General features: G+C 46.8%; 3 protein-coding genes across 13 annotated transcripts; 1 reads left to right on the top strand and 2 right to left on the bottom strand.

Annotated features, from left to right (window-relative positions):
- Window positions 1-12,611: 12,611 nt before the first annotated feature.
- Window positions 12,612-32,110, bottom strand: LOC128342315 (major histocompatibility complex class I-related gene protein-like). 6 transcript variants are annotated; one of them, XM_053289506.1, is made up of 9 exons: window positions 31,981-32,110; window positions 28,334-28,423; window positions 22,288-22,557; window positions 19,529-19,807; window positions 18,199-18,483; window positions 17,751-17,837; window positions 15,515-15,559; window positions 13,889-13,921; window positions 12,612-13,638 (listed from the first exon to the last, which is right to left on the bottom strand). In XM_053289506.1, the coding sequence occupies exons 3-9, from the start codon at window positions 22,517-22,519 to the stop codon at window positions 13,454-13,456; spliced, it is 1,146 nt and encodes a 381-aa protein (XP_053145481.1). In that variant the 5' UTR covers window positions 22,520-22,557; window positions 28,334-28,423; window positions 31,981-32,110; the 3' UTR covers window positions 12,612-13,453. The 6 variants fall into 6 exon arrangements, with proteins under 6 accessions (XP_053145481.1, XP_053145479.1, XP_053145478.1 ...); XM_053289504.1 differs by having other exon boundaries at window positions 28,207-28,423; XM_053289503.1 differs by lacking the exon at window positions 31,981-32,110 and adding an exon at window positions 31,437-31,485 and having other exon boundaries at window positions 28,207-28,423.
- Window positions 32,111-34,933: 2,823 nt separating this feature from the next.
- On the bottom strand, window positions 34,934-45,830 carry LOC128342301 (zinc finger protein 397-like). Of its 6 annotated transcripts, none has more exons than XM_053289465.1 (7): window positions 45,674-45,830; window positions 43,878-43,929; window positions 42,034-42,519; window positions 41,107-41,224; window positions 39,820-39,902; window positions 39,447-39,573; window positions 34,934-36,855 (listed from the first exon to the last, which is right to left on the bottom strand). In XM_053289465.1, exons 3-7 carry the CDS (start codon window positions 42,445-42,447, stop codon window positions 35,858-35,860), a joined length of 1,740 nt encoding a protein of 579 aa, XP_053145440.1. In that variant the 5' UTR covers window positions 42,448-42,519; window positions 43,878-43,929; window positions 45,674-45,830; the 3' UTR covers window positions 34,934-35,857. The 6 variants fall into 6 exon arrangements, with proteins under 6 accessions (XP_053145440.1, XP_053145442.1, XP_053145441.1 ...); XM_053289467.1 differs by lacking the exon at window positions 45,674-45,830 and adding an exon at window positions 45,284-45,627; XM_053289466.1 differs by lacking the exon at window positions 45,674-45,830 and adding an exon at window positions 45,160-45,289.
- Window positions 45,831-58,854: 13,024 nt separating this feature from the next.
- On the top strand, window positions 58,855-69,884 carry LOC128342300 (zinc finger protein 883-like). The gene is made up of 6 exons (XM_053289463.1): window positions 58,855-58,956; window positions 60,234-60,602; window positions 61,155-61,278; window positions 62,681-62,766; window positions 65,803-65,929; window positions 67,530-69,884. Exons 2-6 carry the CDS (start codon window positions 60,285-60,287, stop codon window positions 68,885-68,887), a joined length of 2,013 nt encoding a protein of 670 aa, XP_053145438.1. The 5' UTR covers window positions 58,855-58,956; window positions 60,234-60,284; the 3' UTR covers window positions 68,888-69,884.
- Window positions 69,885-70,051: the final 167 nt, after the last annotated feature.

A 70,051-nucleotide genomic window follows, 5' to 3' on the forward strand; every position in this document is an offset into this window, starting at 1 on the left:
AATGTTGGTGCCTAATGCTTGCTATGAAGAAACACTTCGCTTTCGACCCTGGTCAGAGAGAGACTTCATTTTGTTTCTGTGGTGTTGAAACTTCATTTTTTTTAAGCCCAGGCAGTCATGTAGGAGTTCCTTATACGTTTCACACCTAACCACTTGTGTAATGGTTGTCATCCTATGGGACACTAATGATGAGTCCCAATTACCACTGGTTAGGTTTAGGGATGTGTAGAACGTTTTGCCGGTGAAATGTTTTGACTCAAAACAGGTTGTTTTGAGTGTTTTGAGCTTGAAACAGAACTCCCTTTAAATAAAGGACCTGTTTCAAGCTTGGAGCAGAACAACCCCCATTTGTCTGAAACATTTTGACATTTCAAGTGCCATTTTGGGGGCCTATTTTCCCCTTGCTGATTGGTTTTCTGAGACTGGCTTCTGATTAGCTTGCTATCTCCTTGGTTCTTGGTTGGCTTGCTACCACACAAATCAGGATTGTCATGGGCAACTGTGCTCCCATTGGCTGGGAAGAGGGAGCGGGGAACACAAAAGGAGGGAATTTCAAATTAAAAATGTTGACTGGGAGGCAGAAAGAGTGCATTTATACTATGCCTCTCTTGAAGAAGAGGATACATCAGTACAGGAGAAATGCAGGTTTGATTTTTTGGTTTTCTTTTCTCAGCACTGAATAGAATCTGCTGTGCTATTGCTGTTATAACGATCTGGTTTTGTTGGAGCTCAGATTGACAGAGACAGAATTTGGGTGCTTGCCTGCCTTGAGTTGTGGTTTGTTTTGTTTGTGAGATAGTGTTGTGGCAAGAAATGGACAGTGGCATCTCTCTCTCTCTGTGTGCAATATTTCTTGGTGATTGCTGAGCTCCATGTCGGGTCTTGAGACTAACTTTTGTGTCTGCTCTGCAATCTGCATTGCAAGGTGTACTCAGTCAAAATGTGGCTGAAGTTCTAGTTGAGCTTATGGCTATGCTTGCTGCTAAGTAAGGGTGCTGCTGTGGCAACTGTTGCAATTCTAGGAAGTTATGTAAGGAGGCATAATTGTGTGTGAGAGAGCAACTTGTGCCAATGATGTTACTGCAGCACAGGCACTGTGGCTGGCAGTGGATTCTGGGTCAGATGCTTTTTTGGCCATTTTTGGACTGTGTTTGAAATGTGTGTTTTGTGTTGGGAGGGACATATTCCCTTTTATTGTGTGCTTCTGCAGTGTTTTTCAAGGCAGGGTTGCAAAATGTTGTAATTTGCAATGCAAAACGTGTGCAGTGTAGTCTCTGAGTGCAGTGTGTTCCAGCCATAGGGAAAAATGGAGAAACACGAAACACCCCATTGTTCCCCCTGGGTAGCTCCTAGGGACACTAAAGTGGGTTGTGTGGTAGGGCATGATGGGTGCTCACCACCACCCAGTCCACACAAAAATGGGGAAGTGGGCAATTTAAAACAAATTTTTAACCTTTCCCCCAAACCCCCATAGGTTCCTATGGGAATTTTGGGGAAAGGTTAAAAATTAGAAGCACCCATCATGCCTTACCACCCAATCAACTTTAGTGTCCCTAGCAGCTACGCTTGGGGAACAATGGGGTGTGTCAAGTTCTCCATTGTTCCCTGTGGCCGAAACACTCAAAAGGTTTTGAGTTTGTTCAGCTGAGCGCTGTTTCTGTGCAGTGTTTCAGCCATTTTGTGTTTCATTTTGAACACGAAACAGAATGCAAAATCTGTTTTGTGCACATCCCTAGTAAGGTGCTAAGCTGGGAACAGGTGGTTCCCAGGCAGTGGGTGCCCTCTGTGGTGTATTTTGTGAAGCCAGCCAAGTGTCGTTCCCATGCCGCGCAACCAAAGTTCTTCCAACTTTTGCCTGTCTTCTGTAACCAAGACTTGAAGTTGTTAGGACAAAGTCAGGAGAATCTTGATGATGTGGCATGGGAATTGGGAGGCTTCACACCACAAACCCATCAGGAGTGCCTGCTTGCCGGGAGTGCCTACTTGCCAGTCATTGTCTGAACCTGCCTTAAGTTTGATTGAGTCAAATGGGGAGCAGTGGTAGAGGATCTGGTTTGCATGTAGAAGGTCCCAGGTTCAGTTTCTGGCAGCATTTGCAGGTAGGGCTGGGAAAGACCCCCATCTCTGAAACCCTGGAAGCAGTGTTCCCTCTGACAGGGATTCCCAGATGTTGTTCACTACAACTCCCAGCATCCCCAGCTGCAATGGCCTTTGACTGGGGATTCTGGGAGTTGTAGTCAATAATATGAATCCCTGTTAGTGGGAACACTCTCTGGGAGCCTCTGCTCGTCAGTGTAGACCAAGGTTGCATAACTTTGGCTCTCCTGCAGATGCCGGACCATAACTCCTATCATCGTTGACCAGCTGGAGATGCTGGGAGTTTTGTCCAACAACAGTTGGAGGAGGAGTAAAGTTGTGCAGCCCTGGTGTAGATGATGCTGAGCTAGATGGCTAAATTGTCTGACTTGGTATAATGCAGTTTCCTAGGGGCTTTTTGCAGCCTTAACGGCTGATACCAAATGAAACCATTGCCTGGGGCTGAGTACACTTAACACAACAATCCTCTTAGGTAGGATTTTCCTATGTCATTGAAGTATCAGACAGTCAGACAACACCAGATTTCCAAAGTAAACATGTTTTCCCTTTTTTGTGTGGACTCTTTAACTGAGAGGAATAGGATTACTGAGCGGGTTCTTTGTTCTCTTGAACAAGGTGGGTTCTTTGTGGGTTCTTTACCCAAGGTGGATTCTTTGTTCTTTTGAGAGGAAGGGCTCAGAGGCTAGTGATGACTCACCATGCCTCCCTCTGCCCCTGGCTGGGAGAATAGGACCACACAGCCATGCTTTTAGGGTTAAGATTCTGAGCTGTCTGTCTTTTGCAGCTGGAAGAGTGACCAATACCTCCTAGGAACATAGGAAGTTGCTGTCTACAAAGTGAGACCCTTGGTCTATCCAGCTCAGTTTTGTCTATTTTGACACGCAGCAGCGCTCCATGGTTTCAGGCAGAAAATTTTCTCAGACCTACGTTAGATGTCATGGATTGAACCTGGGTCAGTGCACATGATTTCCCCACCCCACCCCCATTTGAATCTTCACAGCAGTCTCTGAGGTAGGTTAGGTTGACCTAAAATAACCCCTTGAGTTCATGGCTGGTTAGGGAAGGATTTGAACAGGGGTCTCCTCAAACCAAGTGCAACCCTCTAACCACTACACCACACTCCTCCTCAGTTCAATTGTGTGGACTATTGATTGCGGGAGAGAATGAGATTCGAATCCTCCTTTTAGCGTTGGCATTCCTGGAGGACTGCATTCTCTGTCCACTGGAATGTCATCTTTTTCATTTCTGTGTCTTGTTCACTGAGGCTACAGTCCTGTTCTTGCTTATCTTGGAGTGAGTCCCATTGAACACAGTGGGGCTTATTTCCAGTGAAACACATATAGGACTGCACTGTATTATAAATACAGAGATTGTTTTTAAAAAACCACCTAATTATCTGGACCGGGGTGGTGGTGGTGTCATGATTGAGTTTAATAATGAAAAGAGGGAGCTGTGGGTCAAGGCCCCGGATTTTTTAAGTACCTCACAGGGACGTCCGGCGGGACCTCCAGGGAAGAAGGTGATGCCTGTGTGAGCTCTGCCCCTCGGGCCGCGTTACCTGAAAAACTGAGGCCTGAATTGCTTGAGGTCAAGGATCTTGACCTTGTTCACTTAGAGAAGTTATGGGTTGATGCTGCATTCAATTTCTTGGGGGTCCCCAAGAAATCCGGCAATAAACAGCTAAAGAAATGGAAGACGCAGCTGCCAGATTCCACACTCAAAATGGCTGATGTAATTTCAGACTATGAGGAAGTGGCTTTGCAGGCCATATTAGGCCTCTTGAGAGAGGTTAAGAAAGACATGGAAGCTCTCCAGTCCAAAGTGGATGAAATGAGTATTACTCTGCTCATTAACCGTTGCATGGAAAATGCGGAGATGCAAATTGGAATAGCAGAGGAATAGCAGAGGACAAAGCTACAGACCAGCAGAAAGATCTTACTAAGATCCATGCTGAAGGTACAGTCCACCAGGTCAAAGCGCCACCTGGAGGGCCAAAGCCACAGGTCTAACATCTGAATGGTCGGTGTTCCTGAAAGGGCTGAAGGGAAAGGGAAAGTGCGTATTAAGTGTGTTTATGCATTATTGTAGAATATGCTTCATCTACCTGGGGAGTATGAAATCTCCACTGAGTGAACTCACAGATTTATCGGGCCTCCCCATCCCCAGGCAAACCACCACAAGCTGTTATAATAAAATTGCATTAGTTTTCAATGAAAGAAGATATATTGCGATGCTCCAGAGTTCCACTGTGTGAGTTACGCTGGGGTCCTAGTCAGATTGAAATCTGATTGTTTCAGGATTTTCCTAAGCCTGTTGAGCCTGGCAGGGCTGCTCAACTTCGGCCCTCCTGCAGATGTTGGCCTACATCTCCCATCATCCCCGACTATTGGTCACTGTGGCTGGGGATGCTGGGAGCTGCAGTCCAAAAAACAGCTGGAGAGCGGAAGCTGAGCAGCCCTGACTGAGAGTAGAATTGGCCTATGCAAAGCAGCTGGCTCATAACAAGCAAATGGGACACTGGGAGTGGAGGCTTGTCCTAAGACCTTATAATAATAATAAATAATATTACCTCTCTTCAGGATGAGGCAGCAAGAATATGGAATGAGCTGGCAAAAATTAATGAATTGTTTCAAGAGTTCTATTCCAAATTATATGAGGGAGATAAATTTCATAAATTTGTGGAGATTAATCCATTCTTGGCTTCATTTAATTTCCTTCAATTCTCCCCAAATCAAAAAGAAAGTATTCTACTACTTCTACTACTAATATTTATACACTGCTTTTCAATAGAAGCTCTCAAAGCCATGTACTGTACATTGAAAAATTAAAGAAATAAAACTAGTTTAACGCGTGCAGAGCATCTGCGTGCTAGTACTTGATTGTTCCCCTCACCCCCACCACAGCCCCTCACCTCAGAGAGATCTCCACCCTCACCTGACCTGCACTCCTGCTCCTTCTCCCTCCCATTGCTTCCATCCCCCTCACCCCTCTTGGTTGCTCCTCCCTCCCATTGCTCCATCCTCTCACCCCTCTTGGTTGTGGCTGCAGTGTTGCCTGTGCTGATTGGCCAAGCTGCAGCCCCCTAACCCCAGGGACCTCCTCACCCAAGCCCCACTCCCTGCTCCTCACTTCAGGAGCAGCAGCAGCAGTCGCCCAGGCCCTTCCTTGCTGCTGCCGCCACCATGGCCACTCATTCCTCTCAGCAAGCTGACAGGCTCAGACCCATCCCTCGCCTGCCTGCCTCCCTCTGTCAATGGCCTTGGTAGCTCAGACCCTTCCTTGCTGCTGCCACCATGGCCACTTGTTCCCCTCAGGCTGCTGACAGGCCCAGGCCCGTTCCTTGCCCTTCCTTTTTTATCTCCTCTCCTCTGCTTGCTCTTCCCCTCTGTCTTTCTTCCCCTCCCTGCTCCTCTTCCTCGTTCCTCTCTCTCTCTCTCTCTTTCTCTCTCCCTTTCTGAGTTAACAGATCTTGTTCATCTTGTTTCCTCATCTAATTCATACAGTGGCAACCTCCTCCTGAAGGGGCTCTTTTCTCCTTCACGACTCCTCCCCTCGCAGGCCCCTGGCATCTATCTATCTATCTATCTATCTATCTATCTATCTATCTATCTATCTATCTATCTATCTATCTAAAATCCTCTCCTCTACAATCAAGCACATCTTCCGACCAGTATAACAGTTGCGTTCCAGCTGACTTTAACCATCACAAATGCCTCCTCCCTATCTGCATATGGAATCCCCTCTGCCAATCACCACGGTGCTTCTGCTCTGTTACCTCCCGATTGGTAAAGTACTGTGTGGGTGGGGCTTGCCATGTACTTCCTTAGCCTTTTATATAGAGAGATATGAAACAAGGTCATGCACCTGGAATGGATAGGTGTACAATACAATGGTATAAAGCACTTGAAGATGAATTAATCCCAGTGTTGTTTCATAGAGTTGATAGGGAACCAAGTCATTTATTTTTTCTGGTTTCTAAAAATGAAGCTGCTATTATTATAATTAAAAAACCAGATAAAGTTCTTCACCTTTGTAGTGGTGATAGGCCCCTCTCCCTCATAAATGTTGATGCAAAAATTGTCACCACTGCTTTGGTCAAAAGAGTAAACAATGTGTACCCAGTTTGCTACACGCTGTGCAAACAGGTTTTGTCGCTGGTTGGCAAGGTGCTGATAAAATCCAAATTGTTATGAATTGATTGGCAGTTTGGAGCGAGGGCCTTCTGTGCAATGCCTTCTGCTGCTGGACACAGAGAAGGACTTTGTTAAAGTCCAGGGGCAGCTTTTAATAGCTGTGTTGCAAAACTTCAGAAGCATCAAGCCCACAACAACTTGTCATCTAGCTACTGAGGGTCAGGGGATAAGTTAATCTAGATGTGCCTAGGAGAAGACTTGTCCTGGAAGTATCCATCTTAGGTAGCTTGAGTCAAGAAATGACAATTCAGAGCCATTATTTGCTTTTAAGCCAAGTCAGCAGTTTGATGGAGTGAGAACAATGCTGCATTTGGGATAGGGCAACACTGGAATATGGAAGTTTCCACAGAAGTCAGTGGAAAGCCCTTGAATATCTCATTGCTACCTGAATGTAAGCTAACAAGATCACAAGTGTTCATATAACCATCTTCTTGATATACTGTTTATTTCCATCTGAGTTTGCTTGCCTATCCTCAATGGAAAATTTGAGAACCATTAAGAACAGTATTTGAAAATGCCTTGAGTTGTGATTACTCCATACAGAACTTATGTTATTAATTGATATGAAGATGGCTGAGTTGCCAAGGGAGAATTCAACCAATGGAAGATCTGAAAAATTGAAGTAATTTGGCTAAGATATAAAGGCTGGAGGTCAGGTATTTTGAGAAGTTGGGTTTGGGGTTTTTTTGCGGGGTGTTTTTTTTTTTGCTTTTGTTTGTTCTTTTCCTTTTTTAGACTAGTAGTTTTTTTGGGATGAAAAGAAACTTCTTTGAGAGGCTCTCTCCACCTTTCCTCACTTTCCCCTTTTTAACCAAACCTTTATTTTCGCTGTAAAGGTTTTGTAAAATTAATAGAGTGCCTCTCTTGAGACTCTTAGAGACTCCTCAGGTTGAAGATTAGTAGATATCAAATTTTATTTCCTTGTATTTTGACTGAATTTTCTTCAGCAGTGTCTTATGCTGGATCTTCCAAGTCATCTAATCAGGAGAAGGGAAAGCAGTGGATTTAGCTTATCGCCTTGCATTGAAAATGTTTCTTTCTAAGTTTCTTTTTTGTGCATGCATCATCTAAGTGCCTTTTGTTTAATTTTTCACTAGCTTGAGCTAGATGGCCCAATGGTCCATCTTGGTATAAGACAATGTCATAGTGCTTGCTGATCTCATAAGGACCCATAATGAGTGAAGCCATTGCATGGGGCTGAGATCACTTAACATAGAAGTCCTGTTAGATAGAATAAAGCCGTGTTTCCCCCCTTGAAGTGTGCTCTTAAGTAAGCGGAATAGGTTGGCCAAGTGGGTTCTTAATTTTCTTTTGAGAGAAGGGGGACTTCTTCTCCAGCTGGGACAATAGGACCACAGCCATGCTTTTAGGGTTAAGATTCTGAACTATGTTTTTTAGCAGGAGGACAATGTAGGAAGACAGTTGCCTCCTAGGAACAGACAATTGCCTACTGAGTCAGACCCTTGGACTTTCCAGCTCAGTATTAGCCCTATCATGTGGAGATGCCAAGGATTGAACCTAGGACCTTCTGTGTGCAAAGTTGTGGCTTTACCACTGAGCTGCACTCCTCTGCTTCAGTAACTATTTTATTTTATTTATTTATTATTAAAACTTGTATACCGCCCTTCCAAAAGGCTCAGGGCGGTTTACATTAAAACACCATTAAAATCAGTTAATAATAAAAAAATTATTTTGTTTTATCAGATCAGGAACTAAGTAAGAATGGTTAGCGGGGTTGTACTGTTTCTCCCCCTAGACTTATTCTGACCTTTGCCTGCCTGTAAGCTGTGTTCTTTTTGTTGTTTTAATAAAGCAAACCTGTAATAAACTATTCTTTTAACTTTTTTATTATAGCTAATGTAAAATGTCTTGCTTAGGGTTGCCATATTCAAGCTTCCCAAATCCAGGTGACCTAATTTGCATATTGTGCAAATTTTGATGTAACTAATTTGCACGCCGTGCAAAATATGGACGTTGACTGTTGCACTGTGAAGTGTCTCCCCTCTGGACATTTACCACCACCAGTTCAGGAATTTACTTTTACCTGACCATTTCAGGCAGCATTTAATACCTAGATCAGGGTTTCTTAACCTTGGCCCCCCAGATGTTGTTGGACTACAACTCCCATCATCCTCAGACATGGCCTTTGTGGCTGAGGATGATGGGAGTTGTAGTCCAACAACATCTGGGGGCCCAAGGTTAAGAAACCCTGACCTAGATAACTTAACTATCCCAACACTAACATATCAGTTTAGTTTTTAACCTTGTCTAATAGTGTGTGCAGAGCTGTCATAGATTTCCTCACCAGCTGCAGCCTGCCACCTCCCCTGCCTCATTTTCCAATACCTGAAGATGCTATTTATTGGTGAAGATACCCAGCTTATGCTCAGGAGAAGTGATGAGTGAATTCATCACCACTAAATTCTACAACTGACCCTACAAAACTGGTGCTAACAGTTAAGGCTTTCAGTATGCTTGAGCCTTATCACCCTTTATGCTACACCGATGACATATTAACCACACAAAATAACAATGCAACTGGCCAAACACCAGCATGATGTGAGCAAAACACCCAGTCTCTGTTAATCTTGTGGTCTTCTTGTGGACTAATTGCAAGTTCTGAACTGTTTTTAAATACCATTTTTACTAGCATAATGACCTACTTTTTGTCTTTTGCTGTACCAGTCATACTTGGTTTGAGATTATTTATTGAGATGAATACTATTTTAGGTTACTGGTACTTGAAGAATGTAGTCATAGAACTCACAGCAATTGGTGTTCCTGAAGTGGTGCTGCAGCAAAAGTATAGATTGTACTGTTTGCACATGCAGCCTGTTTCGTCCATCTGTCCCTTGAACATTCATCAATGGCGGTGGGGTGGGGGGGAGTTATCCAGAAGATTTCTTATTTATTTATGTATTCGATTTATATACCACTCTTCGCTTTATAAGCAAAGGAGCCAGCGTGGTGTAGTGGTTAGAATGCTGGACTAGGACCGGGGAGACCCAAGTTCAAATCCCCATTCAGCCATGATACTTGCTGGGTGACACTGGGCCAGTCACTCCTCTCTCAGCCTAACCTACTTCACAGGGTTGTTGTGAGGAGAAACTCAAGTATGTAGTACACCGCTCTAGGCTCCTTGGAGGAAGAGCGGGATATAAAATGTAAAAAAATATATATAAAAATGATTAAAAATTAACAATTAAAATCAAAACTATAAAAACAGCATAAAACTAATTAACAGTTGAAACATTTAAACAGTTAAAAACCCTGGAGAACCAGGTTGAACACTAACCGCAGTTAAAAACAATTTACAACAAATTAAAAACCCTGGCAGGCCAGGCCAAACAGATAAGTTTTAAGGGCTCTCCTGAAGGCAAGGCCAGCAATGAACTCAGACCAGGGGCATAACTATAATAGGGCAAGCGGAGACAGTTGTCTGGGGGCCCACTGCCTTGGGGGCCCCCCAGAGGCAAGTCACATGACTGACTCCCCCAGCCACGCACCCGCCCGGGCTTCCTTCAGTTGTATTCATCCTCCGAAATCAATGTGAGTGTTAAGACCTGGAGCTACCAGAACAGCAGGTCTTTCTCTAGTACCATTCAATGACTTGCATCGTCCATAATGTACAAAACCTAAAAAAAAAAAAAAATTAGGATGGTGTTCTATTGTAGCACATAGAAGATATATATACATTTTACTATGCTTTTTGTTATCACTATTCAGCCTCATTTAAGATTTCTTTACTTCATGAGCTGAGCTTCAGTGAGGAGGGGGGGCCCATTTTAAAATCTTGTCTCTGGGCCCACTACAACCTTGCTACGCCCCTGACTCAGATTGCGGATTTCGGCCGGAAGTGCATTCCACAGCCCAGGAGCAGCTACAGAGAAGGCCCGCCTCTGAGTCGCCACCAGACAAACTGTTGGTAATTGGAGACGGACCTCCTCAGACGACCTTAATGGTGGGGATCATGTAGAAGAAGGCACTCTCTAAGATAACTTGGACCTAAGCCATTCAGGGCTTTCAAGGTCTCTTGTGTCTTTTTCTGGGAGATAAACCAGTGGCAGAACTTGCAGGGGAGAGGGAGCAGCTGTTAAATGAGGCAGAATGTGGATGCATTGATAAAAGATGCATAACTGCAGCAGGAGAGAAACACATCTGCCTAAGGGGCAGATCAGCCCCTCCTAATCCCACTAGGAAGCCAGCCACTTGAGATCGGGCAGAGAGAAACTTCTGGGGGACCTGCCAGCAATCAGAAAGGAGCAGCCACACTGGGGTTGGGGGAGAGGAGTGGCTGAAACTACCTTAGGTATCCCCCCCCCCACTTGTTTATGGGGAATTCGAACAGTAATTATAAAAATCACTAGACGGATGTTTTTCAAACCAGCAGAAGTCACCAGTTCAGCATAGAGCTGAATTTCTTTCAGAATCCTAAACTTAATTAAAAATTTAAAAATATACGATGAGGCGGGTCTCACGGCTAAGCCCACTCTCCCTGCAGACGAGCAGGGCGGGAGCCCTGGGCGGCTGGATTGGCCGCCCACACGACTGCTGGCTCCATGATGGAGCTGGCGGGGGCTGGGGAGTTTGGGGGCCGTGTGGCCCCCGGAAGCTCCAATATGCCCTGCGCGAGACCCCTGAGCTGAGAGGCTGCTTTTCAGCCTCCTGCCGGGGGTCTACTCATGAGTAGCTGTGGCGTGGAGCCGCACCGTGGCTATGCACAATCCCCAAAACCGGGTTTGCAGAGCACTCATTCCACAAACCCAGTTTAAGGGGCGGGCTACTTGAGCAGGTTACCTGCTCAAGAACCACTGGGCTCGCAGCCGAGCCTGATGGTTCACACGGTTGTAGGAAATCAGGCTAGCAGAGGCTAGTCTGATTGTCTACAATCGTGTGAATAATAGCCTCATTTTCTATGATGAGAAAAGGTCACAACACTCAGAACCCTCTTTTTAGGAGTTAAAATTTAGGACTTCTGTATTTCAGTGATTTTTCAATGGATGTGCACCAAATTGGGAGGGGTGGTGTCTCTTGTCACCTAGCTGATATGTGCAAGATTTCACGGACTGAGTGGATGCTTTTGATCTTATGAACAGTAACATGTTCATGGCTTATAATGGCAGAATGTTGAGACAGCTTCTCATCTTAACAATACTGGCACGACAGGGGTTTGAGTAAGTGTGGAAACATGGTTCTAATCCAGATTTTTCACCGCTACACAGCACTGGCTCTCTTAAACACCAGTGGTGCTCCCCCTCCTTTTACTCTGACTTAGAACAGGCAACATTTTCAACCAAAGAAATCCTGGGGGGACTATATGCTTGGGACAGGTCCAAGATATCTTATTCTTTGCCTGAAACAAAGATTAGAATGCTTCACACACAGCCAGCCCCAGCTTGACCACAGAAGGGGTGTGTGTGTGTGTGTAAGTGTAAAGAAGAAAAGGTGAAAGCATAGTGCAACCTGTAGGGGAGTTTGCTACCTGGCTAGATGCTGATGTATGGGAGGGTTTGCTCTCTAGGGTACATCCGTGTATGCCCCTCACTTCTGCACCTTAGCAAACTTTCTTTTGGTATTCTCTTTGTGCAGTCATTTAAAAAACAAACAAATCCAGGCCAGTTGGTGTATATTACAATCTTTCAGGCCTTTTTATAATTTTAATTGACTTTTCTTCTTCTTTTTTTGGCAATTGAGGTCTTTAAACTTTAGGGAAAGAAGCCATCTCACCCACCCCTCTTGATCTCTGTGCTCTTCCAATTGTGGCTGCTGCTCATGATTCAATGTTGCAACTAGGGGGACATCAAAGAGACATTAGAAACACTGTTTTCCTTTCACTCTTCCAAGATCACAGACATCATAGCAATTTAAAGGGCCAAATAGCAACCCTCCAGACTTCAAACTGTCTGCACAAAAAAACCCAGACCTGTGTGCTTGAAATTTGGATTGTATAATGGTGTCTCAAGGGTCTGACCTGTGTCTTTTCAGTCCATTCAGACAAGAAACAAACAAGTTATAAGACTTCTATAGATTTCCCCATTATACTCTATCCTATGTGAGCAGTATTTGTGTTCTAGCACTTATTCTCCCTGCCTCACTTGCAACTGAAAGAGTACGAGAGCAGCAATGTAACATTACAACATGGTTGTAATATGGTTGCAAATTATGGTTGTAAAAGCAGAATAGATGAATGTTTACTCTGAAGGAAGTCCCACTAAGATCGGTGGGGACTTACTCTCAGAGACAAATGCATAGAATTTGCAACCAAGTCATTTTTGACATTGGCCACCAAGATACGGGAACGGTTCAGCACCACTTCAGGAAGCAATTTATTAAGAGTACAAGGAGACACTGAAAACCACATTAAGCCATGCATTCTTCCATTCCAGGCTCCACTGGGGTCTCAATGGAGGTGTGGTGGTGGTGGATGCTGCTGAAGTTCAGCGAGCCGGAAATGCGCTGCAAAATTTATATTTTAAAAAAGTCAGTGGGAGGGACCACAACCCACAACATTTCCCATTTCTCTGCCTTGGTGCAGACAGAAAATATTGGATGAGGTAGTGCTAGAACTGTTAGGTACAGACACCCAGCTATGACTCCCCTGCATTAAAAAGCTGTCTGTCTGGATTTTACTTCCCATTGCTTATGTGTTGGGCTTAGTGTTTCAATAAACTGCTGTTAATTCATTTCAGTAACACCAGTGTGTCACTGCTCCTTGAGTCTGTGTGGGCTTCTTCTCAGTCCTACATTTAGGCCGTGCATGTAGCTCATTGGGGCAATTAGCTCATTGGGGCAATTAAAGAGTCATTTTCATTGTTCTTGTGTGGGAACACTGAAGTAAGGTCTCTCCATTGCCTCTTTCTTGCCTGCAGCAGTTGTAGTGAAAACCTGCTCCTGAGTCCTCTAGCTCAACACGTTGGTGCTCTCCTTCCTTCCAGAAATGGAGCAGGGATAGGGCATGATGAGATGTGATTAGAGGAGGATGGCAAGCATTTCCTCATCATGTCCCCTTCTGCTCCCTCCTCCTCCAACTGTTGAAGTCCACTGCCAGGGAACGGAATGATCTGGTAGTAGTGGTAATGACATCAGCCAGGTAACAGTGGTGAAAGGGTTTCCTCCTGCCACCTCACAATATGCACCACTCGAGGCAGACATCTCACCATGACTCATGGAAAGGCCGGCTTGTCAACGTTTCTCCTGTTCACAGAGCTTTGAAGCTCCTCATCATTGCTGGACAGATGGTCCGAGAGGCCAAGTAAAGGGGACAAAAAGATCCCTTCCTCCTGCTTTTGAGGTCCAGCACTCAATGCTGATTCTTGGGTTGCTCTGGAAGCATCTTGCTGCACGTCCTCTGCAAAAACAGGATCAGAGTCAGAGCAGAAGTGTCTCCCTCGCCAGAGATTGTCCACCCCCACCTCTGTAGAGAGGGCTCTCCGACTCCAAACCCTCCCCAGCAGATGCTTCTCCATTTTCTCCCTAACTCCCTGCAGGGAAGGAGATCCCACAAGCTCCGGTCTTCACACCAGCATATTCCCCACAGAGTTTGCTAGAGGGTTCTCCCTCCTTGAGATGGTTGCCCGTCCCGCATGGACTTCATTTACCCATGGGAAAGTTGCCAGTTTCCAGGTCACAGCCTGTAAAGGAGAGAGAGAAAAGAGGAGTCTGTGTTTTGGATTCCAAGCACTATGAGAACATCACATTGTGACGCCCTTTTTGTTCAACCAGGCTTTTCAAATGTTTTGTTTTTAGTTGCATTTTATTGCTGTCCTTGCTTTTTAGTCCATGAGCCAGGCCCACACAGTTTAGCCATCACTACCATCTCAGGGATAAATGCTCACAGTGATTTCTGGCAACATCTACCTCCCTAGAGATGGAAAATAGGTTGCACTTACAACTTTCTGTGTATTCATTATCCCTCACCCCAGATGATTAGGGTACAAGCTATGGTGCATACTGCTGCTGGTCAGAGGTGCAGGATAAGGTCAGGAACAAGACCATTCCCCTTGAGAGTTGGGGCAGGTTCTGGAGATCACAGTTGGTTGGTTGGTGACCAAGCCCAACCAAAATTGCGGCGCTCTGACCAGCGGCAATAGGAGATGAGCCTACAGACTATAGGTAAGAAAATTAATTAGCTTCTAGTGTCCAGAGTTTGTGGAAGAAGACTCAGTCATCTAAAGATGAGAGTTAAGATGCTTGACATTTTTTCTCATGCTCCTAAAAGCATGGAAATGGCAAGTTAAGGAGCCCAACTGAACTTTGGTGCCATATAAGCTGTAAAGAATTTGTACAGTCTTGTATATTATGCTGGCATTAGAAACGAGGCTCCATGCACCCACACTTTGCCTTGGTCTTTCTGCTGGACTTTGGGCTGGGGAGGGATCCATCCAGGTAGAAATTCAACAGGTGCAATTTCCCCAATCACTTCCTAGAGATTTCCCTAGAGGGCACCCTTTCAGCTTCCATTCAATGTTGGACTCTGGCAGTAAAGCTTTGCCAAACCACCTGAGGGCCATTGAATCTTCAGGATACGCTATGACTGGCCTCTGCCTTCCTGGGTTGATCCACTGTAATCTCATGAGATGTTTTGACTCATCAAGGCAAATGCATCAGGCGCAAACGAGACTGTCAGCCAATAGTATAGCATCTGTGAGGGAAGTGAATTATCCGATTCACTAGAGGAGAAGCATCACACAGAGAGATCTAGAGAGTGGAGGATTTGTGTGGGCAGGGAGAGAGCCCAGGGGGTGGGACACTCCAGAACATGAGGAACAAAGGGGCAAACAAGGCAGGAGCAAGTGTGCTGAAGAGGGGCATTGTGGGAAATATGGACGGATGAGGCATGGAGATGAAGCAGTGGGCCCGAATTTGCAGAAGTGGGTGGGTTTTGTTGACTGGAAATGGGGCAGACAGGGAGAGACCAGGAGGACAAGAGGGCACTGAGGTTCAAGAAAGAGAGGGGTGGTCCATGACGTCAGGCTTGCCAGGAGGATTTTCTGGACCCAGTCTGCTGCATGTGGATCCAGACACACACACACACACCCGCATCCACAATTTATTGGCAATTGTGTGGTAGATTGCTGACCACCACCCTGTTCCAGTGCGCAAAGTGCACTGAGCATCTGGGTCAGCACCACCGTCTTGCATGAGGGACACATTACAAAGTTACCAGACCTCAGGTCTGCCTACCCTCTGTGCAATAATTTTTCAAAGAGGGAGGCATGACATACTTGACAGAGATGCTTTGTGGGTACAGCTGTTTCTGTTCCATTTCTCTGCAGAGACAAAATCAGAATTAGAACTGGGAGGGATTTCCAGAAATCATCAATGCCCGCCCTCTGCGGTGATCTCAGGCCCTAAAATATACCCGCCAGATGCTCCTCTGCTAGCCTTACAACAACCAGAAGGGATGGAGATCCCACAAGCTCTCCAAGTAACTGTTATTAGTGGAATCAGGAAGCCTTTTCTGGGATTAGTTCAGTACCTGCTTTGTTAGTAACCCCATTGCCTCTGGCTCTTCTTTCTGGAAAAACACTGGTGGACAACCAAGGGCAGTTATGGAAGAACTGGTTACATTGAAGGAAGAGACATCCATCTTCTCAATCAGGGGTGGGGAACCTTGGCCCTCCAGCTGTTTTTGAACTACAACTCCCATCATCCCCAGCCACAAATATTGTGGAGGGCCAAGGTTCCCCACCCCGTTCTAAATAAATGAAGCATATTGGAGGATCCCTAAATTGGAGGTGGCTTGGAAAGTATAAAGCCAGGAGGTCTCGTGCCCTAACAGTGAAATGTACGGAGTATGCTCTGAGCAACAGAGTGCTTTGTGGCAGGATTGGGTTCCCAAGCAGGAGGCTCAGTATCTTTAAGGCTTGGGATGCCACTGCTGAAGGCTGCTGGGAAGAAGAGAGAGCAACAGACAAGCTCACTCATGGTCTCAGAAGTAGAGCATCCTCTGAACCCCCCAAAGAGGAAGGTTCAGAGAGAAAAACAATAATACATTGTTAACAATAGCAACAACAACAACAACAAGATTTAAGATTGTGAGCCCTTTGGGCACAGGGAGCCCTTTTATTTATTTATTATATCTATGTAAACGGCTTTGGGAACTTTTGATGAAAAGCAGTATATAAATATCCATCGTAATCATCGTAGATATCTTTGTGGGAGGAGGATTGCGGGCCCACAAGGAGCTTTCAGGGTCCCTGTGCTGAAGGCTGCTTTGTGCAGTGGTCTGGGCATGATGGAGGAGGAGGGAGCAATTTTCACATCTCCCCTCTGCCGTTTCTAGTTGTAGAAATCTATTCCTGGGGGTCATGCTGTTGGAGATGGAGTTCCACTGCATCGACCTTTTGCACCAACTATCCTAATGGCCACTAGGGGCATTGGGAGTAGAGGGAGTTAGTGAGGGTCCCCTTACCTGTCCCGGCTTGCCTCTACTTGACTCCTCCTCAGGTACTTCCTGTGCTGAGTCATTCCTCTTCCTTTCCCCTTGAAGAGTAGATGGAAACATATCTCTCTCCTCACCTATCCATTATGACAGGACTAGGTCTTTAGACAGCACTAGGTCTTTCCTGTCTAAACTGTACTTCTTTTCCTATCTAAAATATAATTTAGATTGTACAACAGTCTCCATGTGTGTTCTTCAGATAACTGCAGCAACGAAACTCTGCACTCTACTCCGTAACTGGAGTGGGTAGCTTCCTTTGTTGGTGCTTTGCTAAACAATTACAAACTCCAACACATGCAGCCCTCAAAAACATATTTATACTACTAGAAACAGCTTTTAAAGGGAGAAGAGAGATGCAAAAATTGCTTCCTCTCCATGTCCAGATCAGTCCTTGCAGTCATTCTTCCATCACCGCCCAGAAGGACTGTAGAGTAGTTTGCCAATGAAAATCTGGGCACATCAGACTAGATGACTCTGACGTGGCATCCAGGCTCTGGGAATTTAGAAGCTGGATTTTGGAGGTTCATATTTAAATTCCACATGCAGAAAACCCTGCTTCTAAAGCATGGGTTGGCCTTCAGATACTGAGCAATTTACGTCCAAAATGTCATTTCCAGAGAGCTTTACTATGTGCAAAGATGCCATAAAGGTGAAGTGTGCCGTTGAGTCGGCGTTGACTCCTGGTGGCCTCAGAGCCCTGTGGTTTTCTTTGGTAGAATCTAGGAGGGGATTACCATTGCCATCTCCCACGCAGTATGAGATGATGCCTTCCAGCATCTTCCTATATCACTGCTGCCCGATATGGGTGTACCAGTGGGGACTCGAACCGGCAACCTCTTGCTTGATAGTGCAGCATTTCCCCGCTGAGCCATTAGGTGGCCCTACAGATGTGTATATTCTGAATAATCTTAATATAAAAAATGTCACTTATGGGAGGTAGGATTGTGGGTACCACTAGGCGTCTGCAACAGAATATCACAAACACAGTCCAGCAAATGTGTTCAGAGTTTACTTACTGATGTAGACGATGATGGCAGACAGCAGCAAGAAGACACCCACCAAGACTCCCAAGATAGGTTTCATGACCTCCACAGGCACTGGGGCTGGAATGGGATGACGACATCTCAGAAAGGTAGTGGCTTCCCAGGGAACCTGGTAGAGACCCTAGAACTGCAGCGGCTGTGGGATGAACCAGGTACTGTCTCCTGGTAAAGCGGTGCTGTAACCACTGAGTCATGTAGCTTTGTTACCAGTCTTTGTTACCACTCCCCAGTCTTCCACACAGGTGGGGGGGGCACATCTCCTGCTTCATCCCCAAAGCAGATACAGGATCCAATGGCTATAGTAGTCAGTGGTGCTGAGGGATCCTTTCTTCCTCACTGAATGAGAAGTTTCATCCCAGAGCCTGCCTTACCCTCCCCCTTCCCTTCCCTTCCCTTCCCTGCCTCCCCTGCCGTCTCTCACCAGGCTCCTCCACTGCCAAGTGCAGAGGCTTCAGAAGGCCATCATGTTCCACGTGGCACCGGTACTGGTCCCTGTCCTTGGGGTCAATCTCAATGCTGAGCCAGGTGTGGTAGGTCCCATCTGAGTTGGGAGTGACTCTCCCATGGAAGGTCTCATGCTCCCAGAACTCCCCATCTTTCTTCCAGGTGGCATTGATATCTTTGGGGTAGAAGCCATCAACTCGGCAGATGAGGGTCTCCAGGACATCATGGTCCACTTTGTGAGTCACCTGCGCCATTGGGGGCTCTGTGAAAATGGCACCCTTAGGGTTAGGGCTGACACTCTCCACTGGCTAGCAGGCAGGCTAGATGTTGTACCTGAACAGCAGCAAGGTACCCAATATGCTCATCTAGTATGTTGCAGTGGCTGCCTGTATGTTTCCAGGTGTGGTGTAGTGGTTAGAGTGCTGGACTAGGACCAGGGAGACCCGAGTTCAAATCCCCATTCAGCCATGAGACTTGCTGGGTGACTCTGGGCCAGTCACTTCTCTCTCAGCCTAACCTACTTCACAGGGTTGTTGTGAGGAGAAACTTAAGGATGTAGTACACTGCTCTGGGCTCCTTGGAGGAAGAGCAGGATACAAAATGTTTAAATAAATACATACATAAATAAGTGTGTGTGTGTGTGTGTGTGTGTGTAGATAGATAGCAAGATGCCTCTCAATGCCAGTTGCAGGGGAGCAACAGCAGTGGAGCCATGCTGCAGCAACACACGATCCATTAACCCCGGTTAGTGGAGCACTCGCTCTGCTAACCTGGTCTAAGGGGAGGGCTAGTTAGGGCAGCCTGCTGCTGGGAGCCGCTCGGTGAGAATCGCCTCTTTGTGTGATTTCATAGTGCCATCTGCTGGCCATTTCTGGACAATCAGTGAAAGAGCTGTGTCTTTTCAATACTACTTTTAGTCTATCTTGAAATAAACATGGCTTTCTCAGAGATTGCCAGCAGATGGTGGTGTGTGCAAAAATTGTGCATGTTTACATGCGATGGACGTTGGAACGCCCCATAAAACCTTCCACTAGAATTTTTGCTGAAGTTAGGATAAACTACCACTTAGAACATAGTTAGGGAGGAGGGAAACAGAATGAATGATGCAGGTAGGTGCAACTTTCCATGCACACAAAGTGGGTGTTTTTAAAAAAATTGAGGGAGCATGTAAAAATGTGCTTTCCTCTATGAATTGTGGCCTGAAGTGGCACCGTCCCCAGTGTTTGCTACCAACAGAAAGTGTATATTTAGCTATTCTGTGGGGGAGAGAAAGCAGTGGGGGGATTCTTACCCCTTTCCTTCCTCACCTGTCCTCAGCAGAGTCTTATTCCCATAGTGCAAGTATTTTTGCAGCCTCTCAATGCATTCTTCCTCCAGGTATCTTTTCCATATCCCTGCAATGGTTGGGTCATCTTCCCATTTCCTCTTGGTCACCTGGGCCTTGGCATCAGCCGCTAACCAGCTGAAGGTCTCCTTGTCCAGGCTGATGAAGTCCCTCCCGTCGTAGCCGCACTGCATAAACCTTCCTTTCTGCTTCCCATCTTTGCTCAGCTCACAGCCAACCAGGCACTGCCAGGTGTGAAGCCCTGAAGTTGACACACAGTGCAGGACTATCAGATCTACAGCATGTCAGCTCTGTTCCCCTCCAGATCCCAATTCATTAGTGCTTCATTTTCTGCCATCCAAGAGGAGGGGGACCTCTGCTTTCCCTTCCCAACGACTAGAATAACACAAGTGATACCAGGTGGGGGGAGAGAGTAGATCATAGAACCATGATATATTAGAGCTGGAAGGGACCTTGAAGGTCTCCTTGTCCAACCCACTTCAGAGTACAGGAATCCTCCTGACAGATAGCTGTCTATCATCTGCTTGAAAACCCTGAGGGAAGGAGAGCCCACCACCGCACAAGGCAGACTGTTCTACTGTCAGACAGCTCTCACAATTAAGACATGCTTTCTAAAGTCTAGCCCAGTGGCTCCCACCCTGGGGTCTCCAGCCACAATAAATTGTAGCTGGGGTTGATAGGAGTTGTAGTTCAGCAACATCTGGAGACCCCCAGGGTGGGAGCCACTGGGCTAGCCTAAATCTGAGTCCTTGCCATTTCAACCCACTGGGTCTAGTCCTGCCTTCAGGAGCAGCAGAGAACAAGTCTGCTCCTCCTTCTTTATTAGAACTGCAGCCCTTCAGCCAACCATCATATATCCCTTGAGTCTTCTCTTCTCCAGGCAATCCATACGGATGAAGGAAAATTCCACTATCCCCTTTCAACTAGTTGTGTAACCTACATAAGTCACAAGTTTCTGCACCCTGCTGTTACAAGGGCCTCTTTTCTTTTCTTGGAAACAATACTCTGCCCCACCTGAGTAGAGATAGACACCTGTTGACCACAGCTTGCCCTGCCTTACTAGGCATAAGCACAGCTAAAAGCTGATTGGTGCTTTATTGCTGGTTTCTGCCTTGTGATTGGTTCAACTTGTCTACCAATGGCTAAGCTTTATTCTGCTTGTACTAGTATGATTGGTGTATACCATGAAACTTTGGCCTCTGTTGGGCTCTGTACTCAATCCTATAGCCTGTATGTAAACAGTATAGAAGACTCTTGCCAAAACCCTGAGTGTGTACTCTTGGAAGAGACGCCTGGCATGCCGTGATCAATAAAAGCTTGAACCTGATGGACGGTGGGAGTCTGAGCTCATTAAACGAACCCAGAATTCCTGGAATTTCTCCATCAATACTCAGTTCCTTCACCATTTCTCATAGGACTTGGTTTCCAGACCCCTCACCATGTTGGTTGCCCAACAAGTTTATCAATGTCCTTCTTAAAATGTGGGACTCAGTTGTCTACATTGGGAGTGGATAAAGACGAAGCACTGCTGTTTGCCATCTCTTTCCCCCTCTTAGGCTCCTTAGAGAGCCATGACAAAACCAAGTCCTCCATCTCCAACCACTCCTCTTTAAAAAGAAAGGCAGTGTGCTCTCTGTTTTGCCAAAGGGAGAGGTATGCTGCCTCTAGAGTATCATGGAAGTTTTTCACACCCAGCTTTTAGTTCACATCTCCTCCGGCATGGAGGTGTGCATTCATTCACATATACTGGCCAAATTTACCCTGAAGTCCCTGCGAGCTATCAGGGTCAGGGAGCACTTCACGCACAATTCGGGTTTTTCATCCCATGTTAGAGTGCAGCCCGATTTATATCCGGAGTTTTAAAATCCACTTTTTGTGTTGGGTTTTGGGGGCAACTTCGAACTCGCAGTAAAGCCTTGCAGAAAACCTGCGGTAAAGCCTGCTGTCTGGGAAAGCTCATTGGCTTTGAACACATTTGCCAGAGAGAACCATGCTATTTTTATATTAGTCTTAAATTGGTTCTCTCAATTGGAGTAATATAAGATGAAAGGAAATCCATAGATTTCTAAGCCTTGTGCAGTCCTGTGGAGCATGTCATGTGCTCAGCAAAAATCCTCCCAGGCCCAGATTCAGATGGCATCGTACTGACATTTAGCTGAAATCATCCAATGGAGATCAGCTCTTAGATAAACAGTTCTGGCTAAATGACAGTAGGACGCAAAGCAAATCTGGGATTGGGAGGTTTTTTGCTCTCTGGGAATGCACGCTGCTCAGGAATCTGTGAGTTTCCATTCATCTCGTGTTACTTTGATCATGAGAACGGGCCCTTTGTGTTAGCCCCTGCATGACCCACCAAGTGGATTTTACAATATCACTTATCCATAGGAAGGCCTGGAAGATGTGCCTCGCCTGGATCAGGTCATTGCAAAAGGAGTCCTTGAGTCAGGTGTAGACAGAAACTGGGCCACCACATCTATGGTTCTATGCTTCCTTCTCACTCCCCACCATTAGGAAGCAATGCCACTGCTCCGCAGCCATGAAATGGAGGCATATCTGACCCTCTTTACTCCCCCCCATTTGGATTTAGTCAAATTGAGGGGGTGCATTCTTTCCTGGGAGGGACCCCCTCTTCCTAGCTGACAGCAATTGCCTTTCCCTACCTCCTGTCTCTGGGAGGGGGAAATAAGGGGGTGCAAACCCATGCCCCTCCCCTCCACTCACCTCCACTCTGGTTGTAGCGGCTCTTCAGGGTCCAGAGGGCCTGCCTGAAAAACTGCTCTGCCTCCCGAGCATGATGGGTCTCCCGCTCCCAGAACCAGGGATCCTCCTCCTTCTCCACCCAGGGGACTTGAGGCTGGTCCCTCCTTGTGCTGCTGTCATAGCGAGTGATGATCTGATCATCCACATACCCCAGCTGAGTGAACCAGGGCTGACCCTGGATAGGCTCTGACATCCCCAGGTAGAGATGGTGCAGGGAGTGCCCGGAGGAGCCTATGAAAGAAGAGGAAATGGTAGAGTTAAACTCTATTAGAGGTACATAGGGACATAGGAAGCTGTCATATACTGAGTCAGACCATAGGTCCATCTAGCTCAGCATTGTCTATACCAGGGATTCTCAACATTGGGTCCCCCGCTGTTATTGGACTTCAACTCCCATAATCCCCAGCTCCAGTGGCCTTTGGTTGGGGATTATGGGAGTTGAAGTCCAATAACATCTGGGGACCCAACGTTGAAAATCCCTGGACTACAAAGACTGGCAACAGCTTCTCCAAGGTTGCAGGCAGGACCCTCTCTCAGCCCTATCTTGGCTTCCTGCTTCCTGTGTATAGGTTTCTCATGAGAACAACAATGAGATGTTCTGGGACACCCATTTTCCTAAGGATATTCTACAACTCGACATGGTCGACACAATCAAAGGCATTTCTGTAGTCAATAAAGCACATATTGCCTTCTTTTTGGTATTCTTTGGCTTTCTCAATTATCCAGCGTGCATCAGCAATAATGTCTCTTGTTCTTTGGCCTTTTCTGAAACCAGCTTGAACATCCGGCATTTCTCTTTCCACGTAGGCCTCGAATCTGCATTGGATGATCCCGAGCATTATTTTGCTAGCATGCGAAATTAAGGATATTGTGCTATGGTTTGTGCAATCTGTTAACACTATGTAGGAAAGGAAAGGAAAGGAAAGGAAAGGAAAGGAAAGGAAAGGAAAGGTTGTGCTGTTGAGTCTGTGTCGACTCCTGGTGACCACAGAGCCATGTGGTTTTCTTGGTAGCATACAGGAGGGATTTACCATTGCTTTCCCCCACACAGTATTAGATGATGCCTTCCAGCATCTTCCTCTGTCGCTGCTGCCTGATATAGGAGTTTCCCATATTCTGGGAAACACACCAGTGGGATTTGAACCAACAGCCTCCTGCTCTCTAGGCAGGTTGCTTCCCTGCTGTGCCATTAGGTGGCTTAACACTATGTAAAGGTAAAGTTGTGCCACTGAGTCAGTGTTGACTCCTGGTGACCCCAGAGCCCTGTGGTTCTTTGGTCGAATACAGGAGGGGTTTACCATTGCCTCCTCCCGTGCCGTATGAGATGATACCTTTCAGCATCTTCTTATGTCGCTGCTGCCCGATACAGGCGTTTCCCATAGTCTGGGAAACATACCAGCGGGGATTCAAACCAGAAACCTCTGGCTTGCTATTCAAGTCATTTCCCTGCTGCACCATTAGGTGGTACAACAGTATAAAGATGCATGGGGGGGCCACTTTGGTAAAAATAATAATTAAAAAATCTCCAGTGTGAGAGCCATTTCCCATCTCCATGCAGTGCTGTGCTTTTCCCAGTGCTGGAGGGAGGGTTATAGGAATAACAGAGCCCTTTAAAGCCCCAGCACCATCTTAAAAGGCATACACAGAGTGATGGGAAGGGTCATCCTTCCCAGCACTTTGGCTATAGAACTTCTGTGAGGAAAGTCCTGGGAACGGAGACACTTCCCCATCCTCTGTTGGTGACTTTCAAGATGCTACTGGAAGAAGCAAAACTGTCCCACATTGTCCTGGTCCTATGCTGCCTTTTGAAGCATCTGAGCATTACAGTGGAGGGGTTGCCAGATGTTGATGGACTACAACTCCCACCACCTGCAAAGAATTCTAGTGTCTCTCTGGGGGCTTGTGTGGTTGTTCTGCCTGAAAAGTTTAGCAAGCTATGTGCCACAATAGAACACCATCCTAAATTATTTTTTAAAAGGTTTTGTAAATTGTGGACGATGCAAGTCATTTAATGGTACTAGAGAAAGACATGCTGTTCTGGTAGCTCCAGGTCTTAACACTCACATCAGTTTCGGAGGATGAATACAACTGAAGAAAACCCAGGTGGGTGCGCGGCTGGGGGAGTCAGTCATGTGACTTGCCTCTGGGGGCCCCGCCAAGGCAGTGGGCCACCAGACAACTGTCTCCTTTTGCCCTATTATAGTTACGCCCCTGGTCTTATTATTTTATTATTATTTAACATATTTGTATACCGCCCAAAAAACAAGTCTCTTATCAGGCCTAGTCATGTGCAAGTCCCCTGGGCCTGTCTGTGCAATAAGACGATCACCTCCCTTTGTTTTGTTTTGTTTTTTAAAAATGAAATTGTTGTAATTAAAGTGGCCCACTGCCTTGAAGTCAAAGGGAACTTCTCCTTGCAGAAGTCAAGAGCAGTTTTCCTGTCAACATTTTGACAGTGGAGGATAGGCAGCAAGGACAGTGTCAACTGAGGTAGTTCTGAAGAAGACTGAGGAAGTCACTCTCTGCTTGACAGATGAAAGAGGATGAGGGAGGGGCAGAAATGGGTGCATCTATCCTGGGCAGGCTTCCTCAGAAGTAACCCCCCATACTCTCCCCCACTTTGCTCTAACTTGCCATCTGCCCCCCCTGAACTGTCCATTTCATATCTCTCACCCCCCCACACCTCTTCCCTGAGTTCACTTTCCATCGCTAAAGAGGCCTTGCACCTGCAATAGAATCCAATGGCTGCTTCCCCTGTTGATGTTAGACTACTGAAAAAGTGTGTCAGCATTCCGGCTTCATTTTTAGCCTACTTTCCAGCAGGCTTATGAGATTGCCCGGCATTCCGTGTGTGTTTGTGTCCATGTGTCCATCCATGTGTGTGTCCCCAAATCGGGTATAGTTGTAAGGACACATAACACTTCAATGCAGAGGTTGCACTTAGGAAATTTTGGAGCCTGGACCTACAGGCCTTTGGAGGCCCTGCACCCAGCTGCAAGTTAAACATCATTTTTTAACATGTAGGTTCTTGAGGGCACATACCACACCACCCAGGACAGACTAAAGAGGAGGGGGGGCAGGGAGTGTGGAGGCCCTGGACTTCGGCCCCGAAGTCCAGGGGTAAGAGCGCCTCTGCCTCAATGACGTAATTGGTAATAATGTCATCCACCCCGATTCAAGATGGCAGATACATGAACTTTTGAGGCACAAGTGGGCTAACTTGTGAAGCGCATAACTGATTTGAACCGAATTTACTATAGATGTAGGGGCACATAGGGATGGCTCAATGGCATAGTTTGTGATGATGTCATCCACCCCAGTTCAAGAGGTCCATGTGTGTGTGTCCCCTTATCAACTTTGCAATGCCTGGACCAATATGAACCAAATTGGGTACAGTTGTAGGGACACATAGGGACACCTCAATGGCGTCGTTTGTGATGATGTTATCCACCCCAATTCAAGATGGCAAACATGTAAACTTTTGAGGTACAAGTGGGCTAACTTGTAAACCGCCTAACCAATCTGAACCAAATTATGTACAATTGTAGTGAGTGACGCACAAGGACACCTCAATGGCGTCGTTTGTGATGATGTTATCCACCCCAATTCAAGATGGCAAACATGTAAACTTTTGAGGTACAAGTGGGCTAACTTGTAAACCGCCTAACCAATCTGAACCAAATTATGTACAATTGTAGTGAGTGACGCACAAGGACACCTCTATGGCATCGTTTGTGATTATGTTATCCACCTGATTCAAGATTGTGGACACGTGAATGTTTGAGGCACAAGTGGGCTAACTTGTGGACTGTCTAACCAATCTGAACCAAATTAGGTACAGTTGTACACACAGGGACACCTCAATGGCATAGTTTGTGATGATGTAATCCACCCTGATTCAATATGGTGGACGCGTAAACTTTTGAGGTGCAATTGGGCTAACTTATGAATCGCCTAACTGATCTGAATCAAATTTAGTCCAGTTGTAGGGATAGTGAAAGGAAAGTAGGCAGATTAGTTCTTATTAGAACAACTTTTTTTTTTTTTTTTTTTTTGCTGTTTGCCTTAACTAAAGGGGCACTACCTTTAATGTTGGGTATCAGAGCCTCTGCAAAATTTGCATAGAAGTTCTCTGTTTACATTGCAGTGAATATGGCATATACAGGAGGTGGAGTTTGAAAGATAGATAGATGTATGAGGAATGGAGGAGCCAGATTAAATTAGATTAGATTACAGTACTTTCTATCCAGGATGACACCAGTTTTATTTTACTGACACCTTGCAGAAGAAACAGGTGTTAAATGTCCAAAAATACCATCCTTGCAAATCTTGGAACTTCTTAAGCTCTTAACCTTCAACTCCTAGTCATTTTACTAGGGGCTGAAATGCTTCTCTCCTGTATGATACTTATTAGGGTGAAAACCTCAAATATTAATCCTTTTCTATGTAAACTGCTTTGAGAATTTGTTGTTGTTGTTGTTGTTGCTGTTGTTGTTGTTGTTGAAAAGCGAAATATGAATAAACATTGTTGACATGAGGGAAATTATTTCAAGTAGACCCTCTGAAATTAAAAGGACAAATTAATTTGTCCTTTTAATTTCATAGGAACATAGGAAGCTGCCATATACTCGAGTCAGTCCATTGGTCTATCTAGCTGAGTATTGTCTTCAGACTGGCAGTGGCTTCTCCAAGGTTGCAGGCAGGAGTGTCTCTCAGCCCTATCTTGGAGAAGCCAGGGAGGGACCCCCCCCCCCTCTGGGTACCGTGCACATCCCTAGCATGAATCTCTCTCAGCCCTATCTTGGAGATGCCAGGGAGAGAACTTGAAACCTTCTGCTCTTCCCAGAGTGGCTCCATCCCGAGGGGAATATCTTACAGTGCTCACACTTCTGGTGTCCCATTCATATGCAACCAGGGTGGACCTTGCTTAGCTAAGGGGACAAGTCATGCTTACTATCACAAGACTAGCTCTCCTCTCCTATTTCAATGGAGCTACTTTGTGTAATTTTCCTCCACACGTCAACCATTAACAACAACAACAACAACAACAACAACAACAAAACCAAGAAAGCCATGTGAAGAGCTCAGAGACCCAAGGCAGAGGGGTATCATCAACATAGGAATCTTGTGCATTACAGCAGCCTAGAAGAGGACATCAGAAGGAAATTGCTATCTGTTTTCTAGGTTCCACAGTGTGCCTTTTCTTTTCGTGGCTGCAAAGGAAGGGAGACCTTTCAGCTCCACACTTTGGGTAGTGGGATGGACAGCTTTAAACTTTATTGCGCAGGTGGGCTTTGAAGTCCATCTCTAGTCTGTGCATGCAAGTTAATGGTGGGAGGAGGAGGAGGAGGAGATGGGGGAGTCAGCAGGGTGGAGGAGCTGGTTGAACATCTGCATACTTGGGGGGGGTCCACCCTACTGCCTCAACCCCCGGGTGTGGGGGTGGGGGTGGGCCATGCTCTGAGCTGCCCCTTGTTTGTTCCCTTTGAAGCCTACAGGGGTCTGAAATGGAGCTCTTAGGGTAGCAGGCATTAAAGGGGGTGTGGGGAGATGGGACAGAGGCTGTAGCTCAGAGGTAATGCATCTTTTTTTGCATGCAGACGGTACTTTAGTCCACGTCTGCAAAGTGGTTCCTGTCCCAGAAAGCTTCCATATCAAATCTACCAGCTGGGAATTTGCAGAGGACTCTGCTTTGAATGGGGAATGCGGGGACACACACACACACACACACACACACACACACACACACACACATTCCCCCTCCACTTTTTGCATAACAAGGAAATGCTGATCCACACATGCCTCACAAAGGACATTCGGCTAGGTGCAAATTCTACCCTGCTCCTTCCCAGAGGGAGTTCAACCTGCAGAGGTACCCACCAAACGAGCCCCCTGGGCTCAGAAGGGCAGCAGCAGTCTCCAGGAGAAGAAAGAGGAACCATCGATGCAAACCCATCTGTCTGCAGAAGCCAGATTCTGACTTGCATAATTATTGCTGCCCACTTACTCCAGAGTCGTGGGGTACCAAACAAGAGCTAATTGGCCAAAAGAGAATCATCCGACCAAATTCCGTTAGTGGTTGCAGATACTGGGCAAACTGTAAATGAAAAGAGGAACTTGTTTACCCAAACTCAAAGTTAGAACCCAACCCTCTTGATTCTGTCCCCCTCCCTCCACTTGAGGAAAGGGAGGGAAATCTATGACAACTGTGATATGGAGCTCTGAGAGGCTGGAAGGGTCCATGTGTGGGCATACAATCTTTATTCGGTAATGGACTGGATAAGGATGAACAAGTGGAGATTCAATCCAGGCAAGACAGAAGTATTGTTGGTCGGTGGTTCCTCTGGCTGGGTGAATGATATTCAGCCTGTTCTAGATAGGGTTCTGCTCCCCCCGAAGGACCAGGTTTGCAGTTTGAGGGTGCTCCTGGATCTAGCACGGTTGCTAGAAGCTCAAGTGAACTCTGTGGCTCAGAACGCCTTTTATCAGCTTCAGCTGATATGCCAACTGCGACCTTATCTGGATAGAGATAGCTTGGACAGAGTTTACCATGTTCTGTTAACCCCTTTCTTAGATTACTGCAATGCATTATATGTGGGGCTGCCTTTGAAAATGGTCCGGAAACTACAGTTGCTACAAAAAAGGGCCGCAAGATTATTAATGGGGTTGGGCATTTTGATCATATCACGCCAATGATTCATCAGCTGCACTGGCTCCCAGTTCAAAGTGCTGGTTTTAACCTTTAAAGCCCTCAATGGCCTGGAAACAAGTTACCTGAGAGGGTTCCTTGCCCCATATGTCCCGACTCAGACCATAAGATCTTCTTTGGAGGCCCTCTTCTAGGTTCCCCTGCCAAACAAGGTGAGGCGGGTGGCTACTAGGGAGCAGGCCTTTTCGGTGGTTGCATCTCATTGATGGAATAGCCGCCCCAGTGAGGTTTGCCTGGCTTCATCCTTTAGGAACATAGGAAGCTGCCATATACTGAGTCAGACCATTGGTCTATCTAGCTCACTATTGTCTTCACAGACTGGCAGCGGCTTCTCCAAGGTTGCAGGCGGGAATCTCTCTCAGCTTTATCTTGGAGAAGCCAGGGAGGGAACTTGAAACCTTCTGCTCTTCCCAGAGCGGCTTCATCCCCTAAGGGGAAGATCTTACTGTGCTCACACTTCTAGTCTCCCTTTCATATGCAACCAGGGTGGACCCTGCTTAGCTAAGGGGACAAGTCATGCTTGATACCACAAGACCAGGTCTCCTCACTTTGTTCTTTTAGACACCAGGTAAATACCTTCTTGTTCATGCAGGACTTTTAAATTTTGATTTTTAAATTTGATTTTTGAATTTGAATTTTTTTTTTAAGCTTCAAAAATGTTTTATATAGTATTCTGGGTTGTTGGTTTGGTTTGTGTTGTGATTTGTTGTATTCTGTGTTTTTACTGGATGTTTTTAGTGTTGTGTTGTGAGCCACCCAGAGAACAATTTATAGTTGTTTATTAATTATTAACAACAACAACAACAACTAGCTGGGCCAGGTGCAGAGCATCTGGTGCCTCTAGTTTGGCCCAGCTGTTTTATTGCTGCTGGCACATAACTTCCCATCCGCCCGCCTGCCAGCTGCCTCCAGCCGGCCTGCCACCACCTCCTCCACTCGGCCGGCCTCCTCCTCCTCCCACCAGCCACCTCCTCCCGGTGGCACGGCTTCACCCGCCAGCGTTACTCCACCGACTGGCCGCCTCCTCTCAGCAGTGAGGCTCCACCAGCTGCCATGGCTGTTTTCTTCCCCGTCTCCGTTGCTGATCCCCCAGCAGCTGCTCACAAACTCTCGCAAGAGCTGCCACACATGGAATTAGCGACGGGTACATTTAAGATAATTAAATATATAGATGATATATTATTATTATTATTATTGTTTACACAGTCAGACAGGTGTTATTGACTGGCACGGGATCACGCTGAAGCTTCTTATTATAGAGGATGGTGTTCCTGCCATTGAGTTTGGACGTTAGGATTTTTCTAACTCTCCTCATGTATTCACTTCCAATTTGTTATTTTTCCTCTCCTCTCTTCATTTTTAATGCAGCACACTTGTCTAGTCCAAACTCCATTGCTATATCGATTCGCTAATGAATATACAGACAGTGTTTAGCAGTGATTCAATTTCTGATTGGGACTTTCCATACATCTTCAAATCTTCCATGTGGAGCAGATGATTTATTTTATTTGATGTTTTAGGTTATTATTATTATTTCTTTTTTACACAGTCAGACAACTGTTATTGACTGTTTTGTTTTATCCAGACATCGAGTCCTTCCCAAGGACCTGGGATGGCTGAATTTTATTATCAATATCATTGTTGTTGTTATTATAGATATCGTTGTAGAATATAGGCTGTTTCCAGTAAAGTTGCTTTTTGTAATTGGCTGATGGTGATTTCTGTGCCTTACTGGGGGTTATTATGATCATCATCATCATCATCATCATCATCAACATTTCTAAAAAGTACGTGGAAACTCAGCGGTGGCCAACCCAGATAATTTAGTCAGCATTTTATCGAGGGTGGAGGAGAAGCGTGTCCCGTGCTGTCCTACTCAGATCTAGGCTAGCATACAATCACTTCCCTTCCTCCTACCTTGATGTGTGTGTCATTGCCTGTCATACTCCAAGTGGGAAGAGGTGTGCTCCTGGCCCTTTTGGACTCCAGAATCGCAGGGTGAGAACAGCCAAGATCAGCCTCAGAGTAAGCCAGGGGAGGTGATTACTTCATCACCTACTGCTCCTCCTGGCTTGCCACATCCAGCCAGTTCCCTCTCCAGGAGAACTATGACTCCCACTCAGGAGCAGCCCTCATCATCAGCTGCCTTGGCTTTTAATGCCCTAGTGCAGACCACCTTAAATGGCGCAGCGGAGAAATGCTTGACCAATAAGCAGAAGGTTCCTGGTTCGAATCCCCGCTGGTACTATATCGGGCAGCAGCGATATAGGAGGATGCTGTAAGGCATCATCTCAGACTGTGCAGGAGGAGGCAATGGTAAAACCCTCTTGTATTCTACCTAAGACAACCACAGGGCTCTGTGGGCGCCAGGAGTCGAAATCGACTCAACAGCACACTTTACCTTACAGAACTGACGGAGAGGGCTTGACACCTGTTCCAAACCCTGCCCCCTTCTTGGTCTCACTTCCTGCTTCCTGCCACACCCAACATGGTGGCCCCTCATGTGGAATGAGGGGAAAATGCCTTTTCTGAAAGCTGCTTTGTAATCACTTTGTTCTCATGGAATGGGAAAGTGTCTTTGCACTGGTCAAGAAATGGTTAATAGAGTCTGCAAGTTGCCTTGCCAAATTGCGAGCTGTAAAGCCATAAATTTGCTGACAAGCTAGAGGGGGAAGAGCCCCCTCTCCTTGTATCTCCTGAAAGCAAGAGCCAGCAAAGGCCTGAAAAAAACACCTCAAGGCCATTTGGCTAGAGAAAGAGAATAAGAAATGCTTCATTGTACCAAGAGGAATGCAATGATTATAATATTTGTAATATGACGGACAATGATGTTAACCAATGAACTAATTGGTCCTTTGGGGCTGAATGTTGATGCCCAGCTATGTAGTTATGCCAAAGTATAAAAACTTGTGACCCAGGCAGCTGCGCGCGATTCTCAGGTTTACCGTGAGGTACTGGGAAAAGCCACCAGCGCTGGGTTAAAATAAATGGTGGTTTTGCTTCTTTCAATCATCCTTGTTTGGTTTGTGGTAACTGGGCCTCCCAGGTAACACTCAGAGCTGAGAGGGCATGAAGCCTATTCCAAGCCCCGCCATCTTCCTGGTATCACTTCCTGCTTCCTGCCACACCCAACATGGTGGCCTCCCCACTGGCGCTGTTTCCTGCAGCTCTCCCTGCCTTGCCTGCTCAACCCCACCAGGACCTGACCAGCCTGGAACCATCTCACCCACCACTCCCTTCAGAGGAAGACAGAAGCCCCAAAGGAGGGATGCCATGCTCCCTGCCAGCCTCCACAGGGCCATGCAGGCAACCAGGTAATGTAGCCCCCCACCGACATTGCCTGTAAGCTAGTGGAGACAGTGCACTGAAATGACATGCCCCAATTATGTGTGTAGTTTTCATTCAATTCTGCAAACAAGGAAAAAAACACAATGTATGGTGTAGGGTGACCCCCCCCCGACCTTTAAGGATTAGCTTTACAAGGTTGCCCTGCACCCATATGGTGGCATTAATGAACCCCTGGGTTCTTTGAACTCCTCTGCTCAATTATAGCCTCACCCCTGCTCTTCCAGTCGATCGATATACATAGTCTGATTCCAGAAAAAATACAGAGAATCTGTACTATGTTCAAGGCTGTCACATATTCTTAACACCATCTGCAGGCAATCCATTAAACAATGGTGTTGATTTCAAACGCCTCTGTTCGAACAATAATTTATCCTAACTACTGTGCTTTTTTCAAACTACTTTATTCTGTTTTTCAAGTTTCTTCTATATTGGAAAAGCACAGTTGTTCCACAGAACAATAATAGTCTTATATAGAGTATTTGCTTTACATGCAGAAGGTCCCGTGTTCAGTCCCTGGCAGCATCTCCAGGTAGGGCTGAGAAAGACCCCTGGCTGAAACCTTGGAGAGCTGCTGCCAGTCAGTGTAGACAATACTAAGCAAGATGAACCAATGGTCTGACTCTGTAGAAGGCAGCTTCCTGTGTTCCTAACGCAACTAAAAGGGCACTCTTGTGCCTCTTTACTTGGGAGAAGCCATTATGATAGACACTCATACAATATGTGTACAGTGTAGACAAATACAATACTATACATAGGTACAGTTATTCACCAGTTCTACTGAATGTAGGTACAGCTGGACACTTCCTACCTGTATCCTGCATTTCAGAAGGCCTGTTCTCAAATCCACTTTTTACATGAACACAGGTACAGGCCCGCACACAATCACATGTATAGGTGTACAGACATCTGAACGCAGATACAACATAATGTCTGAATAGAGCTTAACTCTGGATTATTATTTTTCCTCCAGTGCAAAGAGCGACTCAGTCATCTTCCAGCCCTAAAGGTGGTGAGTAGGCAGAAGAGGGGATGGGGTTGTAGCTCAGTCTCAGGGCATCCGCTTAGCATGCAGAAGGTCCCAGGTTCAGTCCCCGGCAGCATCTCCAGGCAGGGCTCGGAAAGACTCCTGCCTGAAGGCCTGGGGAGCTGCTGCCAGTCAGTGATGACAATACTAAGCTACAACTTAAGAGCAGCCCTGCTGGATCAGGCCCAAGACCCTTCTAGCCCAGCAACCCGTTTCACACATTTGTCCACCAGACACCTCTGGGAAGCCCACAGGCGACCGATGAGGGCATGCCTTCTCTCCTGCCGATGCTCCCCTGCAACTGATATTTAGAGCCCCAGTCTCTGAGGTCTCTGCTGGCCTATAGCCCTCAGCCTAGTAGCCATTGATAGATCTCTCCATGAATTTATCTAAACCCCTCTTAAAGCCATCCAGGCTGTTGGCTGTCACATCTTGTGGCAGAGAATTCCATAGGACCAATGGTCTAATTTAGAAGGTGGCCGCTTCCTATATTCCTATGGGTGTCACCCAGAAGTGTAGCCATCATTGAGAACTGGGATTGGGAATGTCCAAAAAAATGTCTATGAATGGAGACTGCCCTCCCAGCCGCCTCCACCAGGTCTTGCTATTTGACCAAACATAAAAAGCAATATATATTTGTTGTAGTCACTGTCATCAACCTGTAGGAGTTGTGACGGTTCCTTCACCTTGAAATAGGCATTAGTGCCCTCTTACAATGTTGTCTATTCCAATGGAGTGCATTAGCCCCAAAGAGTGGAGGGTGGGATCTGATATTGACCACATCAGATCCTGCCCTCCACTCTTTGGGTCTTGACCGACAAGGACAGACATTGGAATGATTGTGCACCACATGGGATCCCTCTATTACAGGCTTGCTCAACTTTGGCCTTCCTGCAGACGTTGGCCTACAACTCCCATAATCCCTGGCTGTTGGCCACTATGGCTGGGGATCATGGGAGTTGTAGTCCAAAAACGGCTGGGCGAACCAAAGTTGAGTGGGCCTCCTCTAGTAGCTGCAAGCCTCCCGTCCAGCCACCACTAGTAACAAGTGAGGAAGGAGTGGCGTTTGTGCCCGGAGTTTCCACAAGTAGCCAAGCCGAGGCACCAGGCTGTGTCGCTGTCCCACGACTTCACTTTTCTAAATTCATCTGAACTTCTAAACTTCAGGCAGAAGATGTGAGTCCAGCTGCAGCTTCAGGATTTTCACTTCGTGTCCCTCTAGGCCGCCGCCGCCACCCTTCTGTTTCTGGGGGGCTGCTCCGGTGAGTATCCTATTTGGGTGGCAAAAGGAAGCCTTCTCTGTCTGGGGAGAGGACCAGGCAGCACATGTACCCAGACTCCTTGAGTCTGCCACCCCTGGTCTTTCTTCTGAGAGGTGGGGGGGGGAGCCAGGAGCAAGCTGTCACCCAGCCGGTGGGCCCCCTCCCTCAGTGGCCCAGGGACATTTGTGTCCCCCCCCCCAATTCAATTATAGCCACACCCCTGCTAGGGTACCTCAGACCAGATAGTTTTACAACTTCAGCTACTTTTTATAAGAACCAGGCCTGACCTGCATTAATTATTACAAAATTAATCATGAAGAAATCAAATTGGTAACTTTCCCTAGAGCAACTTCCCCTGGTGAAAGTTCCCTAGAACTTTCTGACCTTTTGTAAACCAATGTACCCCTTCTATTGCAGGCCTTTGGCTAGAAGTACCCCACAAAGAGTGTGAATTAGTGAGTGTGCAGGCACACACATCTGTGTATGAATATGCACAGTCATGAAACAGGCTACTCCAGTCACTAGCTTACGTCCAAATGACGTTACTTATGAGTACCCCCACTGAAGTTAGTAGGACAAGCAAAGTTAATCAAAGGTGGCTCTGCTCCAGGTGCTGACATTGAGGATGACTCAATTGCCATGCACACGGGGCAGGGCCTACTCGGTGGTTGGCCCCAGGCTCCAGAATGCTCTCCTGCTGGGTGTCCCTTCTCCGCTGTCTGTGGCTGCTTTGGAAAAACAACTAAAAAGCTTTATTTGTTCAGGCTTCTCCCTCCGCCCCACTTAGGGGCTGTCAATTGCTCTGCTCTCCTATTGCCCTACCTTTGTCTTTTATGCTGGTGTGTTCATGGTTCATATTGCTTTCCATTGATTTAAGTTTTTTATTGTGGTGATTATTATAGTGTTTTATTGTGTAGTAACTTTTGTAAACTGCCTTGGGATGAGTTTTGTAAAAAGCAGTACAGAAGTTGAATAATAAATAAATAACTTAATTTGGAGGTAAGCCAGAGACTGGAGTAGCCCATCTCATAACGGTACCATTTAAATTCGTGATGCATGTGTGTCTACACAAAAGCACAAACTTAAAAGTGTTCCACTTATGGAGGCATGCTACTACTGGCTCACATCCACACTAAGTTACTCATAAGTAGTCTTATTGAAATTAATAGGACAAGTTTACATACCCTATTAATTCCAATTGGAGTACTCAGTGCTAATTTTCTGAATCCTGTCGGTCAGGCTGAGGGGAGGGGCAGGCTGAGTTTCACTACTTAGCCAGCCAATCAGAAGCAGAGGAGGAGAGTCTTCAGCCTCCTCCCTCCCCTTCTGCAGTGGACACACTGCTGATGGTTCTTCCCCTGAATGGGTTCTACTATGGGAAGTAAGCTGCGAGCTGCTACTGAAGCTCTTTCCACACACTGAGCATTGACATATTGTCTCTCCTCTGTGAATTCTTCGATGGCAAGCAAGTTGTGACCTCTGAGCGAAGCTCTCTCCACACAACGAGCACAGGTATGGTTTCTCTCCTGAGTGGATTCTTTGATGGGCAGTGAGGTCTGAGTTCTGCTTGAAGCTTTCTCCACACACCAAGCACCGATATGGTTTCTCCCCTGTGTGGATCCTTTGATGCAAAGTAAGGTGTGACATCCGGCTGAAGCTTTTCCCACACATCAAGCACTGATAGGGTTTCTCTCCTGTGTGGATTTTTTGATGGCGAATAAGCGGTGATGTTTGAGAAAACCGCTTTCCACACTCTGAGCACTGATATAGTTTCTCCCCTGTGTGGATACTTTGATGGCGAGTAAGATGCGACCTCTGAGTGAAGCTCTTTCCACACAACGGGCATTGATATGGTTTCACCCCTGTGTGGATTCTTTGATGGCGAGTGAGGTGTACACTACGGCTGAAGCATTTCCCACAGACTGAGCATTGATACGGTTTCTCCCCTGTGTGAATTCTTTGATGCAAAGTAAGGTGTGAGCTGTGGCTATAGCTCTTTCCGCACTCTGAGCACTCATATTTTCTCTTACATATAATAATGCTTGACTTTCCTCCGCAATTGTCTTTTTTGACTATCGTTTCATGGAATTCAGAGCATTCAGAAGCAAATGTCTCCATCCCCTGATATTCTGGTTCAGTTTTTCTTCTCGGCAGCTCACCCTCTTTCTCGCTCTCCCCTCGATCACCTGAATGAATAAAGACAGACTCTGATGAGGGAGAAAGAGAGCTACAGATCACAGAATAAACCCAATTTACTGGTGTGTGGGGGAAAAGAATACAAAAGTCTTTGTGGGGAGGCAGATTACACCATGTACAGAAGGACTCTGTTCATTGGCTGCAGCTGGGAACCTGGGTGGTGTTGCCTAATAGATCTATGGGTGCACGACAGGCTTCCCTCCCATAGTCTGGACACAAGTGATCCATCAATATAACCAACCCTTTTTGCAGTTAACAGGGCTCTTATCAGATATTCCCTGACTGTTTCTCCTTACAGATCTCACATGCATCAATGGGAACAAAATGGGATTAAACAAGTTGTTCTAGTAAGAACTAATCTGCCTACTTTCCTTTCACTATCCCTACAACTGCACTAAGTTTGGTCCAAATCGCTTAAGCAGTTCACGTTAGCCCACTTGGGCCTCAAACGTTCATGCATCTGCCATCTTGAATTGTGGTGGATGACATCATCACAAACTATGTGTTTGAGGTGTTGCTCTGTGTCCCTACAAATGTACCAGATATGGTCAAAATCGGTTCCCACTTGTGCCTCAAATGTTCACGTGTACGCCATCTTGAATCAGGGTGGATGGCATTACAAACTATGCCCTTGAGTTTTCCCTTTGTGTGTCTACACCTGTAGCAAGTTTGGTTCAAATTGGTCGGACAATCCAAAAGTTAGCTCACTTGAGCCTCAAACGTTCATGTGTCTGCCATCTTGGAGTGGATGACATCACAAACTATGCCGTTGAGGTGTCCCTATAACTGTACTTGATTTGGTTCATATTGGTCCAGGCATTACGGAGTTAAGAGGGGAAATACACACATGGAGGCTAGTCTCATGAGCAGAGGTGCACCTAGGTAATTTTGGAGCCTGGACTTAAGCCTTTGGAGGCCCCCTGCTCCCCTGCAAATTAAGCATAATCATGGTCCACTGGGTGATCACACTACCCAGAACAGACTAAAGAAGATTGGGGGGGGGGGGCCCAGGGGCTGGGGAGGCCCTGGACTTCGGCCCCAAAGTTCAGGGCTAAGAGCATCTCTGCTCATTAGCAGGAGAAACTGGGCTAAAGAAGCCTAGCCTGGTTCCTGCTGCTCATGTGCTGCAATGGGAGCTGTGCGGCTCCTGACAGCAAGCCTCCCTAAATGCGCGCGCGCGCACGCACACACACACACACACACACACACACAACCATTAAACAGGGTTAGCAGAGAGAGCATTCTGCTAACCCATCTTTTTGGTCATGTCACCGTGGCACGGAGGAGACCCCCCGACAGGGAGGCTACAACAAGCCTCCCGGCATCGGGGGGCTCCCCAGAATGCCCCACACACTTGCACAGGGCATCCTGGGACTTCTGGGGGCCAGGAGGCCCCTGATCCTTGCCGCCCCAACCAGCTCCATGACAGAGCCAGTAATTGTGTGGGCAGCCAATTCGGCCGCCCAGGGCTAGCTGCCCGATTGTCTGCAGGGAAAGCGGGTCAGTCCTGCTCTCCTCGCAAAACCCCTTACATTTCTCCACGCTGCTCGTGTGAAGAGCCTCATGGAATGCCAGATGATATCATAAGCTTACTGGAAAGTAGGCTTAAAATCCATGCATGCGTTCATGGCTAGTCTAGCACAGCTAACTTGGGCTCTGGGGCAAATTAAGTCCATTTATTCATTCATTCATTCGATTTCTATACCGCCCTTCCAAAAATGGTTCAGGGCGATTTACACAGAGAAATAATAAATAAATAAGATAATAAAATAAGAGAAATAATAAATGAAATACAGAAGATAATAAAAAATAAATAAGAATAAATAAGATTTAAGTTGCCACCTCGACATGGCAACCTTAGATTACAATGAATCTGGGTAACCCAAAGCAATGGCAGATGTGGGAATGCTAGAAAAAGCGCTGTTGAAGCCAAGAAATGCAGTGAGCGAAGAAATGTAACAGAAAGAGGGAAGTTTTAAGACTAATAGGATTGGAGAGGAATGGCCAAAAGGCTTCTGTGATAGCAGTGATTCCTATTAGAACAGGAAGCCAACCCTTCAAGGAAAGGCCTGTGTTATCCCAGGGCATATTGGCATTTCTTTGTATGAAGGAAAGTCATCTAGTACAAGATATGACCAGAGGAGTGTTGCATCAGCTTCGGTAAAGGAGAAGGGATTTGTGGAAGTATTAGTAATTACCCCAGCAAACAGGTCTGCAGTTTTTAGAACTGAGAAACCCCCTTCCTCCAGATATAAATGGACCAGGGCCTTCATTGTCATTTGGACTAAGCGCAAAGAATGAAGTGGGGAGACAGAAAGTGCAGAGAGTGTTCAAGGACCAGATCCTCCCCATCCCATGGCCAACAGCACACCTAGAGGCAGCAAAGCAAGGGACAGAGCTCTCAGTTCCACAAGGTCACAGAACAGCTATTCTCTTTCGGAACTGCTGTCCTCCTTTGAGTGGTCCCTATGTGACCTTGTGCATCCAGGAAACCTGGAAGAGCCGCTGATGTCCTCAACAGCAGCCCCCCAGGCCACCGATGCAGACCAGCAGTATCAACAAGGGGAAGCTGAAGCCTTACCCAGAGAGGCCAGATGCTCGCAGATTTCCTCCATGACTTCTCCGTGCAGAGCCCTTTGGTCTGGATCCAGCAGGGCCCACTCCTCGTCGGAGATATTCACAGCCACCTCCTCAAAGTTGAGCAGACCCTGAAAGAGGAAACAAACATTCTCCCTTTAGGGCTAATGTTGCAATCCAGAGGACAGTAAAAGCAAGGTATCTGTGAGTTCTCCTGCAGGACCCAAAGCTGCCCCAGTGGCCTTCAAAGCCTTCCGAGGGGGTAGCTAAGCCAAGTCAAGTAAGAGAGGCAGATGCTTCCAGATCCAGGGAGACATGCAGGGGACAAAGGCCCCCAGGCTGTACCCCACTCTTCTCCTGCAGGATCCCTTTCCTACCTGGTCCAGTTGCAGAGAGACTCTTTCGGCCCCACCACAAAGAGGAGAAGTCCTGGACTGAAGAGCCAGTGTGATTTTGCCACCTGGGAAGGGAAGGAGGCAAGGGAGAACAAACAGAACTTGCTTGCTGCTTGCACCATTCAACAGGAGTGGTGTTAACTTTGTTTATATTAACGACATTTTCTGTCCCTGCCTTTCGGTCATACACCCCTGAGATAGCTAACACTACATTTTAACATCACATTAGAACCACATTTTTTAAAAGAAGAAAAGAAACCAAAAATATAGTAAAATCTCAAACACAGATTCAGTCAGCCACAACACAAACAAACAGTAGAATAACTACAACGCAAACACTATGAATAGCCAGGGAGAGTTAAAATACCTTTATGGCTGCTACAGAAAGGTAATCAGGGTGGATGCTTGGTGGGACTGGTAGACCTAGGGAATTCTATAGATGAGAAAAGGCCCCACAACTAATAAAGCCCTGTTCAGAAGGTGGGGGAACTCGAAGAGACCCTTCAAAGAAGAGGACCAGGCAGGGTCATATGGAGGCAGGTACCCCAGGTCCAGATTGTTTAGAGCTTCAGGGTTCAAACCAGCACTTGGAATGGGTAACCCTGAAAGCCTTAAATGGCCTGGCACCTGTATACCTCCAGGGGCTTTCTTCCCCTGGAACCTCCTCACTCATGAAGTTACCCTGTAAAGACCTTGCTGTGTATCTCCCTAGTGGTCCCTCTTAGAAGATTTAGGGAACTGATTTTTCCATTATTGGTCACATCCTTTGGAAATGGGGGTAGCGTCCTCACTGTACAGCTTCTGTTTCCACTTGAAAATAGGTGGGTTTGCTTAGACAAGGGCTGTTCCCCATTTACCCAGATGACTCCGAGTCTAATTTTACTCTTTCTTATTTACAATTAGATGTGTTACATTGGAAGCATCATTGATGGGAAAATTCAAGCTAGAGAACAAAACAAATATATATCTCTGTCTGTGTGTGTGTGTGTATATGTGTGTGTGTGTGTGTGTGTGTGTGTATATATATATATATATATATATACATATATATATATGGAGGTCTGTTTGCAGCTTTAAAAGCCATCTGTTTCTATATCTATATTTACTGGCAACAAAGAAGATTAGAGGGAACCAAATTTTGAAACTAAAACACCTTTTTAAATTAGAGGAAGACCCCATGTCTGAAGGCAATTGAAAAAGCAGACCATGGATGTCAAGGTACACTCAAATGAAGGACACAAAGATTAAATACAACCCATTACTCCTTACCCAGCAAGATGGCCCCTCTGTCACCTTCTTCTACAATCCACCTGAAGAGGGACTCCTGCCTGAGATCCAATGGAACCTTCTCTGCCTTGGAGAAATCGGTGTCCACTCTTGACAGCCTCTGAAAGACCAGTGTAGGAATGTGGAGAGGAAAAAAGGAAGTGGTTCACATCTAGGACTGCTTTCTCCCATATCAACCTCACATACACTGGAATTGTACTTGGGGACACTGCTCCGTGTTCTAGCTACCCTAGACAGAGCCTTCTCAGCAGTGGCTCCGAGATGGTGGAATTCCAGTCCCAGGAAATCTCCTCTGCCTTGTACATGACATCTGACAGAGATGCAGCAAAGGCAGCTTTGTGGAGGACAAGTCTATCAATGGCTCCTAATCTGGGGGCTATAGGCCACCTAAGAGGCAAGATGCCTCTGAATACCAGTTTCAGGGGAGCAATAGCAGGAGAGAGGGCATGCCCGCACCTCTTGCCTGTGAGCTTCTTGGAGGCATCTGCTGGGCGAATGTATCAAACAGGATGCTGGACTAGATGCCCTTGAGCCTGATCCAACAGGGCTGTTCTTATGTTTCAGGGGGTTTTGGAGGTAACAAAATTTGAATGTCTGGCGGATGGGTGGTGGTAGATCTTGTGGCTCAACAATCAGCTGTGGCTGCTGGGTTTTTATTTGCCTCAACTGATTTCTACAAGTCTTATAGCTGTTTTAATACGTTTGGTTAGCTACTCGCTGGATTTTTAATCAAAACACAAATATTTTAAAGCCATAATTAATGTATGGTGCAGTTGAAAAAAATGAGCTTGGGACAACCCTTCCTCGAACGTTTCCACCAAAAACATTACTACTCATTCACATTTCTAGGACACCCTTGTTCATATTTTCAGCCCCTCGGAGTTACCAGGATGAAGCAGACGTTCTCACCTGCTGCTCCTCCTGCCTCTTGTCCTCTGCCTGGCTCAGGAGGAAACCTTCTGCCAGGGCCACTGCCTGGGAACTGGTCTCTGCTCTGCATTCTCTCACCCAGCTCTCCATCTCTGGGGGCAGGATGGCCAGGAACTGCTCCAGGATCACCAGGTCCAGGATCTGAGCTTTTGTATGTCTCTCTGGCTTCAGCCACTGGTGGCAAAGGCTGTGGAGTTGGCTGCAAATCTGTCGGGGCCCCTCGGCCTCCTGGTAGCAGAACTGCCGGAAACGCTGGCCCTGTGCATCTGAACTGGTAGTGTCCTCTCCCAATCTCTTCTGCATGTTTTCCCCCCAGAATAACCCACTGCTGCCAGCCCGGATGGCAAAGGGGCCTCTTCCTCCTGCAGGGTTAGCCGAGTCCAGCTCTTCCATCTTTGCTCTGTATTCCCAGGGCAGCTTCCAGGAATATGAAAAGGTTGCTTTGCTCTCCACTAAGTTTCTATCCTAAAGCAAAAATGGCTCAGTCAGACATGCTGTTAAGTCCTGTAAAGCCAATACATCACTTGGGCAGCAGGAGTGGCAGCAAAGGGTTAACACTGCAGCCAGGCACAGCGAGGCAGACAGTTTTGGGACCCAAGGAGCAAGAATGAGTCCCATCTAAGGCTTCTTTAGTCCTGCATCTGCCCATACTGGCAGACTGCCACTGACCTGCATCGTAAGGAGAGCTGGTCTTGTGGTAGCAAGCATGACTTGTCCCCTTAGCGAAGCAGGGTCTGCCCTGGTTACATATGAACGGGAGACTTGATGTGTGGGCACTGCAAGATATTCCCCTCAGGGGATGGGGCCACTCTGGGAAGAGCAGAAGATTCCGTTCCCTCCCTGGCTTCTCCAAGACAGGGCTGAGAGAGATTCATGCTAGGGATGTGCACGGAAACTGGAGGGGGAGGGGTTGCTTTAAGGCACAGGGAGGGTGTCCTTACCTCTGCTGCCTCATTTCCCCCGCTAGCGTTGCTGTCAAAATCACTGGTGCAGGGCGGCTGTATACCCTCTTTCCACCTCGGTCAGTGTAATACTGGAAGTGGCCAGCACGTGTGCGCATACATGATGGGTGCACATGTGCCGGCCACTTCCGGTATTATGCTGACTGGGGCGGCAAGAGGCCATACAGCCACCCTGCACCAGTGATTCTGACAGCAGTGCCGACGGGGGAAATGTGGCAGGGGAGGTAAGGACACCCTTCCCGCGCCTTAAAGCAACCCGCTCACCGGCTCAAACGGTTTGGCAATCTGTGAATAGACCACCAAACCGGTTCGTGCACATCCCAAATTCCTGCCTGCAACCTTGGAGAAGCCGCTGCCAGTCTGTGTAGACAATACTGCGCTAGATAGACCAGTGGTCTGACTCGGTAGAAGGCAGCCTTCTATGTTCCTAGTATTACACTCTTGCAGGAAGAAAGAAATTTAAAAGCACAAGCTAGGCAATTCCGATTAGCAACGGAGGCTTCTCCACCCCATTCCCCACCCACCCCGCTCTGCCCTCACCAGTTTCCCCAGGACTAACTTGGCAGTCCAGTCAAGTTCCCTGAAGTAGTCCATTTATTTGCTGGTGGCAGATATATTTGGTCCAGCTTCCAAATTCTCTCCCCACACATCCTGCACACATAAAAGACACACTCACTCTCTCTCTCTCCTTCCTCATTTCACTGCAAGCATTAAAGACTAGATTGTTGCTTGGTGAGCCACCATGGTGTACTGGGTAGAGTGTTGGACTAGGACCAGGGAGATCAGAGTTCAAATCCCCATTCAGCCATGAAACTCAAAGGGTGACCCGGGGCCAGTCACTTATCTCTCAGCCTAACCTACCTGGCAGAGCTGTTGCGAGGGTAAACATAAGCATGTACACTGCTCTGGGCTCCTTGGAGGAAGAGTGGGATATAAACATAATAAATAAATAACAATCAGAGTTTGGCAAGGCAGAAAAAAAAGAGAGAGACATCTACACATTTTCTTTCCATACCTTTCCCCCTTCATGCAGCCTCATAGGGGAGGTCAGGCATGATGTGCTCTTCCCCCCCCCCCATCCAATCACTCCCATCAGAAGCTGTGCCCCATATTGTACAGCACAGGGCTGCACAACTTTGATCCTCCGGCTGTTATTTGATTACAACTACCACCATCCCCGACTACTGGCCTCTGTGGCTGGGGTTGATGTGAGTTGTAGTCCACCAGCAGCCCGAGGGACAAACAAACTTGTGCATCCCTTCCCTGGTATAGAGCAAGTTCTCTTGCAGTATGGACGCCGTGCTTCTTAAAGAGCTTCACCATTTAAAACATGCACACCTGATAAAAAACAACAAGCAAGGAAATCATGCGTCTCAAATAAGCCAGGAGAGGTTGGAGAGGCAGGGGAGGAGAGAGATGGGAGGGAAGACATAAATAATAAAATGGAGCCCTTAAATGGGGCGGGAGGGAGGGAAGAGAAGGGAGGCTTATTGACGATGGGGGGGGGAGTCCCCCCCTCTGCAAGATCCCTGCCAGGGCTTTGCAAATACTGTAGCAAAAGAGCAACAAAAGTGAACCCAGAGCTCCTGTTACACACTCTCTCAAGCACACACCAGTGGCAAAAGCCTTACAGTCCAGCTTCATGCCCAGAGGTGCACCTAGGTTATTTTGGAGTCTGGACCTAAATAAAAGCCTTTGGAGCCCCCACCACTGCCAGTTATGCATCATCCCCCCCACAACACAGTATATTTAACATGAACTGAACTCACAAGAATGGGAGAATATAAAACAGATATATTTATGCAAATATGCAAAACATTTCAACACACAACATATTCCCATCCTACATATTTATTTCCCCACTCCCCCTTCTGCCTCTAAAGCACCTGGCACAGGTCAAAATAACACACACCCCCAACGGCACGGCACACACACCACCCAGGACTAAAGAGCACTTGGGGGCCCCCAGGTCCAGGGGTAAGAGCACCTCTGGATTCATTCCTTAGCCTGTGTTGATGTTGATGCTGCGGCCTCCCTCCGGCTCCACAGTGGGCTTCCCAAGACCTGAGCATTGCAATGTCCCCTCCGCATTCCTGCCTGCTGCACCTCATACTTCCTTTGCCCTCCCTAAATCCAGGCCCACCTTCCCAGCAAGGGACGAGGGCTGAGCACCGAGGGGATGTCCGCACTGCGCGCCCCTCGCTCTTGCAAAGGGTCCTCGCTTTATCTCCAAGACTGAATCCACCCAAGAAGAGACAAAGGCCCACCGTGCCTCTCTGGGCCCGCGTTGTTGTTGTTGTTGTTGTTACGTGTGTGTAAGGGTAGGCCGCCTTGCTATTGTTAAACTACAACTCCCACAATCCTTGGGGGCCAATACAGTCCGAGCTGTAGTTCAACAGCAGCTGGAGAGCCAAGGCTGCCTATCCCGGCTGGCTGTGAACCCCCTGCGTCAATCCTGCACTTCTTCCAGCTTAGAAGAAGCTGAATCGGACGGGAAGAAAACGAAGCCCCCAAAGGGAGTTTCTGCGGGTTAGAGGGAAACAGGGAACCACCCCCCTCGGGAGGCTGTCCCCGCTTCCCTTTAAAATCTCTGCCCCGGCTTTGCTTTTCATTTGCATTGCCTTCCCTTGGGCGCCCCACATGCGCTTTATGCTCACCGGGTCCTTGGACAGGGCTGATGCTGCAAGGGAGGAAAGCAAGGCTCCTTTGGAGAGAGCGGGGAGAGAGTAGAGGGGACTCTTCCAGTGCCCAGCCCTGCCCCCTCCCAAGCCTCTCTAGGAATCTTCTCTCTCTCCCTTTAACTCTCCACCTGCCTCCTCCCTGCAAAAGAGAGAGAGAGCGCGCTGCGCAGCCAAGCTTCAAGGCTACTGGGGATCCAGTAGGAGGAGCATAGAAAGCTTGGCTGCCTTGTAACGAGTCAAGCCTTTGGCCCCTCTAGCAAAGCAGATGCTCTACAAGAACATAAGAACAGCCCTGCTGGATCAGACACAAGAAGGCCCATCTAGTCCAGCATCCTGTTTCGCACAGTGGCCCACCAGATGCTGCTGGAAGCCACAGGCAGGAGATGAGGGCATGCCCTCCCTCCTGCTGTTACTCCCCTGCAACTGGGACTCAGAGGCATCTTGCCTCTGAGGCTGGAGCGGTGGCCTATAGCCACTAGGCTAGTAGTAGCAGATGATAGTCCTGCCATCCTGAATTTGTCTAAGCCCGCTTTAAAGCCATCCAAGCTAGTGGCCATCACCACATTCTGTGGCAGAGAATTCCATAAATTAATTACACACTATGTGAAAAAGTATTTCCTTTTGTCAGTCCTACATTTCCTGGTAATCGGTTTCATGGGATGACCCCTGGTTCTAATGTTGTGAGAGAGGGAGAAAATTTTCATTCTCTCTACTCGGTGCATAACTTTATACACCTCTATCGTGTCTCCCCGTAATCGCCTGTTTTCCAAACTAAACAGCCCCAGATACTGTAGCCTTGCCTCATAAGGAAGGTGCTCCAGGTCCCTGATCATCTTGGTTGCTCTCTTCTACACCTTTTCCAGTTTTGACATCTACAATGTCCTTCTTAAGATATAATGTCAGAACTGCACGCAGTACTCCAAATGTGGCTACATTGTAGATTTGTATATAAGGCATTATAATATTAGCATTTTTATGTTCAACCCCCTTCCTAATGATCCCTAGCATGGAATTGGCCTTTTTCACAGCAGCCATGCATGCACACTTTCAACGAAATGTGCACCATGATCCCAAGATCTCTTTCCTGGTCATTCATTAACAGCTTAGACCCCATCAGTATATATGAGAAGTTGGGGTCCCCCCTAATATGCATCACTTTACACTTGCTTATATGGAACTACATTTGCGATTTTGTTGCCCACTTCCCCAGTTTGGAGAGATCCTGTTGGAGCTCCTCATAATCTGTTGTGGATTTCACTACCCTAAAAAGTTTAGTGTCATCTGCAAATTTTGCTACTTTGCTAGTTATCCCAACTTCTAGATCATTTATGAACAAATTAAAGAGCACTGGTCCCAAATTCCCAGTACAGATTCCTGGGGGACCCCACTTCTTCCTTCCTTCGATTGTGAAATCTGTCCATTTAATTCTAGCCTCTGATTCCTGTCCTTCAACCATCTACCAATCCTTTATTCTCTGATTGCTATTATTTCTGCTCTCCCCTTAAATGTGAACTGAACGCAGCAGCATGAGGCTTTTGCAGGATCTCTGAGCAGAAAAAAATCTACCCAGTAGCCCATAAAAAAATCCCAAAAGCTTTCTACAATTAGTTTCCAGCTGCTGAATAAGTCCTTTATCTGGCAACCAATTAAAAGGTTTTGGGATGGTGCAAAAGCTAGAATGGAACAAAATGGAACAGCCTGGAATGGCCCCTTAATAATCAAACTAGACACCCCAAACAGCAGGATGCATTATTTGATCAGGGATAGGCAACCTTGCCTCTCCACTCTTATATTCAGACTTCCTTGTCAGGCACAGGTCTGATTCCCATCTGCTAATTAGAAGTTAACTAACCGAGAGCCAGCGTGGTGTAGTGGTTAGAGTGCTGGACTAGGAACGGGGAGAGCTGAGTTCAAATCCCCATTCAGCCATGAAACTAGCTGGGTGACTCTGGGCCAGTCACTTCTCTCTCAGCCTAACCTACTTCACAGGGTTGTTGTGAAAGAGAAACTCAAGTATGTAGTACACCGCTCTGGGCTCCTTGGAGGAAGAGCGGGATATAAATGTAATAATAATAATAATAATAATAATAATAACAACAACAACAACAACTATGGATGATCCCAAATCAGCAATTAAATTTCTATCTTAGGAACATAGGAAGCTGCCACTTACTGAGTCAGACCATAGGTCCATCTAGATCAGTATTGTCTTCACAGACTGGCAGCAGCTTCTCCAAAGTTGCAGGCAGGAATCCCTCTCAGCCATATCCTGGAGATGCCAGGGAGGGAACTTGGAACCTTCTGCTCTTCCCAGAGCAGCTCCATCCCCTGAGGGGAATATCTTCCAGTGCTCATACATCAAGTCTCCCATTCATATGCAACCAGGGCAGACCTTGCTTAGCTAAGGGGACAAGTCATGCTTACTGCCACAAGACCAGTGAATGACTTCTGGACACTTTTCGCCTAATCTCTAAACTGAGCATTTGTGCTGAAAAATATCAATATGGCATCATTAGCATAAATTCCTCCCGACTTTTAATATTCTCTTGCCTTTAATGGCACATCATAACTGCATTTGAGGTTCCCACTATAATCTTTGTAAGGAAAACCTACCTATGTGTGTTTCTAAGGGACATTTGGTGCATATATATTCCATTCTGTAGCTATTCCAGTAAGAAGGCAAAACATAGTTGCGACAGTATCTAATTATTAACTTTGTCTGCTTTGTATTTTTGCTCTCAAGGAAGTATAAAACCAGAGCTATATTGTCTTGGGATTTATAAAGATGGACCAGGTTTATTTTCCGCTGGAAAATGGCTTAGAGCAGTTTAAACATTTTTTCTCTTCTGAATGGGTTTAAAGGGCTGGTGACGATTTATGATCTTTCCCATGATCAAGAAGCACCCGTGATAAATTCTTAACCCTCATCCACCTGCACTCTGGCACACAATATATCCACAACTATGGGCCCTCCAGTTACGATATTTATGTTTTTAATTAAAAAAAAAAAAAAAGACACAGGGTAGAATACTACCCCAAAATGAATGGGCTTTCTATGGTGGGATGGTTTCTATCTTGTTCTCATGCAATGGCAGAGTCAGACTGCGAGCGGCCTGTGCCCGCCGGTGGCGGCCCGTGCCCGGCATCAGACGCGGGGTGTGTGGTGGGGCCATGAGGTGCGGCCCCTGTGGGGTGGTGGCCCAAGCTCATTGAACCCGTTCGCCCAATGGTGGCTCCGCCCCTTTTCCCATGTAAAGTCAAAAGACCTAGAGGCTGTTCTCACATGCAGCTAAGCCTGGACTTGGCTGCCCGTGAGTACCGGCAGGAGCTGCGTGGCTCCCAGCATCTTGGCAAACATGCCTACGGAGCCTTCCAGTTAGGCAAGGTTAAGGGCATGAGTGCACCCTTAACTCGGGCTAACTGCTCCCAGCCGTCACTGGCACAGGAGCAGGCTCCTGGCTGTGTGGGTGTGTGTCCCTACAATACACTGCACATCCATGTGGTGCATTGTGGGATTTCTGGGGGCTTGGACAGACACGTCTTGATACCCGCGGCAACAGCGGAAGGCAAGCTTCTGCTGCTATGCCCGCTGCCCCGGCCACCCAGCCATGAAAAACAGCCTCCTAGTGTTTGGAAATAGTAAAGCATTTGGAAGCATCAGACCTCACAGAAAAAGGGATTTTAGCCCACAGAACAAAGCCAACAGGATTACAACAGCAGCAACCACCACCACCACATGTCGGCTTCAGTAGCCTGGCATCAGTGGATCAACCATCCACAGCACTTGTTGGGGGCTGGGGCTGAAAGGAACCAGCCCCAGCAAGGGGAGGGGATGGGGAGACACAAAGCAACGGTGGTGATCAGCCCCAGAATGGAGAGGAATGCTGCCACTTTGTGGGTGCAGGCAGCAGGGTTGTGGGCTGCGCAGGGACGCACGATCTGGCTAAGCAGAAGGCACACTGCCTGCTATGGCCAGGCGGGAAAACAACTTGGGCAGGCTGCTCCTGCTCACCCCTCGACCGGCCAGGCCTGTGCCCACGACAGCCCCTGAACCTGGTGGAGGCAGCACCTGGAGGTGGCTGAGGGCTGGTTGCAGCTGCCCCTCAGCAAGGTCACCGGGGCACTTTCCAGACTAGCTGCTCATCAGCAGTCAAATGCCTGTCCAGGCAAGTCACATTTGAAACGTAAACGGCAGGGGGGGCAGTCTTGCAGCAACTAACCCCCCCCCCCAAAAAAACCCCAGCAACTTTTTCACACCGGATATACGACATCCTAGCTCTATATCGCAGCAATTAAATTCGAAAGAAGGCATTGGAAATGTGAACGGCACCCTGCTGTCTGCATAGTGGTTAGAGTGGTGGACTAGGTCCGGGGAGACCCGAGTTCAAATCCCCATTCAGCCATGAGACTTGCTGAGTGACTCTGGGCCACTCACTTCTCTCTCCGCCTAACCTACTTCACAGGGTTGTTGTGAGGAGAAACTGAAGTATGTAGTACACCGCTCTGGGCTCCTTGGAGGAAGAGAAGGGATATAAATGTAAAATTAAATTAAATAAATAAATAAGGACTGCGGTGTCATGACGCAGGAAGTGTGGAAGCACACTTCCGAGATACATCCTGACTCCATTGTAGGGTCTAGTCTCTGGAAAGCACTCTGGAACAGGGTGGGTGGTGGCATAGCCATCCGCAGCCCCTGAGCTGGGACATTCTTGGGGGGATTTGGGGGGCCCCAGGGGACAGGAATGGGGACTGGGAGGAAAGCGCAAGGGAGGGAAATGAGGAGAGGGCTGTGGAAGTGCTTGAGGAGGCGAGAGAAGCCCCGGAAGGCAGCGCTTGATTGTGGGGTGGAGAGTGGAAGAGGAAGATCCAGTTCCTCACATTTTCCCAACTACATCATAATTACAACTATGTCCCGGCCTAGAGATCAGCCTGTAAGCTGCTAAAATCTGGAGCATCAAAAGAGGTTTCTCCTGAGGCTTGGCTAGCCACAGCAAACCTTTTGAAGCATCTGCCTCCCAGAGAGGTGAGCTTTCTAGAGAAGTTTGTGCAAATAATTCTGGGGGGAGGGGGAGTTTACACATGTAAATGTTTGTCTCTTTTCCATCAAATCTATTTTAACATTTTTCTTAGAAAATTTTATTATGGAAAATTTCCTGATACACTGAATAGACTTTGATCTCATTTGGTGTGTTATTTGGCCTATATAATGAGCAAGAGCAAAAAAGCCCACTGTATTAATTTTCCACACCCACAGTGTATGTCAATGTTGTTCAAATTGCCAGGTAGCTGAACTGAAATGTTTTAGGGGGGAAGGAAATCAAGGAAGTCCCTTAATATGCTTTAAATGTTATTCCAAAACAAATTCAGAGCTTTACCTGAAAAGAAATTATTTTAATTGGAATACCTAATAAGTCAGGAGAACATTTGTGTTCTCTGTCACAAAATTCCTAGAGATAAGCACCTGAAAAACTTTAATTACAACATAGGTCAATAAGGCTGGAAGCACTGGGGAATTCTGGGAAAGAACTGTGTGGATAATGCTGAGTGAGGAGGATACCACTTGCTCAGCTGCCCAGCGCCAGCACTTCAGGCAATTCTGCTACCAGGAGACCGAGGGCCCCCGAGGAGTTTGCAGCCAGATCCACAGCCTTTGCCATCAGTGGCTGAAGCCTGAAACACACACGAAAGCTCAGATGCTGGATCTGGTGATCCTGGAGCAGTTCCTGGCCATCCTACCCCCAGAGATGGAGAGCTGGGTGAGAGAATGTGGAGCAGAGACCAGTTCCCAGGCAGTGGCCCTGGCAGAAGGTTTCCTCCTGAGTCAGGCAGAGCCCAAGAAGCAAGAAGAGCAGCAGGTGAGAGTGCCTCTTCCATTTTGGTAGCTCCTAAAGTGTGAAAACGAGAAAGCAACTGGCCCAGAAATTCTGCCTCATAGCCCTGTGTTTTGGGGGTCGGGGAGGGGTCATTCATGGAAGATTGTCCCAAGCGCCTTTCTTTTGGTTTTCTTTTGGTTATACTGGTGCAATAGCAGCAAACAATAGATTGTTTTCAACATTCCACCATTATAAGCTCTGAACATTGTATTGCTCATAAAATCAAAACCATTTGTCTAATCTGTCTGACCATCAGCACACATGCAATAGGTGACAAGAGACAACTGCAAAATTGGTGAAGATCCATTGGAAAATGGCTTAGATAGAACAGTTGAAACATTTTTTCTCTTTTGAAAGAGTTTAAAGGGCTTGGTGACATTTTTAGACTGAGGAAGTGCTAGTTAACTGATTTTGTAGGCTATTTGCATGATTTCAGCCTTTTGACTGCATGCCAGAAATGTGCCTTTTGCATATCCCCCTGGGATCCAATTTATTGTTGTTTTACAATTGATCCTTAAAGTTGGGTTTTGAGAGGAAGAAAATGTATGTTTAGTGCTAACAGAGTCTGTGCAGTAGCTAGCGCCCACACAGTGCCCACAGTGCTGCCCACAATTAACATGGCAGCTGACTCGCTGCCCCCGCCTGATCCAACTGCCCGCTGCTCCCACCCACTGCTTGCCCAGGCCTCCGGCCTCGGCAAGCCAGTGTTCCCTGCCGGCTGCAACGTCCTCTGCCCTCAGGGCTCAGATGGCTCCATGCACCCACTTTTTGCCTTGATCAGAGATGCATGAGGCAGAAATCCATCAGGGGCATCTCTAGGAAGTGATTAGGGAAACTGCACCTGTTAAATGCCTGCCTGTATGCATCAGGCATTTAACAGGTACAGTTTCCCTAATAGCTTCCTAGAGATGCCCCTGATGGATTTCTGCCTGTATGCATCCCTCCCCAGCCCAATGTCCAACTGAAAGACCAAGGCAAAGTGTGTGTGCATAGAGCCTCATTTCTAAAGCCATAATCATAAATCAGACTGTACAAAGTCTTTACAACATATTAAGCTGGGCACCTTAACTTGCAATTTCCATTCTTTTTAGAGCATGAATGAAAATGTAAGGCAGCTTAACTCTCATTTTAAACCAAAGGTTTTTTAATTACTGAATTAATGATCTGGAGAGTAGCTGACAAAAATATATTAAATCAGTTATAAAAATAGTAGAAAGACAAATAAAATGCAGTAGCCACAGCTAATTGAACCAGAAAACCTACCACTACCATCAGCCAGAATCTCAAACTTTGTTACTTCCAAAGCCCTCTTGAATAAAACTCTCTGAAAGCCAATGGAGATGGAGCCGAGGAGACATCCCTGGAACTGGAGTTCTCCCTTCTCAGAGCCGCTGCCAAGAAGGCCCTATCCCAAGGACCTTAGGCAGGGAGTGGAGACAAAGAGTAGCCAAGGAAGATCTTAGTGCATGAAGAAGCTGATGTAAACCACTTCCTAATCCTTTCCCTCATTCCCTCTCTGGTCTTTCAGGTGCAGAGGACATAAAAAGGGAACACTGATTTCTCTGAGACAAAGGCGGCTCCCTCGGGCACCAGAGAGAGTGTACTGTTCGGGAGCATCACGTAGGAGGGCGACAGAGGCACTCCTTTGCTGGGTGAGGAGTAGGGGTATCTTTCAACTTGGTCTCCCTCCCTTGGACACCTTAAGTGGTGCAGTGGGGAAATGTTTGACTAACAAGCAGAAGGTTGCCGGTTTGAATCCCCGCTGGTACTATATCGGGCAGCAGCGATATAGGAAGATGCTGAAAGGCATCATCTCAGACTGTGCGGGAGGAGGCAATGGTGAACCCCTCTGGTATTCTACCAAAGAAAACCACAAGACTCTGTGGGTGGCAGGAGTTGAAATCAACTTGACAGCACACTTTACCTTTACCTCCCTCCCTTGAGTCTACCTGAAATCCAGGGCTTCTTTTTTATTCACCTCCATTTATGAGGGGAGAAGCTTATCTCCAGCCTCTTCCTCTAGCTAAAAAATGAATTTCAAGACTGTTGAGGTCCAATTTTTACAATTGATCCTTGTAGCTGCCCATGGTCCACAGGTTTCCTACCTGGGATTTGAATTTGGTTCTCAGGGCCCACTTTGAATTGTGCTCAAGATCCAGTGTGAGAAGATATTGTTTTCACACAAATAGATGAAGTAGATATATGACTGATTGGTCATATAGTTGGTTGGTCCCCACTGGTTGGTCAGCTTGGTTGGTCCCAGTCATGAATCTCTACAAGTGACACATCAAAGTGTACTGTATACATAGAAGAAAGAGTAACTAAAATTAACTACCTAAAATTAGCAGGATAGATGGAAAATCGCATATTGTTATGGTTGCCTATGGAGGTTAAGCCTTTACAACCTGGTATTTAGATTCGATGGAAGCTGTATCGGGAAACTGTTGTGTGCAACACTCCTGTCCAGAAATTATACTGCACATTGATTCATTTTCCGCAGGAAGATATTGTAAGAACAATATTTAAAAGGTAAATACTTGAGCAAAAAACTTCTATAAGAAGTCTAGTTTACTTATATAGCTTCTAGTGCAGCCACCTAATGGCACAGCAGGGGAAATGATTTGACTAGCAAGCCAGAGGTTGCCGGTTTGAATCCCCACTGGTATGGAAACTAGGGGAAACACCTATATCAGGCAGCAGCAATATGGGAAGATGCTGAAAGCATATAGAACTATGCAGAGACTGCCAGACCCATTGGTAGTGGCCTATCAATCCTCTGAGATCTCTGTAGGTAGAAAAGCTGTCTCGCCAAGAGACCTTTTTGAGTGAAGTGTGGGGTCTGTGGCCGCTGTTCAGGCATGGCCATAGAGAGGGGATAGAGGAGCCCATGGTCTGGCTGAGTGGAAGGAGTCTCTTTATAAACTTGGCCCTCTGGTTGCATAACCAGATAGCGGTGCTGCTTTGATCTCCCTTGAATAAGAAGCCCCAGATTTTCGGTGAAGGGTTGCAGAATCCTAAGCCGAAGGCCTCTTCTGTCGAGGGATGCTGCAGAGAAGCTGCAGCAATGCTGAGACATAGCTGACCGGAACCATTGTGTAGTGGGGGCGGGGGAGCCTGAATCCTGACTGGGGTACGGACAAGCCCTGCCCAGCCCTGAGCGCAACAAGGAAGGAGCCTCAGGCACTTGCTATCTCTCACTCAGTGGCGGAGCGTGACCGCCGGCAGCCCGTGTGTGGCGGCGGCCCCGCTCACCCCGCCCCCGTGTCTGACATCAGAAGCCGGGGGCGTGGTCTGGCTCCTGAACGGAGCCGCAAGGATCTGTTCAGCAGCAGATGGAGTCTAGCTCTTGAAGGGACCGGGCAGCCCCTGCGGAAGCTACCTAGGCTGGCGCTGCATTTGCAGTGCCAGCCATTTACCTCCCAAAGGGATGGCGCTGCCCCTTCGGGAGCTACTTAGGCAGCTAGGAGCAGCTCTTCCCTTCCCTTAAAGGCAGCGAAGAGCCGCTCCTGGCCGCGCCGCAAATGCAGTGGCCATTTAACTCTCAAATGGGGGCTGTGCGGCCCCCGCTCGGGAGCTAAACCCGCACCCCCGCATCTGACGTCAGACGCAGGGGTGTGTCGGGGCCGCGAGGTGTGGCCCCTGATTGGGCACGGCCCGGGTTCTTTGAACCCATTGGCCCAATGGTGGCTCCGCCCCTGCTCTCACGTTCACCTAACGCACAGGGTTGTGATGAGCGTAAGGCAGAATGGAGATGCCAGTTATCCCACTCTGAGCTCCATGAGTTAAAATGCAGTCAAATGTAGACTGGAGTCGTCCAAAAACCTTTCGTTCCAGATGAAGATTCAGATGCTTTCCATTTTGACTTAAAAAGTGTAAAAATGGCACATTAAGCTGCCCATCTTAACTCAAGGAACTTTAGTTGAAAAGTGTTATGTAAATATTTGTAGTAGTAGTAAACTTCCAGACCATATAATCTGTAAATATCTCATACAGTCCCACATATATTTATTATTTATTTAGTTATTTATTTAACATATTTATATACCAGCCAAAACCTGAGTGTCTGGGTAGTGTACAAAAAAACAATACAAATTAAACAAGGTTAAAAGATTAAAATAATTTAAAACTTGCATTAAAAGTATTAAAACCTATAAATCTAATTAAAAGTTTGGGTGAACAAATGTGTCCTTTTTGCCTTTTTAAAAGTTGCCAGAGATGGGGAGGCTCTTATTTCAACAGGGAACACATTCCAAAGCCCAGGGGTGGTAAGGGAGAAGGCCCATCCCTGAGTAGCCACCAGACAAGCCAGTGGCAACCTAGACAAACTTCTCCAGATGATCTCAGCAGGTGATGGGGCTCGTGGTGAAGAAGATGTTCTTTTAAATACCATGAGCCCCTGGTGGCGCAGTGATAAAACTGCCGCCCTGTAACCAGAAGGTTACAAGTTCGATCCTGACCAGGGGCTCAAGGTTGACTCAGCCTTCCATCTTTCCGAGGTCAGTAAAATGAGTACCCAGAATGTTGGGGGCAATATGCTAAATCATTGTAAACCGCTTAGAGAGCTCCGGCTATAAAGCGGTATATAAATGTAAGTGCTATTGCTATTGCTATAGGCCTAAGCTGTTTAGGGCTTTAAAGGCAATAACCAGCACTTTGTATTCTGCCCGGAAACGTATTGGCAGCATATGTAGCTCTTTCAATATGGAAGTAATATGGTCTCTCCAAGATGACCCAGAGACCAACCTGGCCACTGCATTCTGTACCAACTGCAATGTCTAGACTATGTACAAAGGTAGCCCCAATTTAGAGCGCATTGCAGTAAAGTCTGGAACTTACCAATATATGTACCACGTTTCTGAGGTAATTCATCTCAAGAAAAGGATGCAGTTGGCGTATCAGCCAAAGCTGATAGAAAGCACCTCTGTCCACTGCCTCAACCTGGGGCACAGAGGTTCAGATCCAGAAGCACTCCCAGACTACATATCTGTTCCTTCTGGGGATCGTGACCCCATCTAGAACTGGCAGATCAAAATTGTCTCCCAAGTTCCAACCCTGCACAATAAGTACCTCCCATCTTATCTGGATTCAGCTTCAGTTTGTTATCTCTCATCCAGCCCATCACTGCTTCCAGGCAGACATTTAAGGAAGTTATGCCTTCTCCCAATGAGGCTGACATGGAGAAATAGATTTGGGTGTCATCAGCATACTGTGCCAAATCTCCTGATTAGGGATGTGCAGTGCACGAATGGGTTCATGCACTCCCGGGAGGTGGGAGGGGTAACTTTATAGTTTTAAATAATTTTAATACTGGGTTTTAGATGTTTTTAATCTTTTAAATGATTTTAATTATTAATTGATTTAATGTTTTAAATGACTTTAATTGTAAACCACCCAGAGATGCAAGTTTTGGGCAGTAGAGAAATATTTTAAACAAACAAACAAACTTCTATAACTCCCCTTGGGTTTTATTATTATTAATTATTATTATTATTATTATTATTATTATTACATTTATATCCCGCTCTTCCTCCAAGGAGCCCAGAGTGGTGTACTACATACTTAAGTTTCTCTTTCACAACAGCCCTGTGAAGTAGGCTAGGCTGAGAGAGAGAAGTGACTGGCCCAGTCACCCAGCTAGTATTATGGCTGAATGGGGATTTGAACTTGGGTCTCAACCTATAAAAATATGACATGTAGGTTATGATTGTTGTTCTTTGGGTCATTTCTAGCTTTAATACAAATTTATTTTTGTATGGTTTGATTACGCTTTTTGAGTGAGGTTGCAATTTGCCATTTACTTTTAGTTATCCTGACGCTTTAAAGAAAGCTGGCATCAGGGACTTAAAACTTGACCGCAAGGCCACCCACGGCAGGTGCTCCATGGATAGGCATGGGCAGGGCTGGGCAGGCTCCTCCTCCTAGGGCTGACTCTTTTTTTCCTGCCCCTCCAAAGAGGAAATATATTCTCTCTCCTAAGGGGTATACTCGTGGGTCAAATGGGCCGTAACCCAAAATTTGGCTTTTAAAAAGCCAAATCTGGCAACTACCCTGTAAGATTTTATTTTATATTGAATAGGTGTACAGATAGGTTAGCCATATTGTATCAGATGGATGCTTGACATGGGTCTGTTTGCTCGACACAAGTTTAGGCCTTGATCTTAGCATGAACCCCCGAGTGAATGCTGAGTTCCCCTATTTCAGCAAATTTTCCATGCTGCCAAGAGCTTTTATCTAAAATTAGAGAGAATCGGCCTGTCGGCTCGGGCACACTTCCTCATTTTTCAGTACCTCAGATCGAAAGTACGCCTGTTCCATTTGAAGGGGGGTTGCTTGGCCCACGCCTTGTTCCTCTTTCACATCTCCCCTAGCCAATGATATTAAATGTCAAAAGTTACCGGTTGGGCAAAGGGTCATGGATGGTCAAGACCCCTTCTCTGTCCAATCACTATTGATGCGTGGGTGGGAAGGGTTCGAGGACACTTAAAGACCCTAATCTGCGGATAGAGGGGAGCGAGCTCTCTCCCTCAGGGAGGGTGGCTCCGGCACAGCACACAGGAGGAGGAAAGGAGGAAGTTGATCCGATCAATCAATTTGACGGCACCTAGCATCTAGCAAAAAGAGGAACAAGTCAAGGTTCGCTTGGGATATAGTATATTGTGACCGCAAGGGTCTGGCTGTCCTGCCAGTGTCTCGAGGCTGTTAGTTTTGTGACTGCCTTGTGTGAGAGAGGTAATTTTGCTGCATGCTGTATGCTGTGATTCATCTGAACATTGGTAAGAAAATGAATCTGTTTTGATTAAATATAACCCCTCATTCTCCTCCTGTCTTCTTGAGTCTTGGGATTCTTGACAGCCAGGACCATCAAAAGAACCCATCGGTCAGTGTGAGGATTTTTGGAGCCCTCATTTATTCCTGGTTGCAAGGATTTGGGGGGGGGGGGTTTGTCAAAAATCGCTTACAACCCCTCCAGATCTTTGCCCCCCTCCGCGTGTGGAGAGGCCCAGGATGGGAGCCGAGAGAAGCCCTTCCGTGCAGCTGCTGCCCTTCTTTCGAGAAGGGGTGCATGTTCTGGGCAGACTCAGCCGCCACTCCGTGCAGCGGGAATGAGAGAGAGAGAGACGGTACCACTCCAAAGCTTCCCACTTCTACCAGCAGCAGCGAAGCCCTGGGGGCTGCGCCAGGGACCCGCCGCCGCCTCCTCCCCCTCGATCTCTCTCCCTTCCGAAAAAATCTGGAAGGCGCGGAGGAGGGACAAGACAGGTGGAGGGTTAAAACGAGCGAGGGGGAGTTCCTAGAGAGCCAAGGGCGGGCGTGGAACGCCCTGCGTCCCCTTCACCTTCACCAAAAAGAGCCTTTGCTTCCCCCGCCTGCTCCAACCCCATCCAGGTGGGTCCGAACTTCGGGCAGGCGAGGAGCTTCAGAGACGGCGATGCATGCGCGGCAGGAGGAGAGCGCTCAAAATGCACTCAGTGGAAGGGGGGGCATCCTCCCCGCCATGCCCTGATACCCCCCACTGGGCAGCTGCTGATCATCCCTTCAAGAATTATCGTCTCAGCCTGGAAGAAACTCAAATGCAGGATTTCCACGAGGCTCCCACGCGTGAAAAAACAGGGGGAGGAGGGGCTTGGCTTGCCTTCTTGCTTCCTTCCTGGGCAAACGCGGTGTAAAGCGAGAGAGAGCCCCAATTCGGAGGGAGGGAGGGAGGCACCAGAAAGAGGGGGCGGGGCTGCGCGATGGGCCCCCTGCCCCTTGGGGAAAGGTGGTCTGGGGCTGGGAACTGGGGAGAGCATTTGGGGCGCAGCAGCAGGGGGTCCCAGGCTGGAAAGAGGAGAGGGGATGCTCTACTACCTCAGCTGGAGATGCCCAGGCAGTGGATCGGGAGAAAAGGCGAGAGGGAGCCAGCGAGGCTTGGAAGAGAACCTTCCTTCCTTCCTCTCTCTCTCTCTCTCTCACACTCACTCTCACTCTCTTTCTTTCTCTCTCTCTTTCCTATTTATATATAATATTTCTATACACCCAACAACTTGCATCTATGGGTGGTTTACAGTTAAAATAATTTAAAACATTAACTCAACAATTACAATCATTTAAAAGATTAAAAACATTTTAAACCCAGTATTAACATTATATAAAACTATAAATGCTTCTTTTCTTTCTATGAAAACCACTTTCAGAACCTTTTCGTTGAAAAATTGTGTATCAACAGTAATAGTAAAGAGAAAGCAAGAAACCTCGTCTTGACTTTGGATGCACTTAAAAAAGAGTTTGAATGGAGAGTGAGTGGCAGTGCAATTGCAGTTTGGGGAGGGGAATCTGTGGGGCAGGAATGGAGACTGAGGGGGGTGGAACGGAAGTGCGGAGAGGGCTGTGAGAGTGCTTGAGCTGGGGAGAGAAGCCCCAGAAGATTGTTGGGTGGGGAGTGGAAGAGTTATTTTCTTACAGTATATTTCAACATTTTTCATATTGCTGAACTGAAATATTTTATGGCAGAAGGAAATAAATGAAGTCACTAAATATGTTTTAAATGTTATGCCAAAACAAATTCAGAGCTTTACCTGAAAAGAAATTATTTTTCTTGGAGAAATAAAGTTCAGGAGAACTTTTGTGTACCCTCTCACACATACCTAGGGATAATAACCTCAAAAACATTAATTACAACATAGGTCAATAAGGCTGGAAGCACTGGAGAATTCTGGGAAAGAACTGTGTGGATAATGCTGAGTGAGGAGGATACCACTTGCTCAGCTGCCCAGCACCAGCACTTCAGGGAATTCTGCTACCAGGAGACCGAGGGCCCCCGAAAGGTTTGCAGCCGGATCCACAGCCTGTGCTGCCAGTGGCTGAAGCCTGAAAAACACACAAAGAACCAGATGATGGACCTGGTGATCCTGGAGCAGTTCCTGACTGTCCTGCCCCCGGAGATGGAGAGCTGGGTCAGAGAATGCAGAGCGGAGACCAGTTCCCAGGCAGTGGCTCTGGCAGAAGGTTTCCTCCTGAGCCAAGCCGAGGACAAGAGGCAGGAAGATCAGCAGGTGAGAGTGCCTCTTCCATTTTGGTAGCTCCTAAGGTATGAAAACGAGAAAGCAACTGGCCCAGAAATTCTGCCTCATAGTCCTGTTTTTCTGGTGATGTTTGGGCATGCTTGGATGGTTGTCTCAAGCTCCCATCTTTTGGTTTTGATTAATAATCTGGAGAGTAGTTAACAAAATATATTAATACGCCTATAAAAAAATAATAGAAAGACAAATAAAATACAGCAGCCACAGCTAATAGAACCAGAAGACCTACCACTACCATCAGCCAGAATCTCAAACTTGGTCACTTCCAAATCCCTCTTAAATAAAACTCCCTGAAAGCCAAGGGTGATGGAGCCGAGGAGACCTCCGTGGGACTGGAGCTCTCCCTTCTCAGAGCCACAGCCACTGCCAGGAAGTCCCTATCCCAGTTATCTTAGGCAGGGAGGGTAGATAGAGCAGTGTACCCAAGGAAGATCTTAGTGCATGAAGAAGCTTATATGGGAGGAAGCAGTTGTAGATTTAAACCTCTTCCTATTCCCTTCCCACATTCCCTCTCTGCTCTTTCAGGTGCAGAGGACATCAAAAGGGAACACGGGTTTCTCTGAGACGAAGAAGACTCCCTCGGACACTAGAGAGAGTGTGCTGTTCGGGGGCATCATGCAGGAGGGCGACAGAGGAACTCCCTTGTTGGGTAAGGAGTAGGGGCATCTTTCAACTTGGTCTCCCTCACTTGAGTATACCTGAAATCTATGGCTGCTTTTTCATTTCCCCTTCGTTATGAACGGAGAAGCTTATCTCCGGCTCTTCTTCTAGTTGAAAAATGAATTTCAAGCTTGCTGAGGTCCAATCCAGTACTTTGAATTGTGCTCAAGATCCAGTTTGAGAAGAGATTTTTTCCCATACAAATAAATGAGTCAATAATATATACTGTATTTTATTCTCCATCTTGAATTGGTCCCAGTCATGAAGCTCCACAAGTAACACATTGAAGTGTACTGTAAATACAGAAGAAAGAGTAACTAAAATCAGTGCTTGGATGCAGTAATGGACTGGATGAGGGAGAATAAGCTCACTCCAGACAAGACAGAAATACTGCTGGTCAGTGGTTCCTCTGCCCGGGTGAATGATGTTCAGCCTGTTCTAGATGGGGTTGCACTTCCCCTGAAGGACCAGGTTTGCAGTCTAGGGGTGCTTATTGATCCTGCACTGTCACTAGAGGGTCAAGTGGCCTCTGTGGCTTGGAGCGCCTTTTATCTGCTTTGGCTGATAAGCCAGCTGCGACCTTACCTAGACAGAGATAGCTTGGCCACAGTTACTCATGCTCTGGTAACCTCTCGCTTAGATTACTGCAATTCATTGTACGTGGGACTGCCTTTGAAAACAGTCTGGAAACTGCAGCTGGTACAAAATAGGGCTGTAAGATTACTAACTGAGACTGGATGTTTTGAGCATATTACACCAGTTCTTTGTCAGCTGCACTGGCTCCCAGTCCATTTCTGGGCCCAATACAAAGTGCTGGTTTTAACCTTTAAAGCCCTAAATGGCTTGGGACTGGGATACCTGAGAGACCGCCTTGCCCCATATGCCTCAAGCCGGTCCTTAAGATCTTTGGAGGCCTTCCTCTGGGTGCCCCTGCTGGATGAGGTTAGGTGGGTGTCTACTGGGGAGAGGGCCTTTTCGGTGGTTGCACTCCATTTATGGAATTGCCTCCCCAGTGAGGTTCACTTTACACCAAGTAAATAGCTTTTTGTTCACTCAGGCCTTATGCGTTTTGATTTTTAAATTTGCTTTTTAAAACTGACTCTTTCAAATAAGTTTTTAGTGGTTTTGTCTTTTGTCTGTCTTTTCTTTTGGTGTGTTATGATTTCATGTTTCATGTTTTTACTTGATGTTCTGATGCTGTGTTGTGAGCCGCCCAGAGAACAATTTGTTATGGGGCAGCTAACAAAGTTTATTATTATTTATTTGACTGAAAATCAGGATTTGAGAAATGCTAATAAATAAAATGAGCGCATGAAGGGGAGGACAGGCCCGTTGAGTGTGGCCAGGCAGCAAACAAAATCTTTTTTGTCCTTGTTTGGTCTCCTTCTCAGATATAGAAAGAATGACCCTGGCTCTCCCTTCCAGGCCTTCTTCTCTTTGTGGTGGGGTGGAGACAGCCTCTGTGCAACTGGACCAGGTAAGGGAGGGATCTTGTAGGTCAAGAACGGGACACAGCCTGGGGATCTCTGTGCATCTCCCTGAGCCTGGAAGAATCTGCCTCTCCTTGAGCTTAGACTGTCGGAGATACCCTGTCGGAAGGCCACTGGGGAACTGTCGGAAGGCCACTGGGGAAGGCCACTGGGGAACCCTGTCGGACTGTCGGAAGGCCACTGGGGAACCCTTAAGTCTTGCTGGAGGACTCTCTCTCATCTCACCTTTACTGTCCTCTTCAGTTGCTGCATTAACTCCAAGGAGAAAATCTTTCCGTCTTCTTTCAGGTGTTGGATATATATTTTTAAATTCCTAATTTCCCCTAGGGATGGGCCCGGACCGGTCCGGAGGCCATTGAAAAGGCCTCCAGACCGGACCGGTCTGGACCTGGGTGGTTCGGATCGGGGGTGGGGGGTAGCTTTAAGAGCGGCGGGAGGGTTTACTTACCCCTCCCGCCGCTTTCCCGCTCTGGCGCCGTAATGTAATGAGTAATTGGGGCGGCAGGATACCTCCCTGCCGCCCCTTCCCTGACGTTGCTCTTCAAAAACTCCGAGTAATCCTTTGCGCGTGCGCACGTCAGTGACGTGAAGTGCGCGCACAACGTCGCGCGCGCAAAGGATCACTGGGAGTTTTTGAAGAGCAATGTCGGGGAAGGGGCGGCAGGGAGGTATCCTGCCGCCCCAATTACTCATTACATTACGGCGCCAGAGCAGGAAAGCGGCGAGAGGGGTAAGTAAACCCTCCTGCCGCTCTTAAAGCTACCCCCCACCCCAGTGCCGGACTGCAGTGTGGCGGTTCCGTGCACACCCCTAATTTCCCCCAGTAGCCAGATTTTAGTTATGGGTTTTCTGGGCACTGACCAGCTGTTTGCCCATTGCCCAGAAAATGAAGCACACACTCCAGAAATCAAATCAACATTGTATTTGAGTTACATTAGATATAAGTTAAGGGAGCAAATCTTAAGAGGTTTAAACAGATTTAGGAATTCAGTCGGCATCTCATGTTGAATTAGTCTGCAAATCAGTCTCAATATAAATGATGACACTCAAAATGGGAAATTCATAGGAAATGAAAAGAAAAACCACAAAATTATAGAGCTTAAAACTTAGAGCTAGGGGGAAATGAAAAGAAGAACTCAAAGACTATTGCTAGGGTGTAAAACCCCAAGGACAAGATTTTTTTAAAAGGAGTACACAATAAGAAAATCACTAGTGGGCCCGGGCGCAGACCATCTGCGCCTCTAGTTGTGCCCAGCCGTCCCTGTCCCCCCACCGCATGCCCGGCGGCTGCCCCCCCCACTTTCTCGCTGTCCCGCCGCCACCGCGTCCTCCTCACCCCAGCGTCCAGCCACCATCACTGCCTCACCCCAGCATCCCGTTGCCGCTCCCTCCCGCTCCCCTCTTCTCACTCGCTTCTCAGCTCCCCCCTTTTCTTGTCGTCCCGCCGCCGCCTCCTGCCTCCTCCTCCCGGCGACCAGGCCAGGGCCCGCCTCCTCCTCCTCCTCACCCAGCATCCCGCTGCTGCTCCCACCCCCCCACCCCATGGCCGGGTCTGGCCTGCTGCTGCTTGGCCTCCTTCTCAGGGCAGCGACGGTTGCCGGTGCTCTTTTCGTGGCTGGAACTCTTGCGTGTGTCTCCCCCTCTGTCAGCCAATTGCCTCCTTTCTGCCGTGTTCCCATGCATCCCGTCGATGAGAATTAATTATATAGATTATATAGATGAGGGGTCAAAAAAGTGGAAAATCTAAATCTTAATCCATGATCCAAACTTCTGTAATCCTTTAACATATAGAAGCTTCTTTCCCTCCCAAGAGGATGGCTTAGAGTACAGTACTTGTTAAGTTTTGACAGGCCATATCTGATTACAAGTTACCATCCATCTTGATTGGAAAGATGTCATTTTGTAATGATAAAATGGGGCCTTTTCTGTGGCTGCCCCAGGGCTTTGGAACGCACTCCCTGAAGAAATAAGAGCATCTCCTTCTCTGTTTGCTTTTTGGAGGACCCTGAAGACATACCGTATATACTCGAGTATAAGCCGATCCGAATATAAGCCGAGGTACCTAATTTTACCTAAGAAACCAAAAAACTGATTGACTCGAGTATAAGCCTAGGGTGGGAAATGCAGCAGCTACTGGTGAGTTCCAATAATCAAAATAAATACCAATAAAATTACATTAATTGAGACATCAGTGGGGTATATTGTGACCAGTATGAACTTTATTACAGGGGGACATTTTAGCACGGGCAGATAGAGGACTCGAGTATAAGCCGAGGTTGATTTTTTCAGCACATTTTGGGTGCTGAAAAATTCGGCTTATACTCGAGTATATACGGTAACTGTTTCCCTAGGCCTTCAACTGAGATTTGATTTCTGGTTTTATCTGATCTTTATTTTTTAATGAATTTTAATTGTCATATTTTATGTTTTAATTCTGTACTCCGCCTAGAGATTTTTATACTAGGTGGTTAAATAAATAAATAAATAAATAAATAAATAAATAAATAAATAAAGTGTTGATCAATATTGCCCTGCTTGCAAAAATTATGATTTGCTGACTTACATAGTTTGTATATTTGGATTATATGATCTCATCGTCATTTGACCATTACCTAATGGCGAACACTCAGCAGCATCCCTTCTGTGTTCTTGACATTTGTTTGTTAGATAATAAGCCATCTAACAGTAACTAATTTGCCTATCTGTCCCAATGCCCAATGTATCTGAACTACAGCCAGCTCCAACTTCCTCCCTTCTGCCGAGAATTCTCTCAGCACATAGCTGGCACATCAATTTTCTAAAGAACAGCAACAGGCCTGTATAGAGTTCAAACAGACTCGAACCAACGTGATATATACGAATCCATGGTTCAAAAGCATAGAAGCCCTTTATGTGCTATAAATATAATTATAATGTGACAAAAGGATTCCAGTCCTGATTTTATGGTGTATATAAGATATTCTATATTGAATGATTTTTCAATATATGGTTGAATAATATGATATGTTTTCTTTCCTTCACAGGGCCCAGTGACTTTGGAGGAGGTCGCCGTTCACTTCACGAAGGAGGAGTGGGCTCTGCTGGATCCAGGCCAAAGGGCTCTGCACAGAGGGGTCATGGAGGAAATCTTCGGGCATCTGGCCTCTCTGGGTAAGGCTCCTTCTCTTTGCTGCTACTGCTGGTTTGCATCAGTGAACTGGGGGGCTGTCATTGAGGACATTGGTGGCTCTTCCATTTTTCTTTAGATGCACGAGGCCACATTTACCAATTGCTAAAGAAAACAGGACCGCAGCTCCGTGACCCCACGATCATGAGGGCTGTCCCTTGCTTTGCCATCACCATGTCTGGTGTTGGCACATAAGTGGGGGATCTAGTCCTCTGATGATTTCTGCAGCATCTGTTTTCCCACTTCAGTCTTTGGAGGTCGTCCAAACTACAAGCAGCTGGCCGGTAAAGGCAGAAGGAGCCCCTCCTTCAATGGAATCTAATTCTTGAGTCTCTCCTCCTCCTCCTCCCCCCATCAAGCACACCATCTTCGCATCCTTCTCTTTCTCAAATCTTTTGGCTTTCTCTGGCTCCTTCCCAGGCAGGGCACCAACGTCAGCTCCCCCAAACTGTAAACCATGCATACGTAGTCCCTGCTTCTCTCTTCCTAGGAAGAGCCTTTCCTGAAAAGTACACCTGTTTTCCTCCAAGCCTCCAGCTTACCATCTCTTCCCCTCTGAACTGTCTTGACCAGCTGTCCTCCAGCTGATTCCCACCTGTTTTTTCCTTTCTCACCAATGGTCACCTTCCCTGCCTTCCCACTGGGGCTTCTCCGTCCTTCCTGCCGGGTTCCCACTACTCCTGCTGTCAATCAACATCCTGCACATGCTTACACACTTCTATAAACACACCTTTTAAAAATACACATTTGCAACTCATAAATAACACCTTTGAAAACAACAATGAAAAATGCAAACCGCCCCAAGGTGCCCCTGCCTCCAGACTAATGCTGCTAACTGAGACTGGGGAGGAGAAGGGGAGCTGCGATTGGGAAGAGGGTGTGTGTGTATGCCTTGCCCAAGGGGTTCATTGTATGTTGTATGTAAAGGGAGCTGTTCACAGGGTTTCGTCGTGGCTTCTGTCAAGGGTGGCAAACTAATAATATTTTCCCTAACTTCTTTGAAGTGGTCTTTGGAGGAGTTGAGGTGGTGGTGTCATTTCAAGGCTGCCTTCCGTAGCATAGACGCTACCTGGTACCAGAACATGGAATTCTGTGCTAATCCCATATGGTGTTTGTGGCTCAAACCTTGAAATTAATCAGTTAAGTGGTTACTTAATTCATGCAAGTCATTACTTGCAGTATGACCTCCTAGCCCTGAAGATTGTTCAGACATTTGTGGTGTTGTTTTTAGAAAGTATTTTAATTGGTTTTAAATGGTTTTAATTGTTTTTATATTGTTTATTTAGATATGTGTAAACATTCCATCTAAGTTGCTCATTTTTCACTTCATAATGTTCATTTAGATTGTAAATACTTATCATTCTAGACATCTAGCTTTTCTTTATATTGAATTTGGGGGCAGGGGGCATCAAATCATGGGGTCTCGGGCAACAAAAACCCTGCGGTTGGTCCTGCAACCATGTGGTGGAATCTACTTCCTCAGAAAGCGTTTTTAATTCTTTTATTCTCACAGCAGTAAATTGAGTTCCCTTTGTGATTTGGAGTTCCATTGTCCTTTATCAGAGATTCCATTTATTCTTGTAGGTGGCGGAGGCGAGAGTGAGAGAGTGGGTGAGCCACAGAAAAGGAAAACTGAAACGAAATATCAGTGGATGAAAAAATCTCCTGCTTCTGAATGTTCCAGCTTGTATGAAATTGCAGTCCAAAGAAAGAATTTCAGAGGAAAATCAAGCTTTACTATGCAGAAGAAAAAATATTGGGGCTCAGAAGGCAGAAAGATCTATAGGTACAGCCCAAAACTTAGACTGCATCAAAGAAGCCACACAGGGGGGAAAACATACAAATGCTTGGAGTGTGGAAAGAGCTTCAGCCGGAACTTATCCCTTACTTTGCATCAAGGAATCCACACAGGGGAGAAACCATATCAATGCTCAGAATGTGGAAAGAGCTTCCTTCACAGACATGTCCTTACTTCCCATCAAGGAATCCACACAGGTGAGAAACCATATCAATGCATGGTGTGTGGAAAAAGTCTCAGCAGTAGCTCAGCTCTTTCTAAGCATAAACGAAACCACACGGGGGAAAAACCATATAAGTGCTCGGAATGTGGGAAGAGCTTTGTTCAGAAATCATATCTGACTTCCCATCAAAAAATCCACATTGGACAGAAACCATATCAGTGCTCAGAATGTGGAAAGAGTTTCCGTCACAGACATGACCTTACTTCCCATCAAAGAATTCACACAGGGGAGAAACCACATAAATGCTTAGTGTGTGGGAATACCTTCAGCCAGAGCTCATATCTTGCTTCCCATCAGAGAATCCACACAGGGGAGAAACCATATCAGTGCACAGAATGTGGAAAGAGTTTCCGTCACAGACAGGTCCTTAGTTCCCATCAAGGAATCCACACAGGTGAGAAACCATATCAATGCATGGTATGTGGAAAAAGTCTCAGCAGTAGCTCAGCTCTTTCTAAGCATAAACGAAACCACACAGGGGAGAAACCATATCAATGCTTGGAATGTGGGAAGAGCTTTGTTCAGAAATCACATCTGACTTCCCATCAAAAAATCCACATTGGACAGAAACCATATCAGTGCTCAGAATGTGGAAAGAGTTTCCGTCACAGACATGACCTTACTTCCCATCAAAGAATTCACACAGGGGAGAAACCACATAAATGCTTAGTGTGTGGGAATGCCTTCAGCCGGAGCTCATATCTTGCTTCCCATCAGAGAATCCACACAGGGGAGAAACCATATCAATGCTTGGAATGTGGGAAGAGCTTTGTTCAGAAATCACAACTGACTTCCCATCAAAAAATCCACATTGGACAGAAACCATATCAGTGCACAGAATGTGGAAAGAATTTCCGTCACAGACAGGTCCTTACTTCCCATCAAAGAATCCACACGGGGGAAAACCACATAAATGCTTAGTGTGTGGAAATACTTTCAATTGGAGCTCATCTCTTACTTCCCATCAAAGAATCCACACAGGATAAACTATATCAATGCTTGGTGTGTGGAACCAGCTTCCTTCACAAACGGGCCCTTACTTCCCATCAAAGAATCCACACAGTGGCGAAACTATATCAGTGCTTGGTGTGTGGAAAGAGTTTTACTCAGATGTCACATCTTACTTCCCACCAGCAAATCCACACAGGCGAGAAACCATATCAGTGCTTGGTGTGTGGAAAGAGTTTTACTCAGATGTCACATCTTACTTCCCATCAAAGAATCCACACAGGGGAGAAACCATTTCAATGCTCAGTCTGTGGAAATACCTTCAGTAGGAAATCAACCCTTACTAACCACCAAAAAATACACAAAGCGGAAAAACCATATCAGTGCCCAGTGTGTGGAAAGAGTTTTGCTTGCACGTCAAACCTTACTCGCCATCAAAGGGTCCATATGGGGAAATCCTTATAATTGTTCAGAATGTGGGAACTGCATTTGTTGCAGAATTGCTCTCACTTTGCATCAAAGAATTCACACAAGAGAGAAGCCATATCAGTGTCTCCTGTGTAAAAAGAGCTTCAACCACACTGCAAAGTTTTATGATCATCAGAGCAGCCACACAGGGAGGACCAGTATCAGTGCTCAGTGTGTGGAGAAAGAAATCTTCTGGTCCAGCTGACCCCTAAATAATCATCAAGGAATTCACACACTGTGGAGCCTACAGAACTATTCAGAAAGTGTCAGATCCTTTGGCAGTGGCCTATCCAAGATCTCTGTAGGCAGAAAAGCTGTGTTGCAAGGAGACCTTTTTGAGTGAAGTGTGGGCCTCGTGGCTGCTATTCAGGCATGGTCATAGAGAGGATAGAGGAGCTCATGGTTTGTCTTAGTGGATTGTTTTAATCAAGTGATTGCTTTAATCAACTCGCTTATTCCGCTGTACCCCTAAACCCTCAAATAAAACTTACTTAATTATGAATCTTTTGAATCCTATTCTCTGTCAGTTCATTTCCCCAGGACCAGAACTTTGCACAAATTTATTCTGAAGTGGGACTGCTCCACCACAGCTCGCTAATTCCCTACACAAAGCCCAAACGCCGTTTAGGGGTATTTCACCAATCACCCCGGAGCAGTTCCAGTAACAAC

This window comes from Hemicordylus capensis, chromosome 2 (genome assembly GCF_027244095.1).
Source record: "Hemicordylus capensis ecotype Gifberg chromosome 2, rHemCap1.1.pri, whole genome shotgun sequence".
Lineage (NCBI taxonomy): Eukaryota > Metazoa > Chordata > Lepidosauria > Squamata > Cordylidae > Hemicordylus > Hemicordylus capensis.

Bases quoted from the DNA above. Each gene is read 5' to 3' on its own strand.
- LOC128342315 (XM_053289504.1), bottom strand. From the start codon at position 28,282: ATGGGTTTGCATCGATGGTTCCTCTTTCTTCTCCTGGAGACTGCTGCT. The intron at 17,838-18,198 runs GTGAGAGACGGC...ATCCCATTCCAG, and splicing joins CTTGGCAGTGGAGGAGCCTG to CCCCAGTGCCTGTGGAGGTC. The intron at 15,560-17,750 runs GTAAGTAAACTC...TTGTCTCTGCAG, and splicing joins TGCCATCATCGTCTACATCA to AGAAATGGAACAGAAACAGC.
- LOC128342300 (XM_053289463.1), top strand. From the start codon at position 60,285: ATGCTGAGTGAGGAGGATACCACTTGCTCAGCTGCCCAGCACCAGCAC. The intron at 61,279-62,680 runs GTAAGGAGTAGG...TCTCCTTCTCAG, and splicing joins CAGAGGAACTCCCTTGTTGG to ATATAGAAAGAATGACCCTG. The intron at 62,767-65,802 runs GTAAGGGAGGGA...TTTCCTTCACAG, and splicing joins CCTCTGTGCAACTGGACCAG to GGCCCAGTGACTTTGGAGGA.
- LOC128342301 (XM_053289464.1), bottom strand. From the start codon at position 45,015: ATGAATCCAGAGGTGCTCTTACCCCTGGACCTGGGGGCCCCCAAGTGC. The intron at 42,520-43,877 runs GTAGGTTAGGCT...TTTTTGCTTTAG, and splicing joins CCTCGCAACAGCTCTGCCAG to GATAGAAACTTAGTGGAGAG. The intron at 36,856-39,446 runs GTAAGGCTTCAG...TTATTCATTCAG, and splicing joins CGAGCATCTGGCCTCTCTGG to GTGATCGAGGGGAGAGCGAG.